Source organism: Carcharhinus amblyrhynchos, chromosome 7, assembly GCF_965287045.1.
Source record: "Carcharhinus amblyrhynchos chromosome 7, sCarAmb.v2.hapA, whole genome shotgun sequence".
Taxonomy (NCBI): domain Eukaryota; kingdom Metazoa; phylum Chordata; class Chondrichthyes; order Carcharhiniformes; family Carcharhinidae; genus Carcharhinus; species Carcharhinus amblyrhynchos.
In genome coordinates, this window is record NC_137330.1 from 102,977,297 (window position 1) to 103,038,244 (window position 60,948).

Consider the following 60,948-nt stretch of genomic DNA (forward strand, 5'->3'; position numbering starts at 1 on the left):
GGCCTAAGCTAATACTCTGGAGACTCAGGTTCAAATCACACTATGGGTGACGGTTGATGAAATTTAAGTTCAACTAATAAATTCGGAATTGAAAGCTAACTCCATTGTGATCATGAAACCATCACCAGTTGTCGTAAAGATCTATCTGGCTTTGAATGCATTTGAGAGAAGGAAATCTGCCGCCCATACCTGGTCTGATCTACATGTAACTCCAGACCTTTCCGCAACCCTCAGTTCAAGAGCAGTTAGTGATGGGCAATAATGCCCATACCTCATAAAATAACTTTTTAAAAATATTGCTGTGTGCGAACTGTCTGCCGTCTTTCCTACATTGTAACAGAGACTCTATTCCGAATGTGCCCCATTGGCGCTTTTGAGACATCCGGTGGCCGTGAAAAATGTAGTGTAAGTTACCCAGGTTAGGTTACTTGACTTTTACGTGGAAAGTAAAGAAGCGTCGATACTCATTAAGTGTAAAAGTGAAAATGCCACTGTCACTTACTTAAGAGAACCATGGCTACTGTATCCATGCACCGAGTTTAATTTGGTTGTATTAAGGACATAAGAACGTAAGAACTAGGAGCAGGAGTAAGCCATCTAGCCCCTCGAGCCTGCCCCTCCATTCAATAAGATCATGGCTGATCTGAAAGTGGTTCAGTTCCACTTACCCGCCTGCTCCCCATAACCCTTAATTCCCTGATTGACCAGAAATCTGTGACTTAAACATATTCAACGAAGTAGCCTCCACCACTTCAATGGGCAGAGAATTCCAGGGATTCACTACCCTCTGAGAGAAGAAGTTCCTCCTCAACTCTGTTCTAAACTGACCCCCCTTATTTTGAGGCTGTGTCCTCTAGTTCTTGTTTCCTCTCTAAGTGGAAAGAGTCTCTCTGCCTCTACCCTATCTAGCCCCTTCATTATCTTATATGTTTCTAAAAGATCACCCCTCAGTCTTCTAAACTCTAACGAGTACAGGCCCAATCTACTCAATCTCTCCTCATAAGCTAACTCCCCCATCTCCGGTATCAACCTGGTGAACGTTCTCCGTACTCCCTCCAAGGCCAGTATATCCTTTCGCAAATAAGGGGACCAAAATTGCACACAGTACTCCAGTTGTGGCCTCACCAGTGCCTTGTACAGTTGCAGCAAGACCTCCCTGCTTTTATATTCTATCCCCCTCACTATAAAGGCCAACATTCCATTTGCCTTCTTGATCACCTGCTGCACCTGCAGACTGAGTTTTTGTGATTCATGCACAAGGACCCCCAGGTCCCTCTGCACAGTGGCATGTTGTAATTTATCATCATTTAAATAATAGTCCATCAATAATAATCAAATCAATCAATCAATTAATACAACCCAGAGCAAAAGTCCGGAGTTGAATTTCGCTGGACGATATTACAATATGTTTGTATGTATGTAGCACAGTTCATACTTCAGAACTTCCCAGAGTGATTTGCACTTTTCAAGTGTAGTCCCTTTTGCAATTTGAGAGAAGTCCCACCATAGAGTACTGTGCTAACGCCAGTTAACCTGTCAGTGATGTTAGTTAAGTGACAAAATATTGGCCAGGTCACTGGGGAGAACTCCTCTGCTCTTCTTCCAACTAGTACTATGGGAACTTTGACATCCTCCTGTGAGGGCAGATATGTACTCGGTTCAATGTCTCATGATAGCACCTGAGACAGTTTAGCTCGCTTAGTGTTATGTTGATTGTATCGGGAAGATGCTGCCAGAGTGTTAGGAAGAAGGTATTTATGTGTGCGTGCTGCAACAATAGATAAAAAGGTAAAGCGATTACAAGGGAGACGAAGTTGAACAATTGTTTGGAAATGAGGCTGAAATTCTAGTTCAAACGTATTGGGTCGAGCTTTGAGATAAGATCAAAGTTTGTCACCAGGACTGTACATTTTAGGCATGCGGTATTTTAAGGTTGAATATATTTTTCATTTGCAATAATGAAGCCAGAATTTCTTGTTGGATTCTTTTTCTTTCTAAGACCAGCCTTGGATTCCGCTAATTTCTCGATGTGCATTCTATTGTGTTCCGACGCTTTTTACCTGAAAGTGGAGAAGACACTAGCTTCTGTAGATTGCGATATCTTGGAGTTCATGTCAAGGTGCACTGGAAATGCAATAGCTGGAAATGAATACATTTGTGCAGAGCATACTTCACACCGAATTCTGACAATTAGCATTGCAGGTGGACCTGCTTTTGTGATCAGTAAGAGACAATGAAATCTCTTAGACATGGCCAAGATAGACAAACGCCCAGTTAAATACATACCGATTTTTCTGCAGTAAAGTAGATTATAGTGTAACACTCCAACACTTCCTGATAATCTAAATTGACAGTCTGCCTTATTAATGAAATCAGCCCGATTATTGTTTAAATTTGCTTTCTGAAAGGTTTGATTTGCGTTTATTGATTTTCAGTGGATTCTTTAGGAGGTCTTATGTTTAACTCCAGATTAAATAAAGCAGTTTTCAATTCCTGCCACGGATTTGTTGCAAGAACTTCCAAATATTCGATAGATGTCGTCCCTAAATGAACTTGTGCTTGTTTATCGAGGGATTGGAGCCACCATTTTACATGTTCAATTCTATATACAAATTCAAATGTTCAATAAACAATGCTTCCTGATTGCTTGAGCCAATCAGGTCAATAGTTGGTCGGATTGGAAAGTTTTGAGGTTATTTTCTCCCCCTGCACTGTCAGAGTTTGTGTCAAACGAGTTAGCCTGGTGAAGACTCCTATTCCCCCTGTGAACACCAAGTGGTTTTATCCTTGCTGAGTGACAATACAACGCTATATATTCAGAACACCAGTGGACAGTTGAAGGGCCCACAGAAAATCTCGAATGGAATATATAGTGGCAATGAAAAGTCCCAAAATTATTTCAGGAGCGCCGCTTTGAGAAGGTTTGAGATTTCACAAGAGGTACTTGGCAAAAAAAACACTGCACTTGTCTCTTTTTTTTTATGTATATGTAGTTCCATGTGTGTTCTGCTTAATCCAGTCCAATTTGTTGCTACTACGAAGTGCAGTGAACAATTGGACTGATAGTATAATTTGATGCCCTGGATTACAGATGAATGTAATGATACCTTAACCTCACTGATCTGCACTCAAATTTCCAAAATGGCATTAAAGTATCTTTATAATGTGGGATTTTCGCAGGTCATGTGACTGGTGATGGGCGATGGAGGCGGGTGGGTGGAACTGGCTGCACCGCATAACTCGGAGGAGATGTATGCTAGTCACAGAACCAGATAGGTAAACCGGATCACCTACAGGGGAATCACAGTCAACCCCGACCATAGACTGGGACAAGAGGATTTGCAGCCAAGCCAGGCCCATCAGCCCACCGTGACCGATGCTCCAGCAGCAATCCACTTCCCCCAAAGCCGCGGATCCCCACTCGTTATGTCGTTACTAACTGTAGCAGATTAAGAGGGCTGCAACTTTAGTCAGATTTGCAACGCCCTAGGCCAGAAACATTCCCGAGAGTGAACAACAATGCGTTGAGCCTTTAATCACAGGCAGCCGATCGAGTGATAGCTCAGAGAGAAAAGAAAGTATCGAACCTCACAACTCCCATCAGACAGGTTAGCCACCCTCTTTGCTTCACCGGTTTTCACCACTCAGGGGGCTTGTTGCTACCTTGGAAGAGCTGAGGAAACTCGAGTGGGTTGGTCTTGCCTCTACAGCAGACCGTGAAGTCGGCAGTAGATCATTTAGAGAAGGATTGGCGAGCCTTCCGGGCTGCATTAAATCAATGAACGGTTTCAAATAACCGTTACATTATGTTCATATCGGCCACACCGCACAGTTGGTAGCGAGTCGCATAGCCATTGCACTGGCTCTGACCATCCAAAGTTTGACCTGCTGCATTCTAACAGCACCGGGCGAAACTTTCAGAAGTTTACACTTCTGATATCTCGTAAATGTCAACCACTGACTCGGGGAACGCAGCCACAAACGCCAACTCATGGGGGAGAGAGATGTTACATTTAATCATGATATCTTCCACTCAGGCTCTACCATAGTTAACAAGCAAAAACAAAAACGAGTTTACCACATGAATTTCCATTTCTACTCACCGGGTCGTGCTCTATAGTCAAGAGCCGTGGCTTCAAACTACACTTTATTGAAATGAAATAGCTCTGACAGTTTTATTGCTGAGGGCGGTGTAGGAAGCAGGATTCTGCTCCTGTTCTTGCTGCAGTTTGAGAACATGGTTCAATGTGCCTGATTCGAACATCTTAACTGCAGTGATTTTTTTTCTCTCTCCCTCCACTTGGATCAAATGACCAAGTAAAAGCTCCCTCCTCCCATTCCACTCTCCCACCTCCACCACCCCCCCCCCCCCACCACACTCCTCCCCTCCACCTTTCCGTGTTAAAAAAAAAGTCCCATTGTAACTTTAAAGCCTGGAGTGCGCTCAGAAATGCAATTGGCATCTTAAAAAGCTGAAGGGGACTGACGTAATAGTCTAATGGGGGTGAGAGGAAAAGCAGTGAGACTGGGGAAGGAAGTTTTTACCCGCGCTCTGTGGAAAGCGTTGGTGTCCCCAGCCAGCTGCGGGAAGACACAGTCACTACCCACTGCCCGAATGCTAAGAAAACTAACCATATTCACTTGGTTCACGTTACCGGAAGCTGCTGGCAACTCCATCTCTTCTCTCCCATCAAATTGAATGTCAGGACTCTTTTTTCTCTCTCTCTCTCTCTTTCTCTCTTCTTAACCCGCTGACAGCTCCCGAGGATCGGTACTTCCAAAAGGCTTGGTGCGTGACGGATGGACCCAGTGAATCCACCCAGCCAACTCTACCCTACCGCCGCGGGGAGAGACGGCGAGAGCTGCCCACTTATGGACGTCGCCGCTCTGGGGGCTGGCTGGTGGGAAAGCGGCTGGTATTATTAGAAAAAAAGTTACCGATCGGCTTTTGCGGGTGGAGCAGAGTGCCGCCGGGGAAGGGCTGACCGGCGCCTAGAGTTATCGGATTCACTTGTCTGCACGTTGTTTGGGCCGCTTCATGATCTAGCCTGCTCCAGAATAAAGCACATTCCTAGTCAAGCCTCGGCTCAAGGACCGCAAGAATGAGCAAGCCCGCCGGATCAACAAGTGGGTGATGTATATATATATACATATATATATAAATTTGTTTTGGTGATTTCAATCTTGATGGTGGGTGGGGGGTAGGGGGACATCTCAACTCTGTGTGTTAAGATTGCTGGTACTGGGAAAGGGTGTTTGTGTGTGTGGACTAGATTCAATGAAACTACTCTCAAACTCAGGCTGTCCATTAGTTAAGAAGCGAATCCCGCCGTGTTGCTTATTGCTGCCATCGAAGTTCAGGTTGAGAGTGATGTATATGGCTGGGCCCCGAATTAAAATAATTGGCTTCACACTTCTAACCTCGGCAACTGTAACCCACAGTGAGAGAAAACCCAGCTCTGCGATGGGGGTGGATGGAAGGGATCCAGCTTTGGTATAGATTTTTAAACAATATAATCGCAGCTAACCCCTAACCACACACCGCTCTGCTCTGCACACGGGTACGGGACCCAAGCGATAGAAGTTCTGATTGGAGTTAGCGAGGTCCAAGATGCGGATTGTCTTCCAGAACAGTTTTGTTTCTCTTTGAACTCTAATAGCACTTTTTTAAAAAAAGAAAGTGAATGTGTCTAAGGCCTGGTGGATTTATTCCTCCACAACAAACAAAGTTTAAACTTCCTAATCTGAAACACAAGTGAAGCTTCTACCAGCAATGTGTTATTGTCTTCTGTTGCATGTCAAGCACATGGAATCGGTGTTTATCTTTCTTACCTGGTGTGTTCGCAAATCAGCAGTCTCACATCTTGCTGCCCATCTATAATTCCAGACTTTCCATATATTATACCCAGAATGACCAATACATAAACTCCACGATTTAACTTTGAATATGTACATTATATGGAGAATTATTATTGAAACCACATACATTGTATTTAGGATCATAGATAAACGTTACTTCAAAATGATAACGAAGCATTATTTCATGGCAACTCATTCCTTAAACTAAAATGAAGTAACTTGATGAGGAGATTCTATCATTGCACAATACTGATCCCCTTTATTTAACGCGCTGTCTCCCCCTTCCCCCCTCCACCCCTTCAATTCCAACCCCAATCTAGGATTTTCAGGCCATAGCTGCGAGTTGAAGGGTGATCAACAATTTCATATTTTTCTCTAATCCCTAATGTGCTGTTAATACTGAAGGATTTGAAGCGTGGTGATATATAGTCCGCAAATCTGCGGCCAGAAGCAATTCGCAGGCAAATGGTCTCTGTGAGGAAAGCTTTAGCCCCATTTGGACGAGATTCAATCAAAATACAAAATAAAGTCATTCGAGGAATGTGAAATGACGCCCATCAGGTATCCATCCCAGCGATTAAAGTATTTCACCCTCTGAAAAGGCCGCACACAAACTCAATAAAAAGACACAGCTTCAACGAGAGGAGCAGTTGCTAATAATGGAAAATGCACCACTGCCATGAGATTCTCAAAGGCAGATTCATAAATCAACATCAGCGCGGAGGCTGAGATGGAAATGAACGCATTTGCAAAAGTCAACGGTAAATAAAAAATGCTTCTCCTCGCACCTAGGATATATCTAGCGACAATGGTCTTGAACACTGAGTTAGCGTTCAATTCAGCATCACAAAAACAATGTAGAGAATAAATACGGAAGTGTAAATAACGAAAAATTACGGATATTCGTGATTAGAAAAGGGACAGGCTTAGATTAATAAATCTTCTACTAGAAATCAATGGAAAACTGGCAGTTAACGAAACTAGTTTACAGTCTCCAATTTCCCAAGTTTTGTGTGTAATCCCCGTGTTGGGGCTATGTTATCCTTCCAACACTGCAGCTGATATCCACCATGAGAACCAAACATCCAATAAAAAGGCGAAGGCGAATTGATTTTATTTCAACAAACCTAGGTTCGCCTAAAGAGATGACTGATTTGGAGTAACAGTCACTTCATTGCAGTGTTAATGTAAACCGAATTGTGACACTAATAAATAAACTTGAACTAAAATGTTAACTTTAGAACTTTAGCAAAAGAGCCCACTGTTGCCAGACTGGAGAAAACTTATTACTCGAAGTTGAGCTCAGTGTTGTCTTATGTAGCTTGTGCCTCCTTTCTGTGCAGAAATTTTCACTTCCCACTTTCTGCCAATGAATAGAACAATTTCCACTGATTTTTATTCCTGAGCTATGATTTGTTGTTATCCAGAATGGCTGAATTTGTTTTTGTTGATCAGTACTGCAGCCACAGTGAGTTTCCCCCCTCTAACTTGTCTAACTGTTCGTTTAAGTGGAGCACAAACAAGGACGCTGTATGGGTGGCAATAGAAACCGCTCGTCCCCCCGCCCCCCCAAGCAATCACTTTTCTCGAATCAAAGATAACTTCTTTCAGCGGCTTATAACATTGAGGGTAATTACAGTAATAGAATATGCCATATACTTTTAAGTAATAATTACATACAATAAGTGTCAAATGACCCCCTACTGACAGAAGTTAAAGGCATGTTTCCCAGTGAATAAAATCGTGTTTCTTTTTTATATTTTACACATGTCAAGACTAAAGCAGTCGATCGCCTGATTAGACAGTTTTGTTTCTAACGATATTCGGTGACAATTTCCCTTCACTTTCAGAGTCATTCTATTTACCCGCAGAAGCCTTAAGTTATATTCATAACGCGTGCACACGTGATATTCTAACTGAGAAGTCCAGAAACAAAAAGATTATTGCTCTGTGCTGCAGGGAAACATGCGTTATGGGGCAGAATGAAATTGAAAACGGCCTGACGCAATTGTAATGTATTAAACCGCATTGGAAGAAGGCTGTTAACACATTTTTTCATCGCTAGAAGTTATATATTGAGCTTACTGTAGTGGAAGTTCTTAAAATGTTTCAATAGTTGGATTTTAGTTCTGATAGGCGCTTTCTTTAGCGTATCGCCCCATACGAAAGAGACGTGAAAAGTTGAGTAATAACTTAAAAGCTTTGGCATTGTCTATTGAACAAAAAAAAATTGAATTTCTAACTCATCCCCATAACATCGTTCGCAAGAATTCGCAGGGTTCCAACCCAGTTTTGATTATTAAAATACGCAAGATATTTCGCAGATTGAAGTTATTCCCCCTCCCAGAACCTATTTAGATGTGACCACATTTAAGCTAACATGATCAACTTGGTAAACGGCCCAAGCAATAAAGTCAATAAGCGAATGCACCTAGCATCAATTTTATTGTAGCTCCAACATTGAAAAGTTGGCGTGTGGGCTGGGCTTTTCAAGGGGAAATGGAATTGACGCCACACGATTGGACCCTCTCCCGATATATCGATTGATTTTCCCTTGATGCATTCTGGCGTTTCCGAATTCCCATGCTACTGTTTTTGACGGGTCACTGCTAAATCAATGGGAAGGTGGGAACATATTCACATAATTACACATCTACCAAATTATTTCACTTCCACCAGACACTGACGTTTATCCAGATAGCCGACAGAATAACTGTTTAAGGAAAATTTGATGCTCTAAACCTTTCCTATCCTGATTCATTGTGCTACTTCTGAATTCCCATCTTAGGAGAAGGTTTTAATCCCCCTCCCCTCCCCGCTATAGTCCTGGGTTTTTTTCAGCTCTTGTATAAAGCAGCTGTCGGGGCTCATTTAAAAAAAGTCATGACAGCTTGTCCTCATTGGGAGCAGTCAACGAGTTCAATGGGAAATCATTAACTCAACACGTTCTCCCCAATGTCCTGTCTCGTAGTTTGGCCATCCCAGACATTGTTGTAGCTCCCGCTGTCTGTCCAGATCCGAGCTCCCGAAGTCCCCCCGCCTTTACATTCCCATGGTCTGCGGACGCAACCTTGCGACAGAAAAGTTCACACAGTTGCAACGTGCTGAGCAACCGTCACTAAAGGTGGGACAAGGAGCCCAAGACAATGATGCGCATTGCAGCGCTGTGGACATCCCGACTAATGAGGCCTTTCCGGCACTAGAGAGGGCGGGCTTCGCAACAGTTATTAATTTTAACTGATTAATCAGATAGCCGAAATTATTGCTAACTTTGTGTAGAAGATAAACTCGCAGTGTAATTTTCCAGCCCCAAGAATTAAATATTATCCCCATTTTCTTTTCTTTCGTCTTTTTTGTCAATTCTTTTCTTGACAGTAAAAGTTTGTTCTAGCGATTCGTCGCCATTCCCTATTTTTTGTCTGAGAAGGGCTTGGCGCGTCTTCTCCTTAAAGCTCTCCTGCCCTTGTGGCAACGGGACACCCAGCCATGTCGTTAGACCCTTAAGTCACCTTCACTTTCAACCTATTAATGGCATGTCCACCCTTACTTCCAAGGTTACTTTGTCTGCATTTCCCACTCAGTAGAAGATTGCCCCGGAATGAACAGGTTGACACATTGAGGTGACATGGTTGGCGAATTATATTCAAATGAAAGAGTGTGTTAACAAAAACCTTGGAAAATAAGCCAACATTCCTACTTTTCACAATCCATCGGTCATTCAAACCGTCCTTTATTTTTTTTTCTATAAACTTTCATGCTTTGTTTTAAAAGTTAAAAGAGAGGGTCGATTCTGGCCGTTTAAATGCGATAGAACAGTACAACTTTACAGCACTGGGAGCAAACGTGTTTGTAAAAAGTTCACAAGTTGATTGGATGGACCCGGGGAACTGCTGTCCAACTCAACAGGGGTATGCAGCCACGGAATGGCCGTTATTTTATTGGTGAGAAAGTAGGTCGATTGGATGAAACCCATTTCATTTTCCTGGAAGATATCGGTCCTCCTCAGAAGTTGACATCTACACTGGAAGCTGCAAACTGCATCTAGTTAATGCTGCTTTAAGCTTCTTGCAACCGCGTGTTTATACAATCACTTCCTAAATACAATGAAGGAATCTCTGCCGCAAATCTCCCAGGTTGATACTAATTAATCCTGATTGATTACTAATGTTACATGCAATGTGGCTGAAAGTACCTCTTTGTTGTTCTAAGGTCCGGACCTGTGGCATATAAAATGATTTCGATTTGGTTCAAAATGATAATTTGTCTGAAGCCAGAATTTTATCCTTTGGAGTATTTTTTTCTCTCTAAGTCTGAGACACTCGTTTGCACTTAACCTGAAATGACAAGATTGTGGCTAAAGAAATTCGAATGTTATTATTTCCACTGTATTAGCGAGACATCACGAAAAGCTTCAATATTTTGCCCAGGGGGTAATCGCCCTATGATTCATTAAAAAAAAACTTTATTTCAAGATTCGGCGAGAGTTGGTATTTATTTTAGTGAGAAGCCAGCACCAGTGTTAAATGGCCAATTGTGATTTTGTTCTGGGGGATATTCCGCGAGCCTGTTAGACGGGAACTTCCATGTTAAAAAAAACTAAACCGGCGAATTCGGCTTTTAAAGGTCGCATTTTGGATATTCCGTGCAAGGTGTGCGGGGACCGCAGTTCTGGTAAACATTACGGAGTTTATGCTTGTGATGGCTGCTCGGGGTTTTTCAAGCGCAGTATTCGCCGGAACAGAACCTACGTCTGCAAATCAGGCAACCAGGTAAGAACCAAAACGAAGGGTTCACACTCCACAGGGCTGCTTCTGGGGTGGAGTGAAATCACTGGAAGTAACCAGGAAATTCTCCTTTTTTTTGCAACGGAAGCATTTTGTTCCTTTCTAAACACACGCGATGTTCCAGATCTTCCCAAATGAGATTGTTTAATGTCACTCCAAACAGTATTTGTTTGATGTTCTATCTTTTCATCAGATATCGTGTAGACAGTGCCCAGCTAACACCTAGTTCAGGTATTATTGAGGTATCCCCATAAAGTCGGATTTAGAGTGATAACGGTTTTGGATTCTGGCAGTGAACGAATTGCCCCAGATTATTTCCATTTTGGAAACAGAACATGTTGAGTTCAGCTTCTTGTTAAAAGAAGACAGGACAGCGACTCCGCTTCCTATTGGTTACGAAGTGGGGTGGTGGCCGCAAAGTCTTCCTTGCTCTCTTGCCTAACCTTTATGCAAATCGTTGATGAGACGGAGTGGGGAGGATCAATTCTCCCCTCATCCTGAATCAGAGCGGCGCTGCCAGAATCACAAAAGTTTGAACAAGTTTGTTGGGGCCCGTTCAACTTTGACTAGTGCAGCTCTTGACTCTCGTCACTCCATAACCCGCGTTCATAAGGTATATAATGTGCATCTTTATTTGACATGAGTATCTTGCATGTGTCACTGTTAATGTTTCAAGAGAATTACAGGCAGCTTGCTTCTCAATAACCTGTCTGTCCTGATTATAACATTTACAAGTTCATCTTCATTCTCGCATTTGCAGTTGAAAAGATGTTAATAACCAGCGGAGTTCGTGCATCTAGATAATATAAAATGTGAGTTAAAATGAAATATATTAAATCGGTGTGAGGTTATTTATGTATCATTATTTTGTTGGTATTATGTTTAAAGGGGGGCTGTCCCGTAGACAAGACTCACAGAAACCAATGCAGGGCCTGCCGGCTGAAGAAGTGTCTTGAAGTTAACATGAACAAAGACGGTAAGGTTTTTGATGTCACATTCCAGCGCCCGCCACTCGCCGCACCTGCTTGAGTGTGTTTGGGGTTTTTTGTATGAAGTCAAGTAACGACTAACAGACATTCTTCCTTTTTTAAAAAAATATGTTGTGCTGCCCGCCAGATATATCTCACATCCAGAAAGTGCATTGCTTTTGTAAAAATCTTGTCCCAGATCGAAAACACACACTTTAGAAATACAAAAAAAAATCAGCGTCCCTCTAGACCATCAAATGGATGTGATGTCACATGCCATTGAACACCATCAGGATATCGAATTAACTTGGCCCCTTACCAAACCGGTGGCACAGTGGTTAGCACTGCTGCCTCACAGCGCCAGGGACCCCGGTTTGATTCCTGGCTTGGGTCACTGTCTGTGCGCGGTCTACACGTTCTCCCTGTGTCTGCGTGGGTTTTCTCCGGGTGCTCCGATTTCTTCCCACAGTCTGAAAGACGCATTGACCATGCTAAATTCTCCCTCAGTGTACCCGAACAGGCGCCCGAGTGTGGCAACTAGAGAATTTTCGCAGTAATTTCATTACAATGTTAATATAAACCTACTTGTGAAACTAACACAAACATAAAAATAATAAATAAAATAAAAAGGCTACTAGCTTATTCCTTCCCTAAAAATCACTAGCTTATTCCTTCTTCGTTTGTTTTTCTCTTACGATAAGGGTCATTTTATCATTATTCGGTCTATTTGTGTTAATAACTGCAATTTCCAACTTCTAGCTGCTTACAATCACCTCATGAAAATCATACATAGAAAATTCTTCACACATCTCCCCAATCGTTGAAAAATAATCATTAATTTGTTCCATTGCTAGTCGTGGGACTTTGCTCTGTGAACATTAGCTGCCCGGTTCCCTACGTTACAAAACTGATTTCACTTCCTAAGCCCTGCTCTGGCTGTGCTTTGGCACATCCTGGTAGGGACTATAGAGAAAACGTAAGTCATTTGGGTCAGACACGCACTGGCAACGCAACCTTATGCTTCCTGTTACCGTCCCCACGTCAGCCAGTGCTTGTGAAATTTGAAATCACGACATGACACCTCAAAACACCAAACCGAATCTCCTCATTGTGTGTCGCTTTTAATAGATTTCTTTCATAAGGATGTAATCTTGCTAATCTTAGAATGTCTTTTCTGTGAGTTTCGATCTGTCCCTTCAGATGGACAAGGCAATGCATTTATTTGTCTGTTAAAGTCGGAAGTGATTAATGCATTATTTCTGCTGAAGTTAGTTTTGAGTGGAAAACCGGATATACTGTTGTATTATATATACATATAGACATTGTTTTGGAATAGGTAGCAAACATATAACAAATTATAACATTTCTGTCCACGTGTTTTCCACACCACCTGCCCCCCGCCCCCCGCGAAACGTTAGACAGGAAAAGATGTACGGGTTTTGTGTTAGTATCAAAACAGTGGAAAGTAAGCCTGAACTCTTGGTTTGGGACCAACCCGGAGTTATACTGGATAAAAGCAAATTACTGCGGATGCTGAAATCTGAAACCAAAAGAGAAAATACTGGAAAATCTCAGCAGGTCTGGCAGTTTGGCCAAAGGGTCATCTGGACCCGAAACATCAGCTCTTTTCTCTCCTTACAGATGCTGCCAGACCTGCTGAGATTTTCCAGCGTTTTCTCTTTTGGTTCCGGCGTTACACTTGCATCACTTGTCAAATCCTGGCACTTCCTTCTTTTATATGTCTACCGTCTTTAGCTGTCTTTCTGGCTGAATGTGTGTGTGTGTGTGTGTGTGTATGTCTCCGAGTCCGTTCCTCTCACGCACATGTGTCTGCTCCGCGTGTCCTGTGTCAAACCTCGTACCGAAATGCTTCTGTTCTGTGGTCGCGGTTTCCCTTAAAATCCCTTCGCAAGGGCATCAGGTACGCACCGAGGAAGTATATGATGCATGGATATGAACATATTTAAATCTCGGTGCCATCCATCGCTTGTTCCTTTAACCACAAACATTTCAGGCAGAACCAAAGATCCGTTTCATCCGGACTCCGGCTTATTCCTTCGAGTTTGCCCGTCCAGCTGACCTGTCCACGATTCGATCTCTCAGCTACTGGGATTGAAATTCACAAATTGTTTCTATTACACGAGCTGGCACCGGATAATCAGTTTAATTGAGAAAGTACACCTCAAGTTAAAATGCGGATGGGCGCCTTTCAATTGGTCTGTTATTTTTATGATTAAGACGTTTGAGCATCCCGTTTGGTGGCATCGCCTTTTGCAGCGGCCGAGTCTCGTTAACATTTACTGTGCGGGAGATGCGGCTATCTCCGCACTGTAGATGTTTAAAAATGTTTCAACCGCTTCTTATGTCGACGGAGTGTCCATTCAGTTAAACATTAGAAATAATCTGAGCTTTCAGTATAGACTTGATTTAACACTTAAATCGGACTATCTTCACACCAGTATATCATGGTTACTCCTTGAATGTGATTATTAGAGTTTGTGACTGTAGTTTGCTTTCTTTATATCTTATACAAGACAGAGGAAAACAGAAGTGATGTGGCAACGCCCGCGACTATTGGTCCTAAATCTAAACTAAGTGATTGATGTGAACTCTGCAATGAGCAGTTGAATGTTTCACCAGTCGCTCGGCAGTTCCTTAAGCTATAAATCGCACACAATGATTGGATGGATTTCACATCCTATTAAACGTGTGTCTAACTTTAACGTTGCAACAATTATATTTATAATCCCAGAACCATTTATTTTTGTCACCCGGTTCTGTTCGCTCGCAGCACTGGCGTGATTTCTCAGTCACATAGACCAGGAAGCCAGCCGCAACCTGATGGCCCAAACGGTCTCCTCGGTGCTGCCAGATCTATGATTTTATGGTGAATTCCCATTTCTGTTTCTGCCATGGTAGATTCTCCCCTTGTAATATCACCCTGCCATTAGGGACGAACAGGTCGTAAAGATAAATGCAAAATTCTGCAGATGCTGGAATCTGAAACAAAAACAGGAAATGCTGGAACATCTCAGCAAGTCTGACAGCATGTGTGGAGAGAGAACAGAGCCAATCTTTCGAGTCTGGATGACTCTTACGTTCAAGAGGGAAATTCGCCTTTCATCTATACTCTCTTTAAAAACACATCATATTTAATTTGTACATTAGGGTTAGGGTTAGGGTGTGTTAGAAGTTGTGGTCCCGGTTTGCACTCATTAGTCGAGAATACCCTTGACGCGTTTCAAAATTCTGAGAAATTTGCCCTGATGATAATGGGATGTCTTAACAAACGCTCAACTATTCTGAAATTTTGGTTTGTTCCAAGTTAGTTTTGCTGAAAGGCAGCAGATTGGGAGTTAGACTAAAGAACTTAAGCTTCAGCAGACTTTCCTCCTAGTTCATTATCGGTTAGGATCAATCTTTGTATCCTTGCGGTCATTGTATCCCAGTATGAACATTTTGAAGTGTACTGGACAAAATCGTACACAGAATTCCAAAGGTGGTTTTATTGGTGCATAATAACATTGTACCAAATTAATTCTTCTCTTCTGGCTATGGATGCTAACATTCCATATACTTAACGACATTGGCTCGATTTTGAAAGTCATCACATTACTATTACTCCAGGGCTCGTTTAAAGTATTGCTGTAATAATTCTACTTCCATCTATATTTATATTCCTCGTGTTTCATCCAATAGGCTTATTTTCACCATTCTCTATTTTGGCTCTCAAATAAAAGCAAGTAATTTAAGTTTTTTTCTCTCGATCCTACATTTCTATATTGCTATTTTACTGTAACTTGCCAATTCATTGCATTCACAATTAGTTTTTACATCTAGAATATTTACACAGATAATAATCAGCAAGGGTCAAAGAAATGATCCAGTTGAGACTTAAACTCAAAGCTTTCCCTCCTGTCTGAGACAAGAGTCACTAAAGTTTCCTACTTATTATCCAATTTGTGGATGATAGGATGGTTTAGTGTATCATTGCTGGACTATTAATCCAGAAACTCAGCTAATGCTCTGGGGACCCAGGTTTGAATCCCACCACGGGAGATAGTGGAATTTGAATTCAATATAAAATATCTGGAATTAAAATCTATTGATGACCAAGAAACCATTGTTGATTTTCAGGAAAAACACATCTGGTTCACTAATGTCCTTTTGGCAAGGAAATCTGGCCTACATGTGACTCCAGAGCCACAACAATGTGGTTGACTCTTAACTGCCCTTGGGCAACTAGGGATGGGCAATAAATGCTAGCCAGTCAGTGATGCCCATGTCCCATGAATGAATAAAATAAATAAATAAATTGTCTAAAGCATTTGTTTCCCCCTTTTTGGTTTTAATACAAGTTTTTGAGCTGGAACCTCGTCAGAGGTGTTCTTGAAATCCAAATCAACATAAAAATGTAAACAGGAGCAGTGGTAGGCTCTAGGATTGCTTGAGATTGCTTTGTGTTCAATAAGATCATGGCTCTCTTTCTACATCAAATGCACATTCCCTCCTCACTGCCATATCCTTTGATTCCCTTAATGCCAAAGCTTGTCCATCTCTATCTCAAATAAATGATTGACTAAGCATTAACAACCATCACAAGGTGGCATTGTTTGAGGGTAAGGGGCAGGAAGTTTGGAAGGGACTTGGAAAAAACTTTTACACTCAGAAGATGTGGAAATCTGGAATGTTCTGCCCGGGAAGGTAGTCAAGGCCTGAAACCTTACAACATTTAAAAAATATTTGGATGACACTCGAAATATCATGATATTCAAGGACTTGGGACAAGTGCAGGAAAATGGGATTAGTTCACCTTTGGTGGCAGATATTGTCGGTGCAGACTCAATGGACCAAGGGCCTTTTCTGCTGTGACTCTATCTGGAGATTTAGAACTGAGTGAAGAATTCCTCATCTCAGTCCTAAAAGTTACCCTAAGAATAAGTCCCCGAATTCTAGGTTCTCTACCCATGGAAGCCAGGTTTTCAGTATTACCTTCTCAAACCCTCAAACAATTTTATGTTCAGTTAAGATCACTTCTTACTCATCTAAACTCTGGAACTTGAGTATTGGTGAAAAAAAGACATGCTGCCAAAGCTTTTGTTTAGAAGAATGAGGGGAGATCTCATTGAGACGTATAAGATGATGAATGGGATGGATAGGATAGAGGTGGAGAGACTCTTCCCGCTCAAAAAAGACAGTAGGACTAGGGGGCACAGCCTCAAGATAAAGGGGGGGCGGTTTAGAACGGAGTTGAGGAGGAACTTCTTCACTCAAAGGGTGGTGAATCTCTGGAATTCTCTGCCCGTTGAAGTGGTGGAGGCTGCCTCGCTAAATATTTTTAAGAAGCGGGTTGATGGGTTCTTGATAAGAGAGGGGATTAAGGGTTATGGGGAGAGGGCGGGAAAGTGGAACTGAACCACGACAGATCAGCCATGATCTTATTGAATGGCGGGGCAGGCTCGAGGGGCTAGATGGCCTACTCCTGCTCCTATTTCTTATGTTCTTATGTTCTTTTCATCCTGCACTCATCAGGACAGATGGAGGAATGTCAAATTTCAAAGCAATCAATAAGTTATAATGTATGAGAAAAGGGATGCTGATTGGTTGCCAAGTCAGCTCTGCTTGGTTGAGACATGATGTGGAGTTGCTGCTGTTGGTCTGTGGTAAACACAGTAAGAAGTCTCACAACACCAGGTTAAAGTTCAACTTTAACCTGGTGTTATGAGACTTCTTACTGTGATTGAGATATTGCCATGACAAATGCTACTGTCAGGTGTGCTAAGAATTAAACTGCAACAAATTTGAGATTATAAGTCAAGCACAGAATTACCCTAGCTAGAAGCCACATATAGTCATCTACAGGGATCTGTTTTTTGCAGACAAAATGAATATATGCACACATTGCACCTTTTTGGATAAAGCAAAACATGGGAGCAGGAGCTCTCTGGTGCATTTGCTATGGCAATGTCTCAAACCACCAGAGCCAACTTGGCAAAAAATAAACATTCCTTTTCCCTTGCAGTATAAGTTGCTGTCCCCTTTGAAATTTAGCATTCTTGCCTCTGTCCTGATGAGTACAAGACAAAAAAACTTTGATAGCTTGTCTCTTTTTTCAGCAATGTTCAATCTCCTCGGAGGTAGACAAATGGCATTTTAACCTTTTTTTAGCAAGGAGGAGTTGCAATTTGCTTTAAAGAACTAGCTTTTATTTATTTGGCGTGTTTCGAAACTCCAGTTACCCTTAAAAAAACACGTTAAAGCCAATTACGTACTTTTGCAGTGTACTGGTTGTTATAATGAAGGGAAATCGCAATCCATCTGTAAACAGCAAGCTTCCGAAAACAGCAATGGGGTTTTAGATCATTTGTTTTAGGTTGTGTTAATGGAGTGGTCAGAACACATGAGAACTCGTCGTTGCTGTATGTGGAAGTTCACTGCGGTTAAATTGACTGGTTTCCTGCATTACGACAGGGACTACTCTTCAAAAAAGTACTTCATTGGCTGGGAAACATTTTCAGATGGCCCGAAAGTTGCTAACTGCACTATAGAAGTGCAAGTGCTTTCTCGAACTCTCATATCCTCGGCAATAGCGCCGTGAGTTCGTTTGTATCTAATGGAGGAGAGCAGATTGGAGGCCAAACTTCGGTTTAACATTTCATCTGGGCTCTAGGATTGCCCAACAGACGCTTAGTACAGCATCAACCATGACTTGGGATTTGAACTCAAAATGTTCTAACTTAGAAGCAAAAATGCTACCACTGAACCAAGGCTGGCAGCTATTCGCACTACCCTTAGCATAACGGGGAGAATTGACTTGTAGCTTAGAATCATACAGTACAGAAGGGAGCATTCGGCCCATCGAGTTTGCACCGACCACAATCCCGCCCAAGGCCTATACTCATAACGTCATGCATTTGCCCTAGCTAGTCACCACTAGGCAGTTTAGCATGGCCAATCCACCTAATCTGCACATCTTCGGATTTGTTAAAGCTTGTTAAACATTAGGGGGAAAAATACGTTTCTTATAATTAGCACAGTAACTTAATTGCAGTGTTAATGTAAACCTACTTGTGATAACAATAAATAGCTATTCGGGTAATGGTAAATCGTGCTTCTCATTCTGTAATTAGACGCCCTTCTGGTGTAATCCTTTGAAGGGTTGCTATTAATTCCACCCTTTATCGAATTTAGGCTAATAGAACTGGAATTGCCTTGGTTAGTTATGTCCCTATTTTATATATAAGTACTCCACAATTTCCCGCAGCCTTGTAAAAATGATCCCGTACCTAATGATCCATTCATGAGGAGAGCGAGTGCCCATAAATTCCACCACCCCGCCTCACCCCTTCAAACCAGGTAGACGCCAGGTATCCGGTCAAAGGAGTTTATTATTCTGAAACTTCCTTCATCTCTGTACAGCAAAGAGCTCAGGAACCGAATGAACAGGTTAAAATGCGCCAGATTCACTTCACTTTGCCTCTTCCAATGCTCTGTTGTGTGTTTTCCCCATAGCTGTGCAGCACGAAAGAGGACCGAGGACATCGACCATAAGGAAGCAGGTAGCCCTGTATTTCCGGGGCCACAAGGAGGTCAATGGAGGAGTCACCCCCTACCCAGCCACCGCTTTGCCCGGTCCAGCTTTTTTCACCGCCGTCACCCAGTTAGAAACCCACAACATCGATCTCACTACTGGGTCTGATCGTCAGGCGTTGGTGGGCTTACCACAGCCAACTCCAAAGGTAACTGACCTTCAAACACCAGCTGTTTTCAGATGGCAACAAAGTCACCGAACAAACGAGGAAAGTTAGTCATTGTCACAACCGGAATTCAATACTCTTCAGACAAGAATTTGTTGGTGTGCTCACACAGAAAGTAGTTCATCAGCCATTTAGCCAAAAATTGTGTCGATAAAGGGAACCTAATTTTACCTTAAATATGAATTGTTGGAGAGTTTAATTAGTCCTCCTACCTACTCAGAACTAAAACTTGCCCTTTTGTTTTATTTGTAGCGAGCAATGACATCATGATGTAATTAGCAAATAGCCCCATATATTTGCACAATGACACATAACAACACACACTCAATACCTACACATATGTCAACATGACACAGTGAGTCATAAGAGTTATGAGTGAGTTATAAGAGTGAGTTCTTACTGAGGGAGAATCTAGCATTGCCAATGCACCTAACCAGCACATCTTTAAGACTGTGAGAGGAAGTCGGAGCACTGGGAGGAAATCTACAGAGACAGGGGGAGAACATACAGACTCCGCACAGTGACCCAAGCCAGGAATCAAACCTGGGTCTCTGGCGCTGTGACGCAGCAGTGCTAGCCACCGCACTGTTTTGGAGGAGAGCCTGGGAGTCAATTCCACTCCCCTGGTCAATAATTGTCCCTCAATCAACTTCACTAAAGCAAAATTTCCGACCATTATCACCTTGCTGTGCACAAATTGGCTGGCGCGATTCCCACAGGACAAGGGTGACTATACTTTTAAAAAGTATTGACTGTAAAGGGTTTTCTGGGGTCCTGAGGTCACGAAAGGCCGGTATAAATGCAAGTCTTTTCTTTTTCCACACATACATCTGACAGAATGATATTTGTTTGTAGACATTTCGTGTAATATAAGGACGATGGCAATAGTTAATAGCAGCAAATGTCTATTGTTGTTTGCTATAGCTCCAGGGTGAACCCACGCTAACCCCATGTGAAAAGATTATCAGTTGACTAATCCGTCATCGGAATATGGAAGCGCGGCAGTTTACTTTTCCCTTTGTGGAGTTGTGCTGCAAACCAGCTCCCATTGATTCGAACACAATATATCTGACTACAGTAAAATGCTGATTGACTTCAGTGCAACACGATCCCAGAACTGAAAACGATCCCAGCTAGCGGGGCCAAAAACTATCAGGCACCTTCAATTCCAACAATCTAGGAGGCATAATGATATCATAACTCTGTTCCCAGGCTCAAATCTCATTTGGTACCGTTTTAAAAAGAACACTTTTGTGTGAATATATAACTGTTTTTTGATAAATATCTATAGAAAGAAATAGCCCGATTCTACAATCGCAGGCATGCTGTTTGCCTGCAAAGTACCTTCTATCGTTTTATTTCGTAGTTTTTGGTACAGTTGCTTTAAGGTAAAGACCAATTTCGCCCTTTTAGTTGTGTGGGGGAATGGACCACTTGGTCTCGAAGTGTATTAGGGACTCAATGCTCTGTTTCAGTTCTGAGATTGCAGTTTCCACCCCCAAGCACGCTACCGGCAATCCACAAATCTGCTTTCGAAGCTCGCAGAGCGCCCTGTAGGTGGGTGGCTCCCTGCAGTTTCAGGGAAGCGAACCCATTGCCAAGTAATGCATCTAGAATTTGAATAAAATGGGTTTTGCAGTGTGTGCTGTAAACTGGCTGCTTTGGACGGGGCTGAGTGAACGGCTGCTTGCACCAGAATGCTAAATTTCACCTCTCGAAAATTGTTATTTGCTTAAAGTTTTTAAGACGCTTGTGTAAACCTGGTCTCTGACGGTACCGCAAAACGGGTTTTTGCATCGGCCCTGACTTCCTTTTGATTTAAGTTATTGGGCTGCCCGCGTCTTGCCTCCTGTTTCACCCTCCAGATTGGTATCAAGTTGCCCTTTTGGCAATCTGCACTACAACGACCTGCATTCGAGGCTTACGACAAATGCATGGCTCATAATACAGCCGAGAACACAACTGAATACAAGAAGGAGCGCAAGAAATCTAAAAAGGGCAGTAGGAGCGACAGAGAGAGAGAATGTGTGTGTAGAATCTAACGTAAAAGACAAATGGAAAGAATATTTTTAAAAACACCTGAATGCTAAAATAGTCATGATGTGGAGATGCCGGCCTTGGACTAGGGTAAACACAGTAAGAAGTCGCACAACCCCAGCTTTCTGAAAGCCAGTCCGGAAAGTTAATGGATTTTGCTACAAATAAACCTGTTGGAGTTTAACCTGGTGTTGTGAGGCTTCTTACTACTAAAATAGTCCTCAGAGGGAGAGGAAATCAATCAGGAAACAAAAAGAAGATTTCTTCTTGTGGCGGCAGAGGGCACGACTGAGATACTAGATAAATACATTGCATCTTTGTGCCATAAAATGACAGCTCAGAAAAAGGCCATTCACTCATCATACCTGTCCCAGCCCTTTGGTAGTTATGTGATGAATCTGCAGGTTCTCCGAATGCTCCTGTTTCTCCCACAGTCAAAGAGGCTCCCTTAGTGTATCCCAACATGTGCAGAAGTGTGGCTACTGGGGAATTTTCACAGGAACTTCATTGCAGTGTTAATGTAAGCCTACTTGTGAGACTAATGAATAAATTTAAACTTAAAACCAAAGCCCTGTAAAAAAAAATGTACTTTTCAAGGATTTGTCCAATTCCATTTTGAAAGTTACTTGTGAATCTATGACAACCACCTCTCAAACAGTGTTTTCCAGATCACAGCAACACACTGCATGAACACTGTTCCCTTCATATTTCTCTGTTTCCTCCACCACCATCCCCTCCCCCACCCCTCTCCGCCTCAAATGCTGTTCACCTGTGTCTGGTCATCACCATTTCTGCCATTGAAAACAAAGTACCGTGGAGTAGCACGATGGTACAATGGTTACCACTGTTGCCTCACAGTGCCAGGCAGTCAGGTTCAGTTCTGGCCTTTGGTCACTGTGGAATTTGCATGTTCACCCCGTGTCTGCATGGATTTCCTTTGGGGGGTCCAATTTCCTCCCACAGTCCAGGATATGCAGGTTAGGTGGATTAGCCAAGCTAAATTGTCCTTTAGTGTCCCAAGATGTGTAGGTTAGATGGATTAGCCATGGGAAATGTGTGGGGTTATGGAAGTGAAGCAGAGGAAAGGGCATGGATAAGACCCAATCGGAGGGTCGGTGCAAACTCAATGGGATGAACGGCCCCTGCCTGCACTGTAGGCATTTTACGATTATATGGAAAAACTGTCAATAATATTGAGTATCCCATTATATCTCCACAGTCCTTCTCTGTTCTAGGAGATCAGCCTCAGCTTCTCCAGTTTCTCGTTAAATGAAACCCCCTCACCCCCCAGTTCTCTGGCCCCTCTTCCATCTCTAAGAAGGGTTGGAAGATTGCAGCCAGAGTTTTTAAAATTTTGCACATTTACTTCCCCCAGTAACATAGGATGCACCTATTTTGAAGGCTGCCTTTTAAAAAAATTCTCTGCTAGTCAAATTCCCCAGAGAGACTAATAACTTTTGAAAGGAGATGAATTTATCAAACATTCAATGGAAATAGTTGAAGAACAAAGTTTCATGTTTTAAAATTTTTACTGTAACAAACTAAAACCAATCTATATCAAACTTTATGTAACAGGCTACAGAGATATCAAACTGAAGAAATTGTACTTTTGTATTAACTAACTAATGCCTTACATTTTGATGTGCACTGCACCTCTGGCAGATATATAGCACTGTAAGATCAAGTCTCAAGATGCCGAGTGATCTAGCAGTTTCACAATTTCCTGCCACACCAAGTCAAATCTTCCAAACTCCTTTGAAAATAGTTCAATACAGTATCCCAGAACCAACTTCCACCAGCAAGGACCATCTTGGCAAATCCTCATTTAAATCTGCAGCCTTCCCATCTACTGTGTGTTCTTTTTGGTCAGAGAACCAGCAGCTTGCTTGATTACTAACACAAAGGCTGTGTTTTCCTGCTCTTTACAACAGTAACTATTATTTCTGTGTGTGTGTGCACGTGTGTGTGTGCACGTGTGTGTGTGCACGTGTGTGTGTGTATGTGTGTGTGTGTGTGTGCATGTGTGTGTGTGCACGTGTGTCCAAAAATTAGCTGTCCACTAGTGTGAATACTGCCACTTTGGGGCAGCTAATAGAAGGCTAAGACTTTTAAAACATAACCATTTTGCATTCGTAACGATCTATTTTTATCCTGTGTAACGTTACTACCACCTTCTCCTTTGCTATGCATTTGATAGCACCCTCTTCTTTCATGAAGATATTGATCAGTCTATTTCCAGCTTAACACTGCAGAAGCAAGGTTGAGTCTAGTTTGCGGAAATGAAGTGGAGCAAGTTGTGCAGTTTTCTGTGAGAGTACGTTCAGGGAGCAGTGATTACAATTTAATTGGGTTTACAGCAGATAAGGAAAATACAAGGTACAATATGCTTTAGAATAGTTAACTGGAGATGTGTGGGGAGAGACACAGAGTCAGTAAGTTGAAAGAAGATCTGGCCCAGGTGGATTGGAATCAAAAACTGATAGAATAATTGGTAACGGAACATAATCTTCAAAGACAGGATATTTTTGATGCAGAGTTGGCACATTCCCATGAGGGGCCAGGAAAAGGTACTCAAAGTCATATTTCCTGCTATGGTTAAAAATATTGTTTAAATGAGAGAGAAGGTAGTTGAAATGACAATTATATTTATAATACATCAAAGAACAAGATGAAACTAAAAATACAGTGGAGATTTAAAAGAGGGACGAAGACATGAAAATAGATGAGCTTCTAATGAAACCTGGGAATGAAAAGCCCATAATAAATATAAAAATATAAAAGGATACGGAAAATTCGACTCCAGCTAAGGATCAAAATGGAAATCTTCTTGTGGAGGCAAAAAGCATGGCTGAGATAAAAAGAGGGTACATTGCATCCAGTTTCATGAAAAAAGGCAATGCTGTCAAAATAACAACAAACGAGGAAGCAGTAGTGAAATTTGAAAAGTGAAAACAGATAAAGAGGATGTGCAAACATGTTAGGAGTCATCAAAGTCAAAAAGTACACTTTTATATACTTTACATCTGTCTTCACCCAAGAGAATGAGAATGATGGTATGGAACTCAGGCAGAGAAACCATGAGGTTCTTGAGAAAATTGACATAGGGAAAGACAAGGTATTGGATATGTTGGTTGCCTTAAAAGTGGATAAATCTCCAGGTCCAGATGAATTGTGCCCCAGGCTGTTGTGGGAAGCAAGGGAGGAGATTGCAGGGACTCTGACCCAAATGTTTAATTCCTCTCTGACCACGGTGGAGGAGCCAGATGATTGGAGAACAACTATTGTGGTTCCACTACTTAAGAAGGGTTGTAGAGATAAACTAGGGAACTACAGATCAGTGAGTCTCACAGCAATGGTAGGGAAACTATTAGAGAAACTTCTCTAAGAAGTTTAGAGAAGCAAAGGGAGAAGGGAGAGGCAAAGCTTGATCAGGGATAGTCAAAATTGGCTCAGTTGTAAGAGACAGTGGGTGATGGCAGAAGTCTGCCTTAGTGGCTGGAACACAGTAAGAAGTCTCACAACACCAAGTTAAAGTCCAAGAGGTTTATTTGGTAGCAAAACCCTGGAAGCCAGGGTCCAGTGACGTACCACAGGGATTTGTGTTGGGCTCCCTAGTATACATAACTTATATATATGCCATTGTTGATCAAGTGGGGGGGGGAGGGGGTAGAAATAGTAAATTTGTGGATGACACAAAGATTGGACAAGTGATTAACAGTGAAGTAGAGTGTCTTGCGCAACAAGAAGAGACAGGTGGAATGGCAGATAAGTGGCAGATGAGATTTAACCCTGAAAAGTGTGAGGTGATAGACTTTGGAAAGAGTAATTTGGCAAGAAAGCATATTCACTGAATGGTAGGAAACTAGGAAGTTCTGTGAAACAAAGGCACCTTCATGTACTTGTTCACAGATCTCTGAAAGCGGAAGGGCAAGTTAGTAGGGTGGTGAAAAAGGCATATGGGACACTTGCCTTTATCAATTGAGACATAGATTACAAAAGCAGGGAAATTATCTTGGTGTTATATCAAACTTTGGTGAGGCCAAAGCTAGAGGACTGTGCGCAGTTCTGGTTGCCACATTATCGGGAGGATGTGATTGCACTGGAGAGGATGCAGAGGAGATTCACCAGGATGCTGCCTGGGATGGAACATTTAAGTTATGAAGAGAGGTTGGAGAGGCTTGGATTGTTTTCATTGGAGCACAGAAGACTGAGGGGCAACTTGATCAAGGTGTACAAGATCATGAGGGACATGGACAGATTGGATAAGGAGCAGCTGTTCTCCTTAGTTGAAGGCTCAGTCATGAAGGGACATAGGTTCAAGCGGCAGGAGTTTTAGAGTTCTTTTACCCAGAAGAACAAAGAACAAAGAACAGCCCGGGAAACAGGCCCTTCGGCCCAACGAGCCCGTGCCGCCATTTTAACATTACCAGTCACCCCTCCATCCATGACCCTTATCGATTGTTTATGGCATTCTGCATTGAGGGAAACTAATTTAGGGACAATTTATTGCCTCCAATCAGCCTAATAGCATATCTTTGGGGTGTGGGAGGAAACTGGAGCACCCGGAGAAAACCCGCGCAAGCATGGGGAGAATGCGCAAGCTCCCACAGACACCGGCCCAAATCCACGTGTCTGCACAGCAAACAATGATAGTCACTGAGCTGTCGTGCTGCCCAGCATCTGGTCCAGTTTAAGCACACACTAACAACATGAAGCACCAGGCTACTCTCGAACATTCAAGAGCAGCCCTAGTATGACCCATCGCGTGTATGCCCCTCGTTGGACAACAAGGCGGACAGACTTAAAACCTGTGAATTAAAAGAGAAAAACATTAGTATCATACCACATCCTTTTACATTACCAGGGACGTCCCAATGCTAATAAACCTTATTTAAAACAATCTCCTATATCCTCCCATCTCCAAGCCACTCATGTGCCTAAGTTACTCTTAAACAACTCCAGCGTGCCTGCCTCCACCACCTTACTTGGCAGAGCATTCCATACCCCCACTACCCTCTGTGTGAAAAACCTCCCTCTAATATCCGTGTTATACCTCTCCCCCTTCACCCTAAGCCCGTGGCCCCTCGTACTGTGAGTCTCTAACATAGGAAATAACTTACCTCTGTTTACTCTATCTATACCCTTTGTAATCTTATATACCTCTATTAGATCCCCCCTCAGTCGCCGTCTTTCAAGGGAAAAGAGCCCCAATTTGCTCAATCTTTCTTCATAACCCAGTCCTTCCATACCAGGCAACATCCTGGTGAACTTCCTCTGCACTCTCTCCAGAGTCTCCATGTCCTTCCAGTAGTAAGGTGACCAGAACTGGACGCAGTACTCTAAATGCGGTCTAACCAACGTTCTATACAACTGCAACATTAGACTCCAGCTCTTATACTCTATACCCCTTCCTATAAAGGCTAACATACCATAGGCTTTCTTCACAACCTTCTCCACTTGTACTGCCACCTTCAAAGACTTGTGCACTTGCACCCCCAGGTCCCGCTGCGTTTCTATACTCTTTATAGGCTTACCCTTTATCATATAACTCCCCCCTACATTATTCTGGCCAAAATGCATCACCTCACATTTATCAGGGTTAAACTCCATTTGCCATATATCTGCCCAATATACCAGCCTATCAATATCCCATTGTATTGCCAGACACTGCTCCTCACTGCCTGCCAATCCAGCCATCTTAGTGTCATCTGCAAATTTGCTGATCACACCACTTACTCCCTCTTCCAAGTCATTTATATATACTACAAAAAGAAGAGGTCCCAGTACTGAGCCCTGCAGCACACCACTAGTGACAGACCTCCAGCTAGAAAAGGACCCCTCCACTACTACTCTCCGTCTCCTTCTAGCAAGCCAGTTCTCAACCCATCTAGATACCTGGCCTTGTATCCCATGAGCCTTAATCTTTTCTACCAACCTACCATGAGGGACTTTGTCAAACGCCTTACTAAAATCCATATAGACAACATCAATGGCTCGGTGAAGATGGTGAAGGTCTGGAGTGCACTGCCTGGGAGGTTGGTGGCTGCGGGTTGCCTCACATCCTTTAAAAAGTATGTGGATAAGCACTTGGCACATAATATTCAGGGTTATGGGACAAGTACTGGCAAATGGGACTATGTGGGAATTCAAGTGTTCCTAATAGTGCAGACATGATGGGCCAATGGGCCTCTTCTGCACTGTATGATTCCATGATTCTATGAAAAGCCAATGGTCTAGAAGGGATGCTTTCTAGATCACTGAGGGAAGTAACAGTGGAAATTGTGGAGTCTCTGGCCACAATGTTGCAATTTTCCTTAGATATATATATTAGAAAGTGCCTGAAGACAAAGGATGGCATTGAAATGGAATGATTAATGAGGGTAATGTGGTTAATGTTGTGTATATGAATTTTGAAAAGACATTTGATAAAATAGAACATAATAGATATTTTAGCGCAATTAAGGGAAATGAGTTTAATGCATTGTTCGATATGAGTGCATGGGTAAATAGTTAAAGAATTGAAAGCAAGCTGTATGGTGGCGCATTCCTTACTCTGCCCCGGAAACTTCTGGTTCACATCTCAATCCAGGTCCTTATGACCAAGGAAAGTTCAGTCATAATGTGGCTGAACAAGTTGAGTATCAACCTGCAAAACCTTCCAACATGTGCCAGTGGCAGCTGGTAAGAGCAAGGGCAGGAAAGACACCACACTGTTGCTAGCCTTGGAAATGGTGCCTAAGATATTTATCAGAATGATACCACGGAGATAAGTGGAAAAAAAAATAAGCTGAGGATCATCTCCTGAAGACAAAAAAGAGGAGATGTGTAGAAGTATTTAAAATTAGGAACGGATTTGATTGCGTATTAAAGGAGAAACATTTAAAGTGGCAGAGGAGTTGGTAAACACAGGGAACAGGTTTAAGGTAATTGGTAAAAGAACTAGAGATGGCATAAGGGAATCTTTTTCACACAATAACTTGTTGTGATCTGAAGTGTCTTGTGTGAGAGGATGATTAACACATTACTTTTAGAAATATTTAAAAAACTGAAGGAGAAAATTTACAGGGGTATACAGATAGAGCCTAGGAGTGTGATTAATAGATTTCCAAATGAAAGAAGCAGGGCAGTGGGTTTAATAGATTTCCCAACGAAAGGAGAAGGGGGAGTGGGATAAATAGATTTCTCAATGAAAGCAGCAGGGGAATGGGATTAATAAATTTCTCAATGAATGAAGGAGGGAATGAGATTAATAGATTTCTCAGTGAAAGGAGCAGGGGAGCGGGATTAATAAATTTCTCAATGAAAGGAACAGGGGAATGGGATTAATAAATTCTCAGTTGAAGGAGGAGGGGGAGGACTGGGATTAATAGATTTCTCAATGAAAGGATCAGCGGAATGGGATTAATAGATTTCTTAATGAAAAGAGCGGGGGAGTGGGATTAATAGATTTCACAATTAAAGGAGCAGGGGGAGTGGGATTAATGGATTTCTCAATGAAAGGAACTGGGAGAGTGAGGTCAATAGATTTCTCAATGAAAGCAGTGAAGGAATGGGATGAGTAGATTTCTCACTGAAAGTAGCAAGGGGAGTGAGATAAATAGGTTTCTCAATGAAAGGAGCAGGGGGATGGGATTAATAGATTTCTTAATGAAAGGAGTGGGGGAATGGGAATAATAGATTCCTCAAAGAAAATAACATGGGAGTGGGGTGAATGGATTTCTCAGTGAAAGGAGCTGTGGGAGTAGGATTAATAGATTTCTCAATGAAAGGAGCAGGGGAGTGGGATTCATAGATTTCTCAATGAAAGCTGCAGACGGAGAGGGATGAATGGATTTCCCAAAGAAAGGAGCAGGGGACTGGGATTAATAGATTTCTCAATGAAAGGAGTGGGGACTGGGATTAATAGATTTCTAAATGACAGGAGCAGGGGATTGAGATTTATAGATTTCTCAATGAAAGGAACACGGGAGTGGGATTAATAGATTTCTCAATGAAAGGAGCAAGGAAGTGGGAATAATAGAGTTCACAATGAAAGGAGCAGGATAGTGGGATTAATAGGTTTCTCAATGAAAAGAGCGGGTGGTGAGATTAACAGATTTCCCAGTGAAAGGAGTGGAGGAGTGGGATTAATGCATTTCTCAATGAAAGGAGCAGTGGAAGGGGATGAATAGATTTTTCAGTGAAAGGAGCAAGTAACTGGGAGTAATAGATTTCACAATGGAAGAAGCAAAGGATGAGATTAATGGATTTCTCAACGAAATGTGCGGGGGAGTGGGATTAATAGATTTCTCAGTAAAAGGTGTGGGGTAATGGGATTAATAGAGATCTCAATGAAACAATCGGAAGAGTGGGATTAATAGATTTTGCAATGAAAGGCGTGGGGGAGTGGGATTAATAGATTTCTCAATGAAAGGAACAGCAGAATGGGATTAATACATTTTTCAATGGCAAGAGCAGGGGAGTGGAAATAATAGATTTCTCAATGAAAGAAGCGGGACGTGGGATTAATAGATTTCTCAATGAAAGGAACAGGGAATGGGATTAAAAAAATTCACAACAAAAGGAGCAGGGGGTCTGGGATTAATAGATTTCATAATGAAAGGAACTAGGACATGGAATTCATATATTTTTCAATGAAAGGAGCAGGGGAGTGGAATTAATAGATTTCTCAATGACAGGAGCAGCGGAAAGGGATTAATAGATTTCTCAATGAAAAGAGCGGGACATGGGATTAATATATTTATCAATGAAAGAAGCAGGGGGAACGGGGTTGATAGATTTCTCAATTAAAGGAGTGGCAGAGTGGAATTAATAAATTTCTCACTGAAAGTAGCTGGGAAGTGAGATTGATAGATTTCTGAATGAAAGAAGCGGGGGAGTGGGTTTAATGGATTTCTCAATGAACGGAGTGGGGGAGTAGGCTTAATAGATTTCACAACGAAAGGAGCAGGGGGAGTGGGATTAATGGATTTCTCAATGAAAGGAGTGGGGGAATGGGATTAATTGACTTCTCAATATAAGGAGCAGGGGAAGTAGGAATAATAGATTTCTCAATGAATGGAGCGTCAGCGTGGGATTAATGCATTTCTCAAAGAAAGGAGCAGTGGAGGGGGATGAAGAGATTTTTCAATGAAAGGAGCAGGGAACTAGGATTAATAGATTTCTCAATGGAAGAAGCAAAGGAGTGGGATTAATGGATTTCTCAATGAAATGTGCAGGGGAGTGGGACTAATGCATTTCTCAATGAGAGGAGCAGCAGAATGGGATTAATAGATTTCTTAATGAAAGCTGCAGAGGGAATGGGATGTATGGATTTCCCAAAGAAAGGAGCAGGGGACTGGGATTAATAGATTTCTCAATTAAAGCAGCAGGGGAGTGGGATTAATAGATTTCTCAATGAAAAGAACAGGGTATGTGGGATTAATTGATTTCTCAAGCAAATGAGCAGTAGACTTGGATAAAATGGTTTTTCATTGAAAGGAGCAAGGGAGTGGGATTAATAGATTTCTCAATGAAAGGAGTGGGGGAGTGGGATTAATATATTAAGCATTAAAATGGGCATGGGGAGTGATATTAAAAGACTTCTCACTGAAAGAAGTGGGGGAGTGGGGTTAGTAGACTTCTCAATGAAAGGAGCAGGGGAATGGGATTAATACATTTCTCAATGAAAGGAGCGGGAGGGTGGAGAGTGGATTAATAGCTTTCTCAATGAAAGGAGCAGCAGAGTGGGATTAATAGATTTCTCAATGAAAGGAGCCGGGGAGTGGGATTAATAGATTTCCCAATGGAAGTAGCTGGGGAATGGGACTAGTAGATTGCTTAATGAAAGGAGCAGCGGGATTGTGATTTCTGGATTTCTCAATGAAAGGAACAAGGAGAGTGGGATTAATAGATTTCTTAATGAAAGGAGCAGGGGAGTGGGTTGAATAGATTTCTCAATGAATGGAGCAGAGGAGTGGGATTAATAAATTCCTCAATGAAACGAACCGCTGGAGTGGATTAATAAAATCTTCAATAGAAGGAGTCGGATGAATAGATTTCTCAATGAAAGGAGCAGGAGAATGGGATTGATAGATTTCTCAATGAAAGGAGCGTGGAATGTGATTAATAGGCTTCTCAGTGTAAGGAAAGGGACAGAGGGATTACTAGATTTCCCAGTGAGAGGAGAAGGGGAGTGGGATTAATAGATTTCGCAATGAAAAGAACAGGGCGAGTGGGATTAATTGATTTCTCAAGCAAATGAGCGGTGGACTTGGATGAAATGGTTTTTCATTGAAAGGAGCAGGGGAGTGGGATTAAAAGATTTCTCAATGAAAGGGGCAGGGGAGGGGGATTAATGGATTTCACAATGAAAGCATCAGGGGAATGGGATGATTAGATTTCTCAACGAAAGGAACAAGGGAATGGGATTAATAGACTTTGCAACCAAAGGAACTGGGGTGTGGGGGGTGGGGGGGTGGATTAATAGATTTCTTAATAAAAGGAGTGGGGGAGTGGGATTAATAGATTCCTCAATAAAAGGAGTGGGGGAGTGGGATTAATAGATTTCTCAATGAAATGAATAGGCGGAGTGCAATTTATAGATTTTTCAATGAGAGGAGAGGGGGAGTGGGGTTAACAGATTACTCAATGAAAGGACCGAGTGAGTGGGATTAAGAGATTTCTCAAGCAAAGGATCAGCAGAGTGTGATTAATAGATTTCTCAATGAAAGGACTTGGGGAGAGGGATAATAAATATCTCAATGAAAGGAGCAGGGGAGTGGGATTAATACATTTCATAATGAGATGATGAAGGGAGTGGGATGAATGGATTTCTCAATGAAAGGAGCAGGGGAGTGGGATTAATAGATTTCTCAATGAAAGGAGCAGGGGAGTGGAGTTAATAGATTTCTCAATGAAAGGAGCAGGGAAGTGGGATTAATAGATTTCTCAATGAAAGCATCAGCGGAATGGGATTAATAGATTTCACAATGAAAGGAGCGGTGAACTGGGATTAATAGATTTCTTAATGAGATGATTAAGGGAACTAATTGATTTCTCAATGAATGGAGAGGGTGAGTGAGATTCATACATTCCTCAATGAAAGGAACGGGTGGAGTGGATTAACAGATTTCTCATCAAATGAAGTGGGAGAGTGGGATGAATGGATTTCTTAATGAAAGGAGCAGGGATGTAGGATTAATCGATTTCTCAATGAAAGGAGCAGGGGAGTGAGATTAATAGCTTTCTCAATGAACGGTGCGGGGGAATGGGATTAATATATTTCACAATGAAAGGAGCAGGGAGTGAGATTAATATTTCTCAATGAAAGGAGTGGGGAAATGGGATAAATACATTTATGAATGGATTTCTGAATGAAAGGAGTAGGGGGAATGGGATTAATAGATTTGTAAATGAACAGAGCGGGGGAGTGGGAAATAATAGATTCCTCAATGAAAGGCAGAGGGGAGTGGACTTAATAGATTTCTCAAAGGAACAGGGGAGTGGGATGAATTGATTTCTCAATGAAGGGAACAGCGGAGTAGGTTTAACAGATTTCTTAATGAAAGGAGCAAGGGAGTGGGATTAATGGATTTCTTAATGAAAAGAGCAGGGGAGTGAGATTTATAGATTTCTTAATGATAGGAGCAGGGGAGTGGAATTATTAGATTTCTCAATGAAAGGAATGGGGAAGTGGGATTAATCAATTTCTTAATAGGAGGATTAAGGAAGTGGGATGAATGGATTTCTCAATGAAAGGAGCAGGGGAGTGGGATTAATAGATTTGTAAATGAACAGATTGGGGGAGTGGGAAATAATAAATTCCTCAATGAAAGGAAGAGAAGAGTGGACTTAATAGATTTCTCAATGAAAGAAGCAGCGGAGTGGGATTAATAAATTTCTCAATGAAGAGAGGAGGGGAGTAGGTTTAATAAATTTCTAAATGAAAGGAGCAGGGGGATGGGATTAATGGATTTCTCAATGAAAGGAGCGGGGGAGCGGGATTAATAGATTTCTCAATGAAAGGAGCGGGGGAGCGGGATGAGAAGATTTGTTAATGAAAGGAGCGGGAGAGTGGGATTATTAGGTTTCTCAAGGAAAGGAGCAGGGGAATATGATTAATAGATTTCTCAATGAAAGGACCGGGGGAGTCAGATTATTAAATTTCCCAATTAAAGGAGCATGGAATTGGATTAAAAGATTTCTTTATAAAAGGAGCAGGGGAGAGGTATTAATACATTTCTTAATGAAAGGAGCAGGGAAGTGGGATTCATAGCTTTCTCAATGGAAGGAGTGGAGCATTTGGATTAATACATTTCTCAAAGAAAGGAGCAGGGGAGTGTGATTAATAGATTTCTCAGTGAAAGGTGGTGGGAGTGGAACTAATTGATTTCTCAATGAATGGAGAGGGTGAGTGGGATTAATAGATCCCTCAATGAAGGGAAAGGGTGGAGTGAATTAACAGATTTCTCATCAAATGGAGCGGGGGAGTGGGATGAATGGATTTCTCAATGAAAGGAGCAGGGAAGTGGGATTAATAGATTCCTCAATAAAGGAGCCAGAGGAGTGGGATTAATAGCTTTCTCAATGAACAGTGTGGGGGAATGGGATTAATATTTCTCAATGAAAGGTACAGAGGAATGGGATTAATACATTCCTCAGTGAAAGGAGCGGGAGAGTGGAATTAATACCTTTCTCAATGAAAGGAGTGGGGGAATGGGATTAATAGATTCCTCAATAAAAGGAGCAGGGAAGTAAGACTACTAGATTTCTCAATGAAAGGGTCAGGGAGTGGATTAATGGATTTCTCAACGAAAGGAGCGGGGGAATGGGATGATTAGACTTCTCAGTGAAAGGAGCAGGGGCAGTGGGAAGAATGGATTACTCAATGAAAGGAGACAGGCAGTGGGATTAATACATTTCTCAAGGAAATGAGCCGGCGAGTGGGATTTATAGATTTGTCAATGAAAGGGGCAAGGGGAGAGGGATTATTAGATTTCTCATGAAAGGAGAGGGGGAGTGAGATTAATGGATTTCACAATGAAAGCATCAGGGGAATGGGATGAATAGATTTCTCAATGAAAGGAGGTGGGCAGTGGAATTAATAAATTTCACAAGGAAAGTAGCAGCAGAGTGGGATTAATAGATTTCTCAGTGAAAGGAGCAGCGGAATGGGATTAATACAGTTCTTAATGAAAGGAGCAGGGGAGTCACATTCATACATTTGTAAATGAAAGGAGTATGGGAGTGGGATTAATAGATTCCTCAATGAAAGTGCAGGGTTGTGGGATTAATTGATTTCTCAATGAAGGGAGCAGGGGAGTGGGATTAACAGATTTCTTAACGAAAGGAGCAGGGGAATGGGATTCTTAGATTTCTCAATGAAAGGAGTGGGAGAGTGGGATTATTAGATTTCTCAAGGAAAGGAGCAGGGGAGTGGGATTAATAAATTTCTCAATGAAAGGACCGGGGAATTCGGATTAATAGATTTTTCAATGAAATGTGCATGGAATTGGATTAATAGATTTCTTAATGAACAGAGAAGGGAAGTGGAATTAATAGATTTCTCAACGAAAGGAGCTTGGGAGTGGGAGTAATACCTTTCTTAATGAAAGGAGCAGGGGAGTGAGATTAATAGATTTCTCAATGAAAGGAGCAGGGAATTTGGATTAATAGAATTCTCAATGAAAGGGGAGGGGAATGGAGTTGATTGAATTCTCAATGAATGGAGCACATGGAGTGGATTAATAGATATCCCATCGAACGGAGCAGGGGAATGGGATTAATAGATTTCTGAATGAAAGGAGCAGGGCAAGTGGGATTAATTGATTTCTCAAGCAAATGAGGGGTAGACTTGGATAAAATGATTTTTCATTGAAAGGAGCAGGGGAGTGTTATTCATAGCTTTCTCAATGAAAGGAGTGGGGGATTTGAATTAATAGATTTCTCAATGAAAGGAGCAGGGGAGTGCGATTAATAGATTTCTCAGCGAAAGGAGTGGGGTGTGGGATTAACACATTAAGCAATGAAAGGGGCATGGGAAGTAGCATTAAAAGAGTGGGGCTCATAGATCTCTCAATGAAAGGAGCAGGGGGATTGTGATTTCTAGATTTCCCAATGAAAGAGCAGGGGTGGGGGTGAGATTAATAAATTTCTCAGTGAAAGGAGCAGGGGAATGTGATTAATAAATTTCTCAATGGAAGGAGCAGTAGAGTGAGATTAAGAGATTTCTCAAGCAAAGAAGCAGGGGAGTGCGATTAATAGATTTCTAAATGAAAGGACTGGGGGAGAGGGATAATAGATTTCTCAATAAAAGGAACAGGGAATTGGGTTAATACAGTTCTTAATGATAGGAGCAGGGGAGTGGGATTAATAGATTTCTCAATGAGATGATTAAGCGAGTGGGATGAATGAATTTCTCAATGAAAGGAGCGGGGGGGTGGGATTAATAGATTTGTAAATGAACGGAGCGGGGGAGTGGGAAATAATAGACTCCTCAATGAAAGGAAGAGGGGAGTGGACTTAATAGATTTCTCAATGAAAGGAGCAGCGGAGTGGGATTAATAATATTAATAATTTTCTCAATGAAGGGAGGAGGGGAGTAGGTTTAAAAAAATTTCTTAATGAAAGGAGCAGAGGAATGGGATTAATGGATTTCTCAATGAAAGGAGTGGGGGAGCGGGATGAGAAGATTTGTTAATGAAAAGAGTGGGAGAGTGGGATTATTAGGTTTCTCAAGGAAAGGAGCAGGGGAATGTGATTAATAGATTTCTCAATGAAAGGACCGGGGGAGTCGAATTATTAAACTTCTCAATGAAAGGAGCATGGAATTGGATTAAAAGATTTTTTAATGAAAGGAGTGGGGGAGAGGTATTAATACATTTCTAATGAAAGGAGCAGGGAAGTGGGATTCACAGCTTTCTCAATGAAAGGAGTGGAGCATTTGGATTAATAGATTTCTCAAAGAAAGAAGCAGGGGAGTGTGATTAATAGATTTCTCAGTGAAAGGTGGTGGGAGTGGAATTAATTGATTTCTCAATGAATGGAGAGGGTGAGTGGGATTAAAAGATCCCTCAATGAAGGGAATGGGTGGAGTGGATTAACAGATTTCTCATCAAATGGAGCGGGGGAGTGGGATGAATGGATTTCTCAAAGAAAGGAGCAGGGGACTGTGATTAATAGATTTCTCAGTGAAAGGTGATGGGAGTGGAATTAATTGATTTGTCAGTGAATGGAGAGGGTGAGTGGGATTAATAGATCCCTCAATAAAAGGAACAGGTTGGGTGGATTAACAGACTTCTCATCAAACAGAGCAGGGGAATGGGATGAATGGATTACTTAATGAAAGGAGCGGGGGAGTGGGATTAATAGATTCCTCACTAAAAGGAGCAGGGAAGTGGAATTAATAGATTTGTCAATGAAAGGAGCAGGGGGAGTTGGAGTAACAGATTTCTCAATGAAAGGAGTGGGGGAATGGGATTCTTAGATTTCTTAAGGAAAGGAGCAGAGAATGGGATGGATAGATTTCTCAGTGGAAGGATCGAGGAGAGTGGTAGTAATACATTTCTCAATGAAAGGAGCAGGGGAGTGGGATTAATAGATTTCTCAATGAAAGGGACAAGGGAATGGGATTAATATATTTTTCAGTGGAAGGAGAAGGGGGAGTGGGATTAATAGATTTCTTAATGAAAGGAGTGGGAAGAGGGATTATTAGATTTCTCAGTGAAAGGAGCAGAGGGAAGTGGGATTAATATATTTCTCAATGAAAGGAGCAGGGGAGTGGGATTAATAGGTTCTCAATGAGAAGAGAGGGGGAACTGGATTAATAGACTTCTCAATGAAAGGAGCATGGAATACGATTAGTAGACTTCCCAACGAAAAGAAAAAAACAGTGGGATTACTAGATTTGTCAATGAAAGGAGCTGGGGAGTGAGATTAATTAGCTGGGGAATGGGATTAATAGATTTCTCAATGAAAGCGGCGGAGGGAATGAGATTAATAAATTTCTCAATGAAAGGAGCAGGGGAAAGGGATTAAAAGATCTCTCAATGAAAGGAGCAGGGGGGAGTGGGATTAATACAGTTTTCAATGAAAGGAGCAGGGGAGAGTGGGATTAATACAGTTTTCAATGAAAGGAGCAGGGGGGAGTGGGATTAATACAGTTCTCAATGCAAGGAGCAGGGGGGAGTGGAATTAATACAGTTCTCAATGAAAGGAGCAGGGGGGAGTGGGATTAATACAGTTCTCAATGAAAGGAGCAGGGGGGAGTGGAATTAATACAGTTTTCAATGAAAGGAGCAGGGGGGAGTGGGATTAATACAGTTCTCAATGAAAGGAGCAGGGGAGAGTGGAATTAATACAGTTCTCAATGAAAGGAGCAGGGGGGAGTGGGATTAATACAGTTTTCAATGAAAGGAGCAGGGGAGAGTGGAATTAATACAGTTCTCAATGAAAGGAGCAGGGGGGAGTGGGATTAATACAGTTCTCAATGCAAGGAGCAGGGGGGAGTGGGATTAATACAGTTCTCAATGCAAGGAGCAGGGGGGAGTGGGATTAATACAGTTCTCAATGCAAGGAGCAGGGGGGAGTGGGATTAATACAGTTCTCAATGCAAGGAGCAGGGGGGAGTGGGATTAATACAGTTCTCAATGCAAGGAGCAGGGGGGAGTGGGATTAATACAGTTCTCAATGCAAGGAGCAGGGGGGAGTGGGATTAATACAGTTCTCAATGAAAGGAGCAGGGGGGAGTGGGATTAATACAGTTCTCAATGCAAGGAGCAGGGGAGAGTGGGATTAATACAGTTCTCAATGAAAGGAGCAGGGGAGAGTGGGATTAATACAGTTCTCAATGAAAGGAGCAGGGGGGAGTGGGATTAATACAGTTCTCAATGAAAGGAGCAGGGGGAAGTGGGATTAATACAGTTCTCAGCGAAAGGAGCGGCAGAGTAGGATTTTTACATTTCGCAATGAAAGGAGCGGGGGAGTGGGATTAATAGATTTCTCAATGAAAAGATAAGGGGGAGCGGGTTTAATAGACTTCTCAATGAAAGGAGTGGGTGAGTTGGATTAATAGATTTCTAAATGAAAGTAGTGGGGGGAGTGGGATTAATAGATTTGTCGGTCAAAGTAGCAGGGGAGTTGGATTATAGATTTCTAAATGAAAGTAGCAGGGGGAATGGGATTAATAAATTTCTCAATGAAATGTGCAGTGAGTGGCATTAATAGATTTCTCAATGACAGGAGCAGTGGAATGGGATTATTAGATTTTTCAATGAAAGGAGCAGGGGAGTGGGATTAAGTGGAATTGTGAAGTGAAAGTGGAACTGATCCACTTCAGATCAGCCATGATCTTATTGAATGGCGGGGCAGGCTCGAAGGGCTAGATGGCCTACTCCTGCTCCTATTTCTTATGTTCTTATGTTCTTAATAGATTTCTCAACGAAAGGAACAGGGAATGGGATTATTAGATTTCTCAATGGAAGGAGCGGGAAAGTGGGACCAATCGATTACTCTACCAGAGGAATAGGGAAGTGGAATTAGCAGATTACTCCATCAAAGTTGTCGTGGAGTGGGATTATTGCTCTCCAGAGAGTTGGCAGATGCCTGATGGCTCAAATTGCTTCTTTCAGTACGCCAAGGATTATATAACACCTTTAATATTAACATAGAAAAATGTCCTAATGTTCTCAGACCGAAATCCCCACTCAGCCAAGATGGAAGACAGTAGAACAAGTGATCAAAGGAATGGACAGAGATATAGACAGGAGGAACGTTTCAGGGATGTTTGGACTGAGGCAGTTGAGGGTAAGAGTGTCAGTGATGGGTTGAAGGCAGTGGGGTCCATAATCAGAGCAACAGAATGACTTGGAGATTATGGAGGAATAAATTGAGGAGGATGGTAAAAAACTGAAAAGTTGAAGTGCTGTAAACAAGGCGTCCAGGCAGATGATGGAGCACTGGGATGACAGGTGAACAAAGCTGCAGTGAGTTAGGATACGGATAGCTTCAATTAATTACAATAAGGAATATGTTTTTAAAACTTCAGTTAGCAGATAGGTGACAATGCCACCTGTACTGTTGGTACAGTCCTTTCAACGAGTGCAATCATTTCTCTCCCTTCTGAACAATACATGACACTGTCACCTTTTTCCCACAGTATCCTCACGAGGTTAACGGCACACCTATGTACTTGTATGAAGTGGCGACTGAATCAGTGTGTGAATCTGCCGCCAGACTACTCTTCATGAGTATCAAATGGGCCAAGAGCGTGCCCGCGTTTTCCACACTCCCATTCCAGGATCAGGTTAGTGGAGTCAATTTTGATTTGATTTATTATTGTCACATGTATTGGGATACAGCGAAAAGTATTGTTTCTTGTATGCTATGCAGGCTATACTGTTCACCGAATACATAAGGGAAATAGATAGAATGCAGAATATAGTGTTGCAGTTACAGGTAGGGTGAAGAGAAAGATTAGCTTAATAATTGATAAGACCATTCAGAAGTCTGATGACAGCAAGGAAGAATTTGTTCTTGAGTCGTTGGTATCTGTTTTCAAACTTTTGTACGATTTTCCGGATGGAAGAAAGTGAAAGAGAGAGTGTCCAGGGTGTGTGTGCTCCTTGATTATGTTGGCTGCTTTCCCAAGGCAGCGGGAAGTGTAGACAGAGTCAATGGGTGGGTTATAACCATCGCTCCCCCCAACACCCACAACACAAGCTCTTTCTCCTGCTGACAAAACATCTGACTCCAGTTTTCAGAGGTCATGAGAGGTTAGATTGCAAACTGCTCCCAACTGAAGATAGAAACATGAAGCTTGACGATGAAAAGTGGACGGAGGCTGAGCAAGTTAGCATTCAGGTGAAGATCTCACTGAAGATGCTTCATAGTGATCACTAACCAGGTTACTCTTGTGTGGGTCCTTTCGTCAATAAATATACATCTAAGAGGAAGCAGCCTGGGAGCCAGAGAGTTCAGATAAACACAGAAGGAATGGCGACTTTAAATGACCACATAATTGTCAGAGAAGTTGAGCTGGAAGCTAAATGAACCATTCCCTCAAGTTGAAGAGAATGGTGTTCATCGAGAAGGATTAATATTTTAATTTTCAGCCTTTTTCATATTTATGTTGGGAAAATATATTCCAAGTGGGGAAAGATCTCTTTTAAACCACTGCAAGAACCAGTGCCCAGGTTTTTGAGGATTTTCTTTTGGGGCTAGGGGCACAAACTGCCTCCAGTTTTACCTGCTGTGCCTTGGAAGCACCCAGGCTGTATCCCAGTGCCTCCGGCAGCAGAACGAATGCACTCATTGGACAGCCACCACACACTGGCCCTCCAATACTTCACACACTCACTGTTCAACACTGAACAGGAAATGGGAAGGGTGGGAATTGATTTGATTTGATGTAATTTAATTTATTATTGTCACATGTACAGGCGTATAGTGAAAAGTATTATTTCTTGCACACTATGCAGACAAAGCATACCATTCATAGAGAAGGAAACAAGACAGTGCAGAATAATGCAGTCATAACTAGGTTTAGAGAAAGAGCAATTTAATGCAAGGTAAGTCCATTCAAAAGTCTGATGGCAGCAGGGAAGAAGCTGTTCTTGAATTGATTAGCAGGTGACCTCAGACTTTTGTATCTTTTTATTGATGGAAGAAGATGGAAGAGAGAATGACCAAGGTGCATGGGGTCCTTAATTATGCTGGCTGCTTTGGTGAGGTTGGTTTGCATGATGGATTGGGCTACATTCATGAGTTTTGTAGTTTCTTGCGGTCTTGGGCAGAGCAGGAGCCATACAAAGCTGTGGTACAGCCAGAATGTTTTCTTTGGTACATCTGTAAAAATTGGGGAGGGTCGTAGCTGACATGCCAAATTTTCTTCATCTTCTGAGAAAGTAGAGGCATTGGTGGGCTTTCTTAACTATAGTGTTGACATGAGGGAACCAGGACAGGTTGTTGATGATCTAGACAACTAAAAACTTGAAGCTCTCACTGTTCCAACAATTCCTCTGTGACGACATTCAAGGACCTAATTTCTACCTAACTTTGGCTCTGGGTGAACGGAGTTTAAGGTAATCATATTTCACCACCAGTTTGTTGCAATTCTGAATTTAACATCAAGATTGTATGTTAAATTATTTCATTATTCAGAAAAAGATAGAGGGTGTGAGGTGGGGGGTGGGGCGCGGGGGGTTGGTGGTAGGGAACAGTAGTGAAGAATTAGCCACTTTTTATCTGGAGCAAAAAGACCAGAGTGGGTGTGTACCCATTGAGAGAATGTGCAAAGATAGGGACAAGTACAGGAAAATCATGAAATCCAAGAGGACCAAGAAGGAACTGGGATATTCCAGTAGATTATTAGGAGAAACAGGTTTGCCATACAGGAAACAGGAAGTTTCTAAGTTTTTAAAGTTTATTTGTTAGTGTCACAAGTAGGCTTGCATTAATACTGTGAAAGTTACTTTGAAAATCCTCTAGCTGGGTATCTTTCTATATATATTAGACCCTGCTAGCCCCTCCTAAAATCAGATTGCCATTTACAAACATAGGGCTCACTTTCGAGAAAATTGTTTTCAATCACATCCAAGTTCTCCTGTAAAATCCTGTCCTAACAAGCAACTTCAAGAATCTAGAATGACCCCCAAGTAATACAGACGTTTATGATGTTTCTGTCTCACGCCAGCTAATCCTTTTGGAAGATGCTTGGAGGGAACTTTTTGTCTTGGGTATCGCTCAATGGGCCATTCCAATCGATTCCAGCACTCTACTGGCCGTCTCTGGTGAGTTGCAACATAGGGTTAAAAAGAAAGGTTAAGATTTAAACCTGGAATCCATCCATTCTGTTAAAGAACACTTAAGTTGATGACAAAAATACAAAATGCTGGAAAAACATAGCAGGTCTGACAGCATCAGTGGAAAGAGAATAGAGTTAACATTTCGAGTCTGGATGATCCTTTGTTTGATCTGACAATAGGTCATCCAAACTTGAAATGTTGGCTCTATTTTCTCTCCACCGATGCTGTCAGACCTGCTGAGATTTTCCAGCATTTTCTGTTTTTATTTCAAAATCCAGCATCTGCAGTAATTTGCCTTTATCTTAAACCAATGAATTTATGCCCAATACATTTGTTTTAAATTTAATTAAATTCTGCAAGTTAAAAGGAGAGGTAGGACATATGGAAGAATGCATGTTAGACATTTTGGTGCTAGTTTCTGTGGACATTCCTGGAATAGGAATTTCATTAATCCCAGTTTTTAAAATCTGGTGGATTTAAACCTCTTCCTCTCCAATGTGGGGAGGTGGTTCTGAATTTTAAACATTTCTCCATCAACAGCATAAGAAATACATCATTACTTGGGTTTGTATATTGTTTACCAGCTGTTCTAAGTAATCTCTATCCCTCTGATTACTAATAATCTAAAGATTCACCCACTTGCTTCCTGGGTGACCACAGAGATAACAAAGAGGTGTGGGTTAGGTGGATTGGCCATGCAAAATGAGGTTTCCTCCCACAGTCCAAAGATATGCAGGTTAGGTTGATCGGCCCTTAGTGGCCTGGGATGTGTAGGTTAGATGGATTAGAACCACCGAACATTATAGCACAGAAACAGATCTTTTGGCCCTTCTTGGCTTTTCCAAACCATTCTTCTGCCTCATCCCACTGACATGCACTGGACCATATCCCTCCACACCCCTCTCGTCCACGTACCTGTCCAAGTTTTTCTTAAATGTTAAAAGTGAGCCGGCATTCACCACTTCATCTGGCAGCTCATTCCACACTCCCACCACTCTGTGTGAAGAAGCCCCCCCCAATATTCCCTTTAAACTTTTCTCCCTTCACCCTTAACCCATGTCCTCTAGTTTTTTTCTCCCCTAGCCTCAGTAGAAAAAGCCTGCTTGCATTCACTCTATCTATGCCTATCATAATTTTATACACCTCCATCAAATCTCCCCTCATTCTTCTATGCTCCAGGGAATAAAGTCCTAACCTATTCAACCTTTCTCTGTAACTCAGTTTCTCAAGTCTCGGCAACATCCTTGTAAACCTTCTCTGCACTCTTTCAACCTTATTAATATCCTTCCTGTGATTAGGTGACCAAAACTGCACACAATACTCTAAATTCGGCCTCACCAATATCTTATACAACCTCACCATAACATTCCAACTCTTAGACTCAATACTTTGATTTATAAAGGCCAATGTACCAAAAGCACTCTTTATGATGCCATCTACCTGTGACACCACTTTTAGGGAATTATGTATCTGTATTCTCAGATCTCTCTGTTCTACTGCACTCTTCGGTGTCCTACCATTTACCTTGTATATTTTACCTTGGTTTGTCCTTCCAAAGTGCTGCACTTTGTCTGCATTAAACTCCATCTGCCATTTTCCAGCCTATTTTTCTAGCTGGTCCAAATCCCTCTGCAAGCTTTGAAAAGCTTGTCCACTACACCTCCAATCTTTGTATTATCAGCAAATTTGCTGATCCAATTTATCACATTATCATCCAGATCATTGATATAGATGATAAACAACAATGGACCCAACACTGATCCCTGTGGCACACCACTAGTCACAGGCCTCCACTCAGAGAAGCAATCCTCCGCTACCACTCTCTGGCTTCTTCCACTGAGCCAATGTCTAATCCAATTTACTACCTCTCCATGTATACCTAGCGACTGATTAGTGGGGTAAATGTGTGGGGTAGTGGGGGTAAGGCCTATATGGGATTGTTGTTGGTGCAGACTCGATGGGCCAAATGGCCTCCTTCTGCACTATGATTTCTATGATTTATATGATTGGCCATGTTAAATTGACCCTTAATGTCAGGGGGATTAGCAGGGTAAATAGGTGGAGTGACGGGAATAGGGTGCTGGGTGAAATTGTGGTTGGTGCAGGCTCAATGGGCTGAATGGCCTCCTTCTGCACTGTAGGGATTCTATGATTCTAACAGCAGGTAGCAGCAACCTTGTTTCACCAGATTCATTCTATTGGTAGAAATGCCACAGTTATAGCATTGTGCGATGCTGAGTGAGGAGATGCTATGATGCCTTGCAACAGTTACCACAAGTACAGGGCATTGGTACCCACTCAGCCAGCATCTGCTTTCTGATCATCCATGTGAAATTATCCTGAATTCCGGTGTGAGTTTGTAAAAGTCAAGCGAAGGGATAGAGGATCCTCACCCCTGCTCCTGCTGCACAAGCAGCCAACATCCAACTCTATTGCAAACATGAAACCTCCATTTACAACTGCAACACATTGCAAATAGATCAGAGAATATGGGTACTTCATTGATTGCAGCATCTAAAAATAAGCCATTCTTGAATGATTACTAAAATTGCAAGTGGCACAAGATATTCACAACCAAAAGAGAAAATGCTGGAAAATCTCAGCAGGTCTGGCAGCATCTCTAAGCCATGATGTGGAGATGCCGGCATTGGACTGGGGTAAACAGAGTGAGAAGTCTCACAACACCAGGTTAAACAGACTTTAACCCGGTGTTGTGAGACTTCTTACAGCATCTGTCAGGACAAAGGGCCATCTGGACTCCAAACAGCTCTTTTCTCTCCTTACAGATGCTGCCAGACTTGCTGAGATTTTCCAGCATTTCCTCTTTTGGTTTCAGATTCCAGCTTCCAGCAGTAATTTATTTTTATACAAGATATTCACAAGCTGGGGCGCTGCAGATGGATGAAATGGTTTGGAAGTTGGTTTGATTTTGGTCACCGATTCCTCCCCCCGCCCCCCCCCCCCCGTTAGTTCTGGGAAATGGATACACGAATCCAGCTACTCGAGCCGCTTTCAAAGGAGCGAAGCGAGTCGGACAAGTAAACGTTTAGTGACTCGGTGCGTCTCTCCCTCTCTGTCCCTCCAGGGATGAACAGTGACAACACAGACTCGCAGAAGTTGAACAAGATCATCGCGGAAATCCATGCTCTGCAGGAGGTGGTGGCACGGTTCCGGCAGCTCCGTGTGGACGCCACTGAATTCGCCTGTTTGAAATGCATCGTGACTTTTAAAGCGGGTGAGTCCGTTTCCCTGTGTAAAACTTCCAGGCACACATTACCGCTCGCACCTTAACCTTGATGGTGAATTCGCAGCTTCTACCCGCGGACCAGGTTACAGGAGTGCTCCAGTCTGAGGCATCTTTGAATTCGGGTGCAGACTCCGAATCGCCAAAGGGCCAGCTCCTGCAGTGTTGAGTCTGTTTCACACTGGGACTTACCCCGGTACCAGGGAACGATCCACGGGACCTGGGGCTCGCTTTGGGAGCTGATATTTGAAACTAGATTGGCATTGGGATCTATTTGAGGCCAGCAATGGGTTCTGTGGACATGTATTGGGGTGGCACGTTGGCACAGTGGCTAGTACTGCTGCCTCACAGCACCAGGAACCTGGGTTCAGTTCCCGGCTTGGGTCACTGTCTGAGTGGAGTCTGCACATTCTCTCTGTGTCTGCATGGGTTTCCTCCGGGTGCTCCAGTTTCCTCCCACAGTTTGAAAGATATGCGGGTTGGGTGCATTGACTTGAATAGGTACCAGAGTGTGGCAACTAATGGAATTTCACAGTAACTTCATTACAGCGGTAATGTAAGCCTTACTAGTGATGAATAAATAAACTTTAAAACTATATTGGGATCTTTGGAACTGGGACTGGTTTGGCGATTGTGTGGTACTGGGCTTTGTTTGAGAAGGGGAGTGGGATCTTTGGCTTTTGAGGATGGAATCTCAGGCACAGAAATAGTTTTGGAATATGGGATTAAAAAGCACTCCTTGAGTGTTAGATTCCCCCAACTGGAGAATGAGTGGAAGTGTAGGTGCCCATACTCATTCTAGAATGCTTGCAGTCTGGGCTCCCATACTTGGGTTATGGGCCATGACTAGATTATGATTCTGTTAGTTTCACTTTGCAAATCCAAGGGCACAAAAAACCCTCTTCTCCTCTTCCAGAAAAAACACCCTGGAACTGAAAAAAAAATGAGATCAGGAAAGGGGTCATGACCTCATTTCTATCAGATTCACATATTTGAGTTTTAGCACCTAAAGTCTTGGTGCAGTCTGAATACATTGAAAACAGATTGATGGCAGCACATTGGCACAGTGGTTAGCACTGCTGCCTCACAGCACCAGTGACTTGGGTTCAATTCTGGCCTCAGGTAACCAACCATCTGTGTGGAGTTTGCACATTCTCCCCATGTATGCATGGGTTTCCTCCAGGTGCAAGAGTTTCTTCCCACAGTCCAAAGATGTGCAGGTTAGGTGGATTGGCCGTGTTAAATTGCCCCTTAGTGTCAGGGGGATTAACAGGGTAAATACATATGGTTATGGGGATAGGGTTTGGGTGGGATTGTGGTCGGTGCAGACTCGATGGGCCAAATGGCCTCATTCTGCACCGTAGGAATTCTATGATTCTAAGTTGTACCTTCCAATGTTAACAAGTTCACAGACTCCATTTCGATTGGTGCAGGTAAACTCCATGTTCACCTTGAATGAAATCAGTTTTCACAAACCATTCTTGCACATTCTCCCATTTTCAAAGAATGAAAGATGGTGGCAGCACACAGGAAACATTTCATGCGTGTATTGCCTTCTTTAAAATGCCTTTAAATTGAACACTAATAATTTCACAGGTGACAGTGTTATTAAGATTTATTCCCATTTGTATTTCATTGGTTCATCATTTGGAGCAGATGTTTTCTGAAGATCATTCTACAATAACTCACTCTGAGTCTGTTTTGCTCTTTTGTTTTTAGTTCCTACTCAAAGTGGCTCAGAGCTGAGAAATTTCCGCAATGCTTCAGCGATCGCAGCGCTGCAGGACGAAGCTCAGCTCACTCTCAATAGTTACATCCACACCAGGTAAGGATGGGCAGGCTCCCACACAGTTGTACACAAGCTGGAAGGAATGTAAAATGCTTCTGCAGCAGGCTGGTGCAATGTGCTCCTTCCAGGTTGATTCACAACAGATCTGCAGAATGGCTGATCTGCACAAGCAATTATACCATAAATACTCAATCTGTATCAAAAGTTCCACATTTTATACTGTGCTGAAGAACCATCCACCCCTTTCTCTGCTGCCGGTGCTTACATTCAAATGCTTGTTTGGGTCAAGTCCTTTTCCCCTTAAAGGGCTATCAATAAATAACCACAAAATACATTGATCTTTAATTATAATGTTCTATTTGCTTTCTTAGTCACTTGCTGCACCTGCATACTAACTTTTCCCTATTCGTGTACCAGGACACCCAGATTCCTCTGTACTGCAGAGTTCTGCAAGTTCTTCTATTTAAATAATATGTTGCTTTTCTATTCTTCCTGCCAAAATAGACTAGTTCATATCTTCCCCACATTATAATACATCTGACAATTTTTTGCCCACTCGCTTAACATATTATAATTCTTTTGCACACTACTTATGTCCTCTTTCCTACCTATCTTTGTGTCATCAGCAAATTTAGCAGTCATACATCCCTTCATCCAAGTCATAAATTGTAAATAGCTGAGGTCCCAGCATTGATTCTTGTGGCACTCTACTTATCACATTTTTGACTTGATTTGATTTATTATTGTCACATGTATTAGTATACCGTGCAAAGTATTGTTTCTTGTGCGCTATACAGAAAAAGCATACCATTCATAGAGAATGAAAGGAGAGGATGCAGAATGTAGTGTTACAGTCACACCTAGGGTGTAGACAAAGATCAACTTAATGCAAAGTAGGTCCATTCAAAAGTCTAATGGTAGCAGGGAAGAAACTGTTCTTCAGTTGGTTGGTATGTGACCTCAGACTTTTGTATCTTTATCCCGACAGCAGAAGTTGGAAGAGAGAATGTCTGAGGTGCGTGGGGTCTTTAATTATGCTGGCTGATTTTCCGAGGCAGCGAGAAGTGTAGACAGAGTTAATGGATGGGAGGCTGGTTTGTGTCTCACCAACCCTAAAAAAGATCCATTTATCCCTACTCCCTGTTTCCTGTTAGCCAACTGATTCTCTATCCATGCTAATATGTTACTTCCAGCACTATGAGGTTTTATTTTGTGTCATAATCTTTGATGTGAAACCTTATCAATGCCTTCTGGAAATCTACAGCACATTCACAGGTACCCCTTTACTCACAATGCTAGTTGCTGCCTCAAGGAACTCCAATAAACTAATCAAGCATGATTTCCCTTTCACAATTACGTGTTGATTCTGTTTGATTGCATTGAGATTTTCTAAGCTCCACGATCATGTTCTTAATAAATTCCACCAATTTGCCTATGACAGATGTTAACTAACTGGCATTTCCTGCTTTCTCCTTACTTTCTTGACTATTTTCCAATGTAGTGGGAGCTTTCCGGAATCTAGGAAATTTTGGGAAGATTAAAACCAATGCAACTACTATCTCAGCAGCCACATCTTTTGAGACCCAAGCGTGAAGTGAACTTGTCAGCTTTTAGTTCAAATAATTTTCTCAGTACCTTTTCCCTGTTGATTGTCATCCAAGCTTGTCCAACCTTTTTGTGTGAGGGGCCACATTTCCATTTTTTTGTTACTCCAGGGGCTGACAAGCAAATTTTGGAACCGGTTTGGCACAACAAAATACATGATTTTCAACAAAAAAGTTGAGATAGAAAGAAAAGAACAACTTGCTGAGCAAAAAGTAAGCAATGTCAAAGTAATAAACTGAGCTTTTGAAAAATGAGTAATTAATAAATGTGAGAAGGTGATTTGTGTGTTTTTGGCTCAGTCCCAGTCTTAGAGTGCTCATTCACTCACCCTCTCTTACCCACTGTGTTGGTGCATGCAAATGCATTTAAATTGCTGTCATACCCATTTCAGGCACAGTCCCAATTGTACCCATTTTAGGCACTTGATAAAGGGGAAACGGGCACGGAGGTGGCCACGGATCACGCTACTCGCCTCATGCCCGACTTTACCAAGTTTTCCACGTCCAATAACAGACACAATTTGATGGTAAAATCAGGCCCTCTATCTCACTCACATTCATACACTCTATCTCTGACACACAAATATACACTCGCTATCTCACACACAATCCTCTATTTCACTCACACACACTCTATCTCGCTCACGCACACTTGTTTTCTCACTCACATGTGCACTCTCTCACTCACACTCACACTCACATGCTCTGTCACTCACATACATACACATGCTAGCTCACTCACTCACACTCTCTCTTGCTATCATACACACCCACACACACCCTCCCTCACTCACACCCAACCACACATGCACTCATTGACTCATACCCACTCTCACTCACACTCACAGTCTCTCACCCTTACACACGCTCTATTTCACTCACTCACACACACTCTCACTCACACACACTCTCACTCACTGAATGGTTGTTCGGTATTCTGAAGGGGAAGGGCAAGCAGACAGGGATTCTGGTACATATTGGTACCAACAACATAGATGGAAAAAGATGAAAAGGGATGAAAAGGCAAGCAGAATTTAGGGAGCTGGAAAGTAGATTAAGAAACAGGGACCAGAAGGTAGTAATCTCTGGATTACTTCTGGTGCCACATGCTAGTGAGTTTAAATATAGGAAGTTAATCCAGATTAATTTGTTCTTTGTTCTTTGAATGTGTGGCTGGAGAGATGGTGCAGGACTTAGGGCTTTAATTTTCTGGGAGATTGGGACTGTTTTTGGCGAAGGTGGGACCTGATCAAGGTGGATGCGTTGCACCTGAACAGAAATGGGTGGGGGGGGGGAGCGGTGCATGGCTAGTGCTGTTGAGAAGTTTTGAACTGAATTGGCAAGGAGGTAGGATCCTGTCAGAATGTTCAACAGGAGGAGATGCACAGTCAACATTAGAAGAGACAACAAGTGAGTCAGGAAGACACCCTCATTATGGGCCAATTAAGGCACAGAGGAATTTGGCAAGATTGGATGGTATTTATTTTCATGCAAGGAGTCTGAAGAACAAGGCAGGTGAGTTGAGGGCACAAATTAAAACATGGGATATGATTTTATTGCTGTCTCTGAGAAATGGTCGAGAGAGGGGCAGGATTGGTGTTTCAGTCTTCCAGGATATGGGATTTCAGGTGAGATGGGGGAAGGAGGTAAAAGGGTGTTGCAAATTTGATCAGGGAATCAACTACAGTAGTAAAGAGGGACAACATCTTTTTGATTTGATTTGATTTTGATTTGATTTATTATTGCCACATGTATTAACATACAGTGAAAAGTATTGTTTCTTGCGAGCTATACAAAGTATACCATTCATAGAGAAGGAAATGATATAGTGCAGAATGTAGTGTTACAGTCATAGCTAGGGTGTAGAGAAAGATCAACTTAATGCAAGATAGGTCCATTCAAAAGTCTGATAGCAGCAGGGAAGAAGCTGTTCTTGAGTTTCTTGAGTCAGTTGGTACGTAACTTCAGACTTTTGTATCTTATTTCCGATGGGATAAAGTGAAAGAGAGAGTGCTGGAGTGTATGAGGTCCTCAATTATCCTGGCTGCTTTGCCAAGGCAGTAGGAGTGTATTCAGAGTCGATGGATGGGAGGTTGGTTTGCGTGAAGGATTGGGCTACATTCACAACCTTTTGTAGTTTCTTGTGGTCTCGGATAGAGAAGGAGCCACGCCAAGCTGTGATACAACCAGAGAGAATGCTTTCTATGTTGCATCTGCAAAAGGTGGTGAGAGTCATCTTCTGAGAAAGTAGAGACATTGGTGGGCTTTCTTAACTGTAGTATCGGCGTGGGGTCCAGGAAAGGTTGTTGGTGATCTGGACACCTAAAAACTTGAAGCTTTCGACCATTTCTACTTCGTCCCTGTTGATGCAGAGAGCGGTATATTCTCCACTACGCTTCCTGAAGTCATAAGAACATAAGAACATAAGAAATAGGAGCAGGAGTAGGCCATCTAGCCCTTCGAGCCTGCCCCGCCATTCAATAAGATCATGGCTGATCTGTCATGGCTCAGTTCCACTTTCCCGCCCTCTCCCCATAACCCTTAATCCCCTCTCTTATCAAGAACCCATCAACCCGCTTCTTAAAAATATTTAGCGAGGCAGCCTCCACCACTTCAACGGGCAGAGAATTCCAGAGATTCACCACCCTTTGAGTGAAGAAGTTCCTCCTCAACTCCATTCTAAACCGCCCCCCCTTTATCTTGAGGCTGTGCCCCCTAGTCCTACTGTCTTTTTTGAGCGGGAAGAGTCTCTCCACCTCTATCCTATCCATCCCATTCATCATCTTATACGTCTCAATGAGATCTCCCCTCATTCTTCTAAACTCTAACGAGTACAAGCCTAGTTTATTCAGCCTCTCCTCATAGCTCAACCCCCTCAACTCCGGTATCAGCCTAGTAAACCTCCTCTGCACTCCCTCCAAGGCCAAAATATCTTTGCGCAGGTGCGGCGCCCAAAAATGCACACGGTACTCCAGCTGCGGCCTCACCAATGCCCTATACAGCTGCAGCAAGACCTCCCTACTTTTATATTCAATCCCCCTCGCGATGAAGGCCAGCATCCCATTCGCCTTCCTGACCACCTGCTGCACCTGCAGGCTGGGTTTTTGCGTCGATGACAGTCGCCTTTGTTTTGTTGATGTTGTGACATTGAAGTGTTAGATTACGAGTTCAGAAACCCCAAAGTATATTTTGAAGTTAGACTAGACCCCGACTATTTGCTATGTTGACATTAATGTGAGGATAGGGTGTTTCACTCCAGTTAACACACCAGGAAGCTTTTATCAAAATAACTTCATTTAACAATAGAGTTAAACTATAACAAATTAATTAGCTTAACATTTACCAATTGAATAATACTTAAATGTGACAATATACAGCTCTTAACCGCGAACCTATCCCTATGAGTTCCAATTCAAGCAATTTTCCTCTTACAGATTTAAAACCCCTCTTCAAAACCAGGTAGCAAACCCCAGGCTTACATGCTTGTACTTGTTAACAGCTCTAGAGCCTCTTGAACACCTCTGGAGCGAGAGAGAGAAAGAGAGAAAGGCACACCTATCTGCAAACAGCCCCAGACAGCAACCTCTAGAGAAAGGGAGAGATAGAGGGACAGCTCTTGCTTCTTTCAGGACCAAGCAGAAACTGACTGTTCTAAAATAAAAGCAAAATTGCATATTTTCCATGCAAGCTTAGCTACTCCCATTAACACATGACTCTGTCTCTTGTCTATCAACCTAATCAAAATCCTACTCTGCAACCCCATGAGAAAGCTAAATAAACACAAATGCATTAACTCTGCTTAGGCAAACACACCATTTATCAAAATCAGTCATTATCCCACTTTCTCAACATTTGAGTGCCTGTTGCCCAGACAGATTGGCACCATGTAAAACAGAGCTAGGTTTTAAACATACCCCTTACAAGAAACATGATAAAATACACTTCTTAAAGCCACAATATCATCACGGAAGATTCTTTTAATGAAACCATATGGGTAGAACTAAAAAAATGAAAAGGAGCAATCACATTGATGGACGTGTACTATAGGCCTCCTAATAGTCTGAGGGAGATGGGAGAGCAAATATGGCAAATTTCAGAGGAAAGGAAAAGTAATAAGATTTAATTTCCCCAATATTGGGAGATTTAATTTCCCCAACATTAACTGGGGTAGTCATAGGGCCCGATTTTTACCAACAAGTTACGCCCATTTTCAGGTGTGAAGACTTTGTAAAATCAGGCGTGAGGCAAGTAGTGTGATCCGCGCCCACTCCCACATCCGTTCCCCCTTTACAAAGCAGCTAAAATGACCGTGATCGGCACCTCGCCTAGAATGGGCGAGATGTTAAGTTAAATGCATTTACATGCATTTAAGTTGACTTAGTGGGCTGCACACCCAGACTTCACCTGCATTTCCCCCTTTATCACTGCGTTCACCCGTCCAGATTTGGCCAAGGGTCTGTGTCATGCGCTGCAGCTTTTCAGGAGGTAGGTTCAGAGCTTCCGGCAGCTCTCTAACTCAGATCGGTGGTGGGGGGTGGGGGCGGAGGGAGGCCGATCAGATCATTCTCTTTGTCGGGGGGGGGGGCGATGAGGGGAAGGAGGAGAGAGGTGGACCAGATTATTCTCTGGTGGTAGGGAGGGGGGAGGGAGGCCGGCCAGATTGTTCTCTTGGGGGAAGGTGGGAGAAAGGAGGAGGAGGGAGGCAGAACAGATCATTCTCTGGTGGGGGGGGGAGGAGGAGGGAGGCAGGTCAGATGGATCTCTGGTGGGGAGGGAGGAGGAGGGAGATGGGTCATATCATTCTCTGTTGGTGGGGGAGGAGGGGGTGTTCCGCTGTCACTCTGCATGCAATTGGTGGGGCGAAAGTGGGGCAGGGGGTTGCGATCGGTCTGGGTAGTTGGGGGGGAGGTGGATAAGAGGGATAGTTATGTTGTGGGGGGTGGACAATGTCTATGGGAGCCATTCCTCCTAGGCTGCTTTATCTGACCCAGGAGCAATGTGGCAGGGGAGCGCTTTTCAATATTTTTTCTGCACATGCGCAGTTGAAGGCTCTGATCGGAGCTGCAGTGTTTCGGGTGCATTAAGCCCTGCCCACAGGCTTCTGCAGTGCGATTCAGAATGGCTGCTTTTTTCTCAGGCAGAGTGTGTGTGGGGGCACCTGAAAACAGGTTTACAAGTCAGATCTGGATTCCTCCCAGATTCAACACTGAATCAAAATGGTAAAATTGGGCCTAAAGTGTGAAAGGTTTAGAGGCAGCGTAGAGAGAGCACCCTGGAGAACTTTTTAAGCTAGTAAGTAGAAAGTCCTACAAGAGAAGAGGCCATCCTGAACTTAATTTAGGCAAGGAAGCTGGGCAAGTGGTTGAAGTATCAATGGAGGAGCATTTTGCAGACAGCGATCACAACTGTTAGATTCAAGATTGTTATGGAAAAGGATAAGGTCAGGCCAGAAATCGAAGTTCTAAACCAGGGAAAGGCTGATTTTAATCAGGTCAGATATGATTTGACCTGAGTGGACTGGGAACAGCCACCTTTAGTCTGTGATGGAACAGTGCGATGCATTCAAGGAAATAGAGTGAGTACAGGGCCAATATGTTCCAATTTAAAAAAAAGTTTGGGATCAACTAACCCATTGAACCCTGGATATCGAGGGATATACTGTATTGGATAAGAAGAAAAAGGAAGGCCTATGGCAGACATCGAAGATTCAAAACAGCAAAAGCCCTCAAAGCATATTTTTGGCCTTGGAGGGAGTGCAGAGGAGGTTTACTAGGCTGATACCAGAGTTGAGGGGGTTGAGCTATGAGGAGAGGCTGAATAAACTAGGCTTGTACTCGTTGGAGTTTAGAAGAATGAGGGGAGATCTCATTGAGACGTATAAGATGATGAATGGGATGGATAGGATAGAGGTGGAGAGACTCTTCCCGCTCAAAAAAGACAGTAGGACTAGGGGGCACAGCCTCAAGATAAAGGGGGGGTGGTTTAGAACGGAGTTGAGGAGGAACTTCTTCACTCAAAGGGTGGTGAATCTCTGGAATTCTCTGCCCGTTGAAGTGGTGGAGGCTGCCTCGCTAAATATTTTTAAGACGCGGGTTGATGGGTTTTTGATAAGAGAGGGGATTAAGGGTTATGGGGAGAGGGCGGGAAGGTGGAACTGAGCCACGACAGATCAGCCATGATCTTATTGAATGGCGGGGCAGGCTCGAAGGGCTAGATGGCCTACTCCTGCTCCTATTTCTTATGTTCTTATGTTCTTATGTATAAAATATGTAAGAGGGAACTTAAGAAGGAAATTAGGAGAGCAAAAAGGGGACGTGAAAGGATACTGGCAGGGAGAATAAAGGAAAATTCTAGGTTGTTTTATAAATACATTAAGGGTAAACGGATAACAAGGGAAAGACCTATTAAGGACCAGAGGGACAATTTGTGTGTGGAGCCAGCGGAAACAGAAACATAGAAAGATAGAACAGTACAGCACAGTACAGGCTCTTCGGCCTCGATATTGTGCTGAGCTATGTCTAAACCCAAGATCAAGCTATCCCACTCCCTATCATTCTGGTGTGATCCATGAGTCTATCCAATAACCGCTTGAAAGTTCCTAAAGTGTCTGACTCCACTATCACAGCAGGCAGTGCATTCCACACCCCAACCACTCTCTGAGTAAAGAATCTACCTTGGACATTCCTCCTATATCTCCCACCATGAACCTTAAAGTTATCCCCTCTAGTAACAGCTACATCCACCCGAGGAAATAGTCTCTGCATGTTCACTCTATCTATCCCCCTCATCATATTATAAACCTCTATTAAGTTGCCTCCCATCCTCCTCTGCTCTAAAACGAAAAGCTCCCTCAACTTTTCCTCATAGGTAGGGGTTCTAAGTGAATATTTTGTGTTTGTGTTCGCCAGTGAGAGACAATGTGGGTATAGAAATCAGGGAGGACTGTGAGACTATTAAAAAAATTAATATAGACTGAGAACAGGCTTAAAAATAGATAAATATGCAGGGCCAGATGAAATGTATCCCAGGCTGTCGAATGAGGCAAAGGAGTAAATAGTGGATTCCTCTCTGGCCACAGGAGAGGCTCCAGAGGACTGGAGGTCAGCCAATATGGTACAATTATTCGAGAATGGAGGAAGGAATAAACTAAGAAACTGTATGCCAGTCAGTCTAACCTCAGTGGTAGAGAACCTATTGGAAGCAATTCTGAGAAACAGAATTAATCTGCATTTGGAGAGGCACGGATTAATCAAGAACAGTCAGCATAGTTTTGTTAAGTTTACATCTTCTCTAGACCAATTCTTTGTTTCTTTGCTTATCATATTACTATCCTTTTTTGTCTTTCTCCATCAACCTGTTTTAATTCAATCTTTCCTGCTTTCCGCACTATCATTTCTCTTCCCTGTTGTTCTGCCCATTTTGCTAACTTGACATTTACTCAAAACTTGCTGCAAATCTATTTTTGTTCAGCCCTGAGCCATGAAAAAAACGAAAGTGGCCGCACATTTAAAGAAGTGGCCCAAAAAATATGAAAGGGAATGTTAATTCCAACTCTCTACTCTCACGCTGGAGAAAATGATTGGAATATTGCAAAGTTGCTCCATTCTTTTTTAAAAAAATGTTCTTTGCAGTTGCTCCCTAACAAGGTGGCAAACAAGGAGTTAAAAGTTATGGGGAAAGTGGAGTTCAAGCCATAGTGAGGTCAGTCATGATCTTATTGAATCAAGGAGAAGACTGGAGGAGCCAAATGGCCTACCCCGCTCTGATTTCTCATGTTTTTTATTACATGAGTTGGCTTCCTCCAACCATCTCTGGCATGCACTCTTAACTGGTCCCGGGGTTACTATTGAATATAAAATGAACTAGACTAGCCATATAAATACTATGGCTACCACAGCAGGTAAAAGATTAGGAATCCTTCGCCAAATAACTCACCTTCTGACTCCCCCAAGGCTGTCTATCATTTAGAAAGCGCAAGTCAGGAGTGTAATGGAATATTCTCCATTTGTCTGAATGCGTGCAGCTCCAACAACACTCGAGAAGCTTGACACCATCCAGGACAAAGCAACCCACTTGATTGCTACCCCTTCCACAAACATTCAATCCCTCCACCACCAACGATCAGTAGTAGCAATGTGTACCATCTACAAAATGCACTGCAGGAACTCACCAAGGTTCCTTAGGCAGCACCTTCCAAATCCACAGCCACTACTATCTAGAAGGACAAAAGCAGCAGATATCTGGGAACACCACCACCTGGAGATTCTCCTGCAACCGACTCACCATCCTGACTTGGAAATATATCGCCGTTCCTGTCACTGGGTCAAAATACTGGGACTTGCTTCCTAACAGTACTGTGGATGTACAGCAGTTCAAAAGAGCAACTCATCACAAGCTTCTGAAGGGCAATTAGGGATGGGCAATAAATGCTGGTCAGGCCGGTGACGCCCACATCCCACAAATGAATAAAAACAGATTTGCCATTGTCCAGGTGAGGAAATGGTGGGCATAAACCTGTGTCTTATAATTCAATGAAAAGTGGGTCAGGACATCCAACGTCCTCCACCCTGCTCCAATAATCAATCCCCGAGCACGATCAGTGAGACCATACAACCTTGCACCCAGAGATGATTCTTCATGTCCAATATGTTAACATGATCTCTCTCTTCCCTCTGCCACGCCAGGTACCCAGCACAGCCATGCCGCTTTGGAAAGTTATTATTACTCCTGCCAGCATTACGCTCAGTGAACCCCTCCACGATTGAAGAGGTGTTCTTCAAGAAAACCATTGGAAACGTCCCCATCACAAGACTATTGTCAGATATGTACAAATCCAGCGATATTTAACTCCCAAGACTTTTCCACAAAGATAACCAACTTTACCGGTACCATAAGTGAAACCTTCTTATGCTTGTGCATTGTACTTGAGCTGGACTAACAGAATTCGTGGCTATTACTGTCAACAACAGCAACAACAACAACACTGTTTCATAAAACCTACATAAAATGTGGGCAGGGGATGTTAATATTTGTGTAGCACTCCATTTGCACCTGAAAATTGCCTATCATTTTAAAATGATTTCTGTTTGAACTTCGCCCTGATTAGTGAATTCAGTCCTCAAATGATTTATTTCCTAAAAAGCAAAATCACTAAATGTTTGGCGCACCTGCCGTTTGGAGTGAGGGTTTTCCTATCGCTTGCGGTGCACAGGATGTTAAAATCGGTGTCAGTCCCTTGGGTGATGATGTGTCCCTTTGAGCTGCGCTATGGTCTGACCGGAGTCGACGCTGGGCCCTGTCAAAGTCACACAAACCTGACCCGTCTCGCACAATGCAGTGCATGTCAAATCCCAGGGTGGCCTTCAGAAGCAGATACTGTAACCAACCTGTCGACTCTATCGTGGTGAGCTCCATGCTGTAAGAAAAGCAACTGCTTAGTCAAAACAAAGAGGTCCCCTTGCATGGTTGTATGGTTAGTGGTATTCCCCGGTATACTTACTCTTGCAGTTATTAGTAGATCATTTTAATTCCACCCACTCCTCCCCATCCCCCTTTTTAACATATGGATGATGCTTTACAGAAATGGGTGTGTGTTCAACACGTGTAAATTAGACAAACCAAATGTGAGGCGTGAAGGATCCAGCCAGTTGCTGTCCAGTGTCTTGGTGCTGAAACCAAAGTGGGAGGACAGCTCGGCTCTCTGCACAAGTGCTGCAGCCAGATCCTTCTTGAGGTTCAATTCTGCAGCTCCCAAGCAAGGTGGAGGATTTTCATCCTGGGCAAAGGCCCCATTGGAGTACATTCGGCCCATCACAGACTGGTTTAGAAGTTTCTTTCTTTATTTTCTGGAGGTATTTTGGCTAAACGAGCAGAAACAGTTGGAACTCGGCAGGGAAGGAGATGCCACTTTGAGACAGCGACAAGCGAGGCGGGGTGCCGGCCATCGGGAAAGTTCATTTCATCTTTCACCAAGGAGTGTGGGGGTAAATGAATAACTTCGCAAATAGCACTGAGAAAATCAGCACTTGGGACATTTTTTTTCGCTGACGGAACGTATGTTGAGTCGTTCGGCTGTATAAAGATCAAATGTAACTGAGTTGTCAAAGCCAGACTCTTGTAATTCATTTGGAATAGAGTTTAATTATACAATTAAATATCAATGTTCAGAAGTAACGGATGTTCTGTTATATTACTGAAAATACCAATAGCTTAGAGTCCCAGGCCCGCTTCCTACTTCACTTCTCTGCTGTTATATTTGGAAATGGTTAATGCCAATGCACGTTTCATTCTCTGGGCCCCGAGGGAAAGCTTTAACTGTAGAATTAGGTGGGAACCCTAAAAACAACACTGAAAACCACGCACACAGAGTGTACAGAGCTGCCCAGTGAATGCATGGCTCCTGGCCCTCAGCACCGTGACAGAATCGCTCAAATATTGCTCAGAATTACTCATTCACATTCTGAGCCTACATTTGCGATGTAAAATGAACACCAACACATTTGTTTGATTAATAGTTTGTTTTGTATCTTCACACATCCCCTCCCCCCACCCCTTGCGGAATGAGGAAGTGTTGGCAGGATTATTAATCTGTTGGATCACATCGTGAATCATTCTAGCTGCCTTCTTTCTTAAACCTAAACCAGTACCTCTGCGCCCTTATAATAGTGGTCAAAGAGCTTTCGATAAGGTGCCACATAAAAGGTTAATACACAAAATAATAGTTAATGGAGTTAGGAGGGGAGGGTTATATATTAACGAGAATAGAGGATTGGCTAACTGACTGGAAGCAGAGAGTAGGGATAGATGGGGAATTTTCAAGTTGGCAGGCTGTGACTAATAGAGTGCCACAAGGATCAGTGCTGGGGCCTTAGCCATTTACAAGCAAAAGCGACAAAGGGCAATGTTTATAAGACTGCTGTGATACAAAAGTATGGGAATGCAATTTGTGAGTACACAAAGGCTACATAGAAATATTGACAGGTTAAGTATCAGATGGAGTATAGTGTGGGGAAATGTATAGCTATTCAATTTAGTTTAAAGAATAGAGAAGCAGAACATTTTTAAAAAGTAAAAATATAAATGTTGATGTACAGTGAGACATTTATGATTGAGATGAGGACAAATTTCTTCATTGAGGGTGAATTTTCAGACTTTTCTACCACAGAGGGTTATGAACGCTCCATTGTTAAGGTATCCCAGGCTGAGATGGACAGATTTTTGATTTCTTGTGAAATCAAAGGATATGGGGAGCAGGTAGGAAAGTGGAGTTGAAGCCAAGATCAGCCATGATCATATTGAATAGCATTCGGGTTCGATGAGCTTATGGCTGACTCCTGTTCCTATTTCTCCCGTTCTTATGTTGCAGTATAGAGTTATAAGTCCATATGTTATACTACAGTATTCCAAATGTATAGTCTAACTAAGGTTTTACATAAGTTAGATAATCTCTTTGCCTTTCAATTATATCACAATCAACAATGAATCCCAGAGCATGGTTTGCTTTTCTTAATGCTATAAGTGTCTTATGTTCTTTTTTCACTCTTTAGGGGAAACTGGGGGAAGGATTTCCCAGCTGATGATCAGCCAGTTGAATACATCTTTCATGGCCAATAAGTTGTGCTGTTGGACTCAAACTCAGAGCTTCTAGTCCAGTGGTAGGGGCACTACCACTGCACCACAAGACTGCTACTGTTTTTTTCTGCCTGTAGTTACTTTTAGTGACTCTCCTCTATGTAGCCCCACATTCCCTCGCTCTTATCCCTTATTTTCTGATGTGGCCTCTTTATTCTTTCTACCAAAATTTACCAATTTATTTAACCTAGGTTCAGCTTTGAATACCACCAAGGCAGGTGATGGAATTTGAATTCAATTTTAAAAATCTGGAATTAAGAATCTACTGCTGACCGTGAAACCATTGTCAGCTGTCGGAAAAACCCATCTGATTCACTAATGTCCTTTAGGGAAGGAAATCTGCCATCCCCACTTGGTCTGGCCTACATGTGACTCCAAAGCCCAGCAATGTGGTTGACTCTCAACTGTCCTTGGGCAACTAGGGATGGGCAATAAATGCTGGCTAGCCAGCAACAACCATGTCCCTTATGAATAAAAACAAATCTAGATTGA

General features: G+C 42.5%; 1 protein-coding gene across 3 annotated transcripts; it reads left to right on the forward strand.

Moving 5' to 3' along the window:
• Positions 1-4,434: 4,434 nt before the first annotated feature.
• Positions 4,435-60,451, forward strand: nr2e1 (nuclear receptor subfamily 2, group E, member 1). Of its 3 annotated transcripts, XR_013887036.1 has the most exons (10): positions 4,435-5,127; positions 10,483-10,628; positions 11,532-11,619; positions 19,124-19,350; positions 39,542-39,688; positions 42,077-42,173; positions 45,274-45,423; positions 47,152-47,257; positions 48,937-49,038; positions 57,510-57,577. XR_013887036.1 is itself a non-coding variant. In XM_080192862.1 (9 exons), exons 1-9 carry the CDS (start codon positions 5,103-5,105, stop codon positions 60,436-60,438), a joined length of 1,053 nt encoding a protein of 350 aa, XP_080048988.1. In that variant the 5' UTR covers positions 4,435-5,102; the 3' UTR covers positions 60,439-60,451. The 3 variants fall into 3 exon arrangements, 2 of the variants coding, with proteins under 2 accessions (XP_080048988.1, XP_080048987.1); XM_080192862.1 differs by lacking the exons at positions 48,937-49,038; positions 57,510-57,577 and adding an exon at positions 60,372-60,451; XM_080192861.1 differs by lacking the exon at positions 48,937-49,038 and having other exon boundaries at positions 57,510-58,933.
• The last annotated feature ends 497 nt before the right edge of the window (positions 60,452-60,948 follow it).

What these genes read in the sequence shown, in the direction of transcription:
- nr2e1 (XM_080192861.1), top strand. Translation starts at nt 5,103, where the DNA reads ATGAGCAAGCCCGCCGGATCAACAA. An exon ending in TACCACAGCCAACTCCAAAG is followed by an intron (nt 19,351 to 39,541) that starts GTAACTGACCTT and finishes TTTTTCCCACAG; the next exon opens with TATCCTCACGAGGTTAACGG. An exon ending in CATCGTGACTTTTAAAGCGG is followed by an intron (nt 45,424 to 47,151) that starts GTGAGTCCGTTT and finishes TTTTGTTTTTAG; the next exon opens with TTCCTACTCAAAGTGGCTCA.